This window comes from Phaethon aethereus (genome assembly GCF_964289735.1).
Source record: "Phaethon aethereus genome assembly, chromosome: 15".
Taxonomy (NCBI): domain Eukaryota; kingdom Metazoa; phylum Chordata; class Aves; order Phaethontiformes; family Phaethontidae; genus Phaethon; species Phaethon aethereus.
In genome coordinates this window covers 18,499,642-18,568,706 of record NC_138591.1, presented here as the reverse complement: position 1 = coordinate 18,568,706, position 69,065 = coordinate 18,499,642, and the positions used below count along the sequence as shown (strand labels likewise).

Genomic DNA, 69,065 nt, shown 5'->3' with positions numbered 1-69,065 from the left:
GGCGGGCTGGTACGGGCTCCCCAAGGGCCTTGCTGCCTGGGTGCCCGGAAAGCCAAGGATGGGGTCTCCCTGCCTGTCCCCCTGCCTGTCCCCCTGCCTGCGGGGAGCCAGCCCTGCCGGTGCCCATCCCAGTGCTCCCAGCCTCTGGCTCCGCACGGCCAGGGGGAAGGGTCTGCCCCGCTGCATCACCCACTGTGGCGGAGAACAGCCCTGTGCGGGGATGTCAGAGCACCCGAAAACTGGGAGACGCGGAAGGAATAAGGAGATGCCCGGCCATGCCAGGGCAGCCCCAGTTTTGGCGGAAGGCTTCTTGGCCGGGGTCTGCTGGACCCCTGACCTGCTCCCACGCTGGGATGGCCCCAGCGATGCTGGTCTTCAGATCCTGTATGAGCAGCTTGTTGGGATCTCGGGCAGCAGCAGCCCCAGCGGGCTCCCAAAGCCGCCGTGCCCACCGGGGCCACTCTGTCCCACGGGCAGGACGGAGGGTGAAGGCAGAGCTGGAGCAGCAGCAGGGAGCGGGGGCAGCCCCAGGGCACCGGTGGCAGCGCGGCTCAGCCGCCGGGGACGTGCCAGCACCCGGGTGTTTCACCGGCCACGTGCCCCGATCCCAGTGCTGCACACCCCTGGGCAAGCCCCAACACGGCCGTGCCGTGCATGGGACGGCTCCGCGGGCCGCGGCACCCTGTGCCCCGCTCGCTGTGCTGCTCGGGGGTCAGCAGCAGGGTGCGTGGAAAGGCAGAGCCCGCAGGGCTCACCCTGCGCCCGGGGGTCTGCCCGGTGGGGCGAGCAGCACCCGCATCCCTGGGGACCTGCGGAGTGTCCCCGGGCAGCGCCGGCGTTGTCCCTGTGCTACAAGAAAGCACGGCTGCCTCTTCCCCACCTCTCCGATGCTCTGCCTGGGGGCCAGGCAAGGAAAAAGGGAGTTTCCACCCAAGGACTGGCAAGAAGGATGCTGCAAGTGGGGTGTCCCCAGACCATCTCCCCCTGGGGACCGGCCGGCAGGGGAGGCGAGGGCCGTGCTGGCCGGTGGGACAAGGGGACATCACCAGCTGCAGGAGGCTGGAGCCTCCGTCCAAACCCCTGGGGGTCGCGGTGCCTGGGAACTCGGGGGACGGCTCCCTCAGCCCACGAGAGGGTGGGGGGGGTCTCGCCAGGGTGACACTGTGGGAAGCGGGCGCTGGTGTGAAGAGCCGCCGTCCACCGCCCGCCGCCGTCTCCCAGCCGGGGACCGCTGCCCGGCTGTCCCGCTGCCCGCTGGCGGGCACGGCCGGCCGGCAGCGCGCGGGAGGACGGGCCTGGCAGGCTCCAGCAGCGGGAGGGCTCCCGCGTTACAATCCAGTACAATCTGTCCCCCTTCCCGCTGCCCAGCAGTAGGGGAGACGGTTCCTGTTTAATCCCATTTGACAGCTCTTTCATCATCTGCCTGCCTCCCTGCAGCTTCCCTGTGGTTCCTCCAAGGCTCCTTTGTGGCCGTAATCAAAGCCTGGTGAGTGATGGCTGTTCGGGGGAGGGAGGGAAGGGGCAGCCCAGCGAGGGTGGCTCGCCCGCCGGGGGGGCGAGGGAGCGCGGCCGTGCCGCGGCCCCGGGGAGCAGCTCGGGTGGGGATGGTGGGATCGCGGGGTGTGGGTGGCTTTGCTGTGCAGCTCCTGCAGGTGCGGCTGTGGGTGGTGGCACTGCGGGCTGGACTGGATGGAGCATCCCCAGCAACGGAAGCCATATTGCGCTGCGCACCCCCGGCGCTGGGAGCTGGACTGGACTGAGCATCCCCGGCACTGGGAGCTGGACTGGATGGAGCATCCCTGGCGCTGGGAGCTGGACTGGACTGAGCATCCCCGGCACTGGGAGCTGGACTGGATGGAGCATCCCTGGCGCTGGGAGCTGGACTGTACTGAGCATCCCCGGTGCTGGGAGCTGGACTGGACTGAGCATCCCCGGCGCTGGGAGCTGGACTGGACTGAGCATCCCTGTCACTGGGAGTTGGTCTGACCAGAGCATCCCCAGCACTGGGAGATTGACTGGATAGTCCATCCACAGCGCTGGGAGCCAGACAGGACAGAGCATCCCCAGTACCGGGAGCCACACTGGGCAGGCTGGGAGGTGCTGGTGGGGACAGCAGGGCTGATGCCTGAGCAGCCAGGCGGGAGGTCGAGGCCTCAGCAAAGGCGGTTTCCTGTGGGGCAGAGAAGCCGATCAGCTCCTGCAGCCCCCTCCCGCGCGCCCTCCGAGCACGGGCGCGGGGGCCGGGGCCGCGCTGGCTCAGGCCGCCCCGGCGCCCTGGCCCTGCCTTTCAGTCCCGGCGTGCGAGCGCGGCCCCGGAGGAGCGCGGCTGCTCTCCCCCGTGCCAGGGGAGGCTGGGGACCCTGAGCGGGAGGGGTGTCGGTGCCGATCCCTCGGGCGGCGCGCGCTCCTGCCGGCACGGCGCAGCTTGCGCGTCGGGGTGAGCCCCACCCGCGTGCGGTGGGAGCCTCTGACATCCCCGTCAGCAGGGAGTCGAGGACGTGACCGCTCCCAAACGGGCTGGCTGCAGTCAGGGCAGGCTGGGGCAGGGGAAACGGCCCCCAAGGGGTCCCCTGGATTTGACATTCCTGAGAAATTCGGGAAGCCTGGCCCCAGCCTTGGTGTGGAGGCTGTGCGTGGGCGACAGGCCCTCTCTGGAGATTTTTGGCTAGAGGAGAGGAGCCCATCAGTGACCCACCTGTGGGGTCACCCACAGCTCTGCCCTCCCCCCCCAGCTCTGTCAGGACTGAGCCGCTGGTGCCTCAGCTTCCCCCAGTGCAAACCAGTGCTCAACCATTGCCACACCGGTGATGGAGCCATACGGATCTGCAGGGACCGGAGGGAAATACCCTCCTGCCTGCATTCGTGCTTCGGGCACCCACCGGTGCGGCCAGGGAACCCTCCCTCGTCACCACCAGCCTGGCCTGACCCCTCCTAAGCTCACTGCCATTTCTCTTGTGGGTTTCAACAGGCGTTAAACTTTCTGCTGAGCTGCAAAGCATCCAACGGGCCGGGTCTCTCCCTCTGGGAGGACCTGGCAGTGCTCCGCGCCGCGACATTGCCTCGCGCAGCAGCAACGGAGAAGGGAAGCGGGGGAACATCCCCCCCTCAAAAACACGCCTCTGTGGCCCAAGGCTGCTGCCCCCGAGGTCCCGCGGCCAAGGGACACCCCGTTTCCCCGGGGAGGGAGCCCGCACGTCCTCGGGTTATCACACGCATCGCTGCTGGGTGACGGCGTTTCCCGAGAACACATGTTCCCTCGTAAACCCAGGCTCTGCTTATCTCAAAGGGCACATCCGACAATTAGCTTATCTGCTGTGAAAGTGAGGAACGGCTCTGGTTATCTGGCTGGCTTCCGCAGGCTTGCGGGGAAAAAAAGGGGAAAGAGCCCCTGGAAGACCGAGGCACATCCTCGCTGTCCTATAAATAAAGTGCCTGCACTCTGAGCGTGCTGCAGACGGGCTCCGTGTGCCCGGGGTGGGGAGCCGGAGGTGCCCCCCTACTTTTAAGGATGCTCTGTGCTTCCTTCTGCAAAACCCTGCCTGCAGCTGCTGCCAGCCTTGCCAAACCATCCCAGGCTGGGTGGCAATTTTTTGCAGGGTGTGTTGCGGCATCCGGTTAAATTTTGGGGGAAAATTTCAGCTGGAGAGCGTGGCTCTTTCCAAGAATGGGGGTAAGGAAAAATAAAGCATTTGTCCTTATTTTGTTTTAAAATTCTGCCTTTGAAGCAATTTGGCAAGTAGGGAGGGAAGAGAGGCTGAGATTCGTCTTGTGTCCCTGGAATATGCTCAAATTTGACCAAGCTAGAACACTTTATTTGGGAAAAAATGCGGTTTGCACAAGCTCGGTGCAAACCTCTTCCATGGGAGCAGCTCCCGTCCCGGGGTGCAGGTTTGCCACCTCCCAGCTCCAGGGCAAACGGCCGCCAAAGCGAAGGGCCACCCGTATGCCGGGGTGCCGGACCCCACCAGCGGCGTGGGTGTCAGGGGAGTGACGTGCGGGAGCCTGCAGCCAGGTGAGCTCCATCCTCTGCTCGCCGTGCCAGGGACATGCTATGCTTGACCTTGTTTTGGGTGATTTACACCGTTTTCCCCCAGTCCCACGGCTGACCTTTGTGGAGCACGTGCACGGCAAAGCGTGCACGTTTAGCCAGCCCTGTGCAGCATGGTTAAGTTGTCCTCTGTGCAATGTCCTTCAACTCCAAGGATGTTTCCCCTCCCTGCCTGGCCCAGGACATGGCATCCCTCACTTGGAGAGAAAATTAAGAATTGGTTGAGTTAATTTGCTGCAGATTTTTGTTTGAGGAGCCAATAACCTAAAAAGCTGGTGGAGAGCCCAACTTTCCTCCCTCCTGGAGACTCCTGGAGACTTTCTGGAGGACTTTCTGGAGGACGTTCCTTCCTCCTCAAGACTTCTCTGGAGGGTGGCTGGTGCCCCATGCTCCGCTCCCAGGAAGGCTTGGGCTGCCTTTGGAGGGGAGCTTCAGTTGGCTCCCCCCTCTCCTCCTCCTGCCTCCTGCTCTCCCCCAAATCTGTACGAAGAAATAAGTATCTTGTTTGCAAGCTAAAAACTAGAAGTGATTTATATGTTTATAAGCCGGGCTCTGGCTCCATTTATTTTGGCAAAGGAATTGTTTGCATCTTTGCAGAATTCCTTCACCCAAACCACTCATTAGATATGAATTTCAAAACAGCCAGAGGGAGCGGGTGACTCAGGGGAATTAGCAAATGGCTTCCCAAAGCCTTTTACGTCAAGGCCAGCAGCTCCATTCCAGATCTTGATGCCAGTGGCCCAGAAGACATTGTCATCTAATGTTGGGTCAGTGACCGCGAGTCAATGAGTGCATTTGAGGACCTCGGTCTTTGATTCCTAGCTGGCAGGTGTCTTCACCATAGGGTACCTCAGCCAAGGGAGAAGTCAGAAAAGACAGGAAGAGAGCTATTCAATCAACGAGCTTTCACCAGACACAATGATATTGCCTACAGGAGCTGACCAAGAAGTGGAGATGTTCCACCACAGCCCTTTCACCCCAGCATGGAGAGCTGGGGACTTCTGGAAAGGACATTTGAGGAGAGTCAACCTTGAAGTCTGGAGATGGGGAGAGTCTGTGACAGCTGGTGCCTCTGCTGTGGGTTTAAAGATCACCTTTATTTTCTCTGGAAGCTGTTAAGAAAGTTGTGCATGGAGGTGATACTGGCTTTTGCTTTTCTTGGGCAAACAAGAGCCAAGAAAGTGGCCGTTGGGTGTGATGATGCCCTCATCACCTTGCCCTGGTGGAGCTTCTTGACTTGGACTGGCACTGGGAGTTGGAGCAATGTCTCAGGCTGCTTTGTCCAAGGAGATGTGTGTGGAGGACATTGATCTTCTGATGGCACCGCGGGGGCTCTGGACACTTTCAGTGCTCTCAGAAATGTGTGCTCGGGAGCAACGGGACAGGCACATCTTTTGTGGGAGAAGATCTGTGAGGAGCAGGATCAGCCGAGATCCCCCCCCGGCAGGAGGAGAGCCCTCCCACCCCGGACCAGGCAGCCTGGACTACCAGCGGTGTCCCATCCTCTGAACCTCCATGGGCACCCGGCGACAGCATCCCCAAACTCCACACCGCCCGTTTCGCCTGGAGGCACAGCCAAAGGTCCATCAGGCAGCACGCCCGGCGGCGCTGGCGTGAGGGGTCTGCGTCCGCGCCGCCGGGCCCTACCCACGTGTGTCTGGGAGATCGTGGTGCCACCAGGCTCCTGGTCTCCATCCCCACCCTACCCCAAGCTGCCCTGCACGCCCACCTCGGCGGGCCGGCTCGCTCCAAGCCAACCTTGGCTCCTCGTCTCATAAGTAGAGATGAAAATAAACTCCAGTGAAGGGTCCTTTAACTTTCTCTACTCGAGTGAAAATAAATGTGATTTCCCCACCACCCAGCCCTGTAAATTCCCTGTACTGTGAAATATCTTCCAGATATAGTAAAGAGACGGCTTTCGGCTATTTTTTTTAAACATCTTTAACTGCTGTATATATTTCCAGGGAGACGTAATAAGCGCTACAGCTAATTTATCTGCGTGTACTGTAAATATTTTCAGGAGATAGCAGAAAGGATTTCAAACACATGGCTGGGAGGATTGGCACACGGCGTATGCTGGTGGGAAGGACACCTTTAACTCTTCGCGTGCCGTGTCCCTTCTCCTTGCTTCCTCTCCATGTGTCCCTCTCCCAGCACCTCCAGCCCACGGCTGTTCCTCCAGCCTGATGTCCAGCCAGAAGACGCTTGGTTTGAACAGGGTGGTGAGGCTTGCTCTTCCACTCGACCGCAAGGTCCTTGCTCCGGGGGCACTGGGAGCGCAGATCTGCCAGGACCCCCCTCCTGACCCACTGCCCGCAGCCATGCCTGGACCCCTCCGTCCCTGCCTACGCAGTTACCCGCCGCTACAAGCACGAGACAAGCTTTGGGAAGAAAAAAATCCTGCTCGGGCATCTAAGCGAGGATCTTGCAGCCCCAGCAGCCTCTGGGTTTCAGCAGAGCTTGCAGCCCCCCAGGGTGCCCAGGTGCTGGGGCTGGGCGAAGAGGCCGAGCAGGGCCGGGGCAGAGGCGCTCACCACGGGCTCCGGTCTGCCGTGTCCCCCGGGGACGGGAGTCCCGCAGAAGAAGGAGCCTTGGCGCCCAGAGAGCCCGTCCCCAAGGCTCTCGGCTGGGGTGGGAGAGGCCCCGGGTGGCGGAGAGCTGGGGAGCAGAGGGTGGCAGGACGCAGGCGCGGACGGCTCTTCAGGCAGCGGCCACCCGCAGACGCAGAGGTGCCCGGCCGTCCCCCGCCCAGCCCAGCCCTGCTCCGGGGGACGCAGGAGCGGGGAGCTGCTGGCACACAGCCCACCCCGCGCCCGCGGCCCCACTCCTGCCATGGTGACCCCCGGCTACGCATCCCGCTCGTGACCCCATCCGTAGTGCCATGGTCCTCCGGGGACCGTGGCCGCACTTTGGGGAGAACTCTTGCAGGGATGGGTGAGATGGGGGCCCAAAGGCCACCTTCACTCTTCCTGTGCCCCGATACCCCCCAGGAGCTTCTGGGGGGGGACGGGAACCTTTCCAGGGGATGGTCTGGGGAGGAAGTCGTGGGGTGCTGGGCTGGGGGGAGCAGAGGTCTTTCATCACACAAGCCAATGTCTGGTGTCAGCAGGGAACCGCACAAAAAGCACATTCAATTCAATGCCTGTTATTAAGCAAACCGAGCTCTGTGGCACGAACAGCCTGTCCTGAAGCTGCGGGTCACCGCGGCCGGGCCAGTCACCCCGCCGAGGGGTCTGCCTGCCGGGCTGGGGAGGTTGCGCACCCTCCCCATCGCCGCCCTCGCCCCTGCCTCGAGCTCGCTGAGAGCTCCAGCCTCCCACCTGCCTCGCGGCGGGATTTGGCCACGGTGGCGTCTCCCCTGGGATTCTCCCACAATAAGCCCACCCCTCCGCTCTGGCAGCATCCCCTGTCCTGAACCCACCCGGGGGTCAGGGGTCCCGGGGTGGCTGGGGCTCCCGCGGTCCCACCAGCTGGCTGCTTGTGGCTGGCGGCCGCCAGGCGCTGCCGCAGTGAGGGCGGCTCTGGGGTCTCCGCTGGCACGTGGGAGCGGGGAGGATGCGCTAAGGGTCCGTTAGGAAAGGAGTTGGGATTTCCCTGATCGGTCGCACAGGCGCCTTGAGGTTTTGGGATTCCTCTCCACTGTCCGAGCGCTGGGATCCAAGCTCTTAGCGTGGGCATGATCCAGATCAAAACCCAGAGGGGTTGTGGTCCCTTCAGCTTGTTGCAAAGCATCACCTAAGCCCCAGCTACGGCTGGGCAACGGGCTGGGGTCTTCGAGGCAGGGAAGCTGCCCCACAGTCACTGGGTGGGCAGCCGGGGCAAAGGCGAGTCCTCCCCGGCAGCGGGTACGGATGCATTGGCTGCGTCCTCCTCGCGATCTGCTCCCCAGCCTCCTTTCCTCGGCATGTAATTTAATGCAGAGTAAGGACACGAGGTACCTATTGGCTTGGAGCCCACCTGAAAAGCCATAAAAAGGAGATAAAAGCCTTTAAATGCTAAGCCTGTCTGAAGAGACAATAAAAGGCAAATGTCTTCCCAGCTTTATGTCTATGCCTTTTTACTTGATTTATGGAGTTTTTGCTATATTCCTTCATGGTTTGTGACTCTTCAAGCTGTTCGGCTGTCGTAAAAGGCCCGTGGAAGCAAACTGCATCAGCCGGGGGCTCGTCCGGTCTCCAAATCCATCCTTCAGCCCAGGCTGGTCCTGCTGCAGGGTCCGGCTTGGTGCCTGCAACGGCCTGTGCCCGACGTCCCGCCGGGAAGAGCCACGTGGGGTGAGCCCCGGTGCCCCTGGGCAGCGGCTGCGCTGCTGCAGAAGGCGCAGGGAGGGTCTCACGGCCGCGAAGAGGAAGAGGCGAGCGAAGAGAAAGGGCCCAAATGTTTTCATTCAGCCCCCGGGTGAGCGGCAAAACGTTTGGGAGCTGGATCTGCAAAGAGGATCCAGATGGGGGGAACCACAGCGGCTCCCCGCGAGCGGAGCCTGCCTGTCTTTGGGGACGCGGGGTGGGAGGTCAGCGGGGGGCAGCCCCGGGGCCGGCGGGCTGCGGGAGTGGGGAGCGGGAGGCAGCCGTCCCCACACAGCCAGCGTGCGCAGATCTGGAGCTAATCAGCCCCGAGACAGGATGCATGCGTGTCTGTTGGGGCAGGGCTATGAAAGCAATTGGTCTCAATAAAACAATGCTTCCCTCCGCCGTTCCGTTCGGAAGTGAAGCTGTGAGCCCGAACGTCCTCAGCTGACTCTCCCGGTCCTCCTGCCTCCCCCGAGAGGGAGGAGTTGATGGAGACGTGGGGATCGCTGCAGCTGAGCAGGAGCCCGTGTGCCTTCGCATCACCCAGCGCCAGTGCCCCCAGGCCAGGCGCCGGGGCTCTGCCCGCAGGGCTGTGGCACTGGGGAGCTGAGCAGGTCTAAAGCGAGGGACCCTCAGGTGGAATCACCCCTCCGAGGTTGGGAAGTGAAGACGTCCCTGCCTTCCCACGTCCCTTTGGTCTTCCCAGACCAGCTCTCGTGCAGGAGGAGCAGCAATGGGGCTTGCATGGCGGCGAGGGGGAGCGGGATGCTCCCAGCTGGCGGGGATGCGGGGATGGGATGGTACCGGGGCGGAACGGGCAGCGCCTCCGGGCCGGGGCACGGCAGCGGTGGGGCACAGCCCCTCCGAGCACCCGCTCGGCCGCAGAGGTGGGAATTGCCCCAGCCAGACTGGGAAGGCTCTGGCGGCCAGGCAAGGGGGGAGCAGCTGACCGCGGCTGTCCTGGGGGCACCCGGCGGCACCCCCGCGCCCTCCGTGCAGCCGGTGGCCCTGCCGTCCCCTGCCCTCGCTCCTGATGGGCGGCCGCCGCCCCGAGAGCCACGTGCCACCCCTGTGCGGGCGCAGCCCGGCCTCGCCTGCAGCACCCCGCGACGGGCACGCGTGGCCGGCAGGTCCCCAGCCTGGACCGCCACCAGCGATGCCCACGGCGGCACCCCCTCCCCGGTGTCACCCTGTGCTGTCACACCCCCCAGCCACATTTCATTTTCTTTTCTGTAGCGAGAGGCACGCGCAGCAGCGCTTTTTTTTGCGCCCATTCCCAAAAACTTCAGGCTCCAGGTCCAACTTCTGCAGCTTCGGCCGGCGACTTCGGGTCCCTCCTCCCGGCTCCGGCTCCGCTGCCAGGCTCCCCCGGGACCCCCGGCTCGCAGAGCCCTCCGTCCCCTCTCACGCTTAGTGCCAGTTTGCAACAAAGCCAACGAGGGGGGAAGATTTGGGGGTGCTGGAGGTGGGGGGGAGTTGATGTGGGGGAGCAGAATTTGGCCTGTCCTTAAAGGTCTCTAAAAATATATATATTCTTGCCTGTAAAAAAATTAGTAATTTTAAACCGCAGGCAAATGCTTTGCATTCCTGAGCAGTGCTGCCCTCTGTTTACTGCCCTTATTGTTCTCAATGAGCTGGAACCGGGGAAATGAATATTCGCTCCGACCCCATCCTTTGCCCTGAGAAAGAAAGGAAGAAACGAGAGAAAAGAGGAAAGAGCACCAAAAACTGCCGAAGGAAAACAGAGTCATTCTGCCCATGACTGAGTGAAAGAATAACATGGGACCGTGGAAACGGAGCCGCCAGGGCAGCGATTGATTTAGAGCGGGATCCGAATGCCGTCACCGCCGTGGTGCGCCGGGCTCGCCCCGCTGGGGGCTGCTGCTGGGGTCCCCCAGCCTTCTCTCCGGTACAGAGAGGAGACGTTGGCCGTGGGATGGGGGGCCCGACACTTGGGGGTCGCTGGCAAAGGGCAGGAAGATTTAAAGCTCGGCCTGGGACTTCCTCTGCTTAGGTTATCTCAGGCTGGGGCATTGCTGCAGACCACACAGGCACATGCCGAAATAATTTTACTGGTTCCGCAATATAACGGGCAGCACATGGGGCCGGGAGCCGTGCTGTGCTGACAGGCTGCCTCGGCACGCCGGCACGCCGTGGGGCCGGCCGCTGCGCCGGGCTGCGGCGGGGCCGTGCATCGGGGGGACGTGCCCCAAGCTGCGGGAGGACGCGCACGGGGCTCTGCAACCTTGTCCTGCAGCCGACCGAGCGCCGCCAGGCCGGCGGAGAACGGGGAGCAGAGACCCGGCCCGGAGGAGGACTCCGAGCCCCATTGCCTGGTTTTCGCTCCCATGGCCCGTTGCCTGAGGGCTGGGAGGAGCAGGGGCACCAACCCAGCTTTGGGCTTTGCAGCAAACAGCCCTTTGCCCGCAGCACCGGGCTCCTGAGGCGGGTACAGGGGTGCAGGGGAGGGGACATTTATGAGATCAGGTCGTCCCCCCCAGACAGCCACCTCCGGCCCCGGCTTCGGGGATGGCTCCGGAGGCAGCGCTGGGTGCTGGGCTGCCCCGGGCCGGGGAGACCCAGCCGCCCGGCACTGGGGGCGAAGGCAGCGGCTGCCGGCAGGGCGAAGTCCCCATCCCTCCTGCGCTCCCTCGGTTAATCATCACGTTTGGTAATTGCACCAGTGGCCGAGCGGGCAGCCCAGGAGGACTTGGCTGCAGGTGTGGGGCGAGCCGGAGGCCCGGCGGGCCACGGACGGGTGCAGAAAGCTTTTAACTGGAATAGGGTTACAGCCAGGCAGCCCAGCAATGCCAGGGATGCGAGGAATCCCCTACCTGTTTCAAAAGGATGCTTTCTTTATCGGCTAATTAAAAAAAGGGCAGCAGTGGGGGGGGGCCGGCATGCACCTGCGCCGGCAAAACCCGGCCAAGAAAGGGGGGGGCAAGGGACCGAGCCGGGAGCGGGCGCGAGGGGGGGTTGAAGGGACTGCAGTGGAGGGCAGTGGCAGCAGAGCGAGGACTGGGGCTGGCCAGCACCTCCGGGACCCCATCGCATCGCTGCCACGAGTTGTGCCAGGCAGCTCCTGCCTGATGCCCACCGTGGCGGTGCAGGGGAGGGGCTGTGGTCAGGTCCTCTTCACCCCCATGCAACAGCATCTCTCGGCCCGCCAGGTCCCAAGGGAGAGACCCGGGCTAGAAAGCACCTTCATGGTTGATTTATTGGCAGGGTTTAATATTAATCCATAGGGATGTGTCCTAGCTGGGTAGCGTGGTGTGAGCTGTATGCACCGTCACAGCTCCCCGGCAGTGCCCTGGCCAATTTTCACACTGCTCGGCTCTTGCCCTTCCTTTCCTCTTCCTCAGGTGTAATTATTAAATAGAAAGAGTGCTTTAAAATTGGGGTTTTGGTCAAAATGGCTCCTGCAGCGGATCAACCTCAGCAGCATCGATACAGGCAAAATTTCCAATAGGGAAGAGCAAATTACTCTGGGAGCTGGTGGGGGTGAGCCCCAACTTGGGGATTTGTGTCTCAGGGCTGTTTTCCCATCTTGCTGTTCCAGTGTCCAGTGAGAGCAGGTCTGGGGATGCAGCATCTCCCACCCCTCCCACAGGACGCATGGGGACAGAGCATCTCTGAATTCTCCATCCCTCCGTTGACTCCGGTTGAAATTGGCTAGTGGCTTTGAAAGTTATAGGGCTGGACAGAGAGACATACCCGCACATACCACAACCGCAGAAATCTCGTTTGCTTTGGAAACCAAACCAAAAAAAGAAAGGGGGGGGAAAAAAAAGAAAACAAGAAAGGATGAAACATAGTGGAAATGAGCCATTCATAAGCTGTGGGAGCTGTTTGGACACAGAGCCCGGCACTGATTTAATGAGATCATTTCACACCTTTAATTAAATAGGTGCAACTCTGTGCAGGGAGGGGGCTGTGGGCACCGGGACACCCCGGGGGGTTGCAGGACAGAGGATCGCAGGGATGGAGGAGCAGGGCTGGTCGCTGCGGCCACGCTGGCCGGCTCCAGATCTGGGGACAGGGATGGAGCCATCACCGAGCGCATGGAAGAAACCCCAGAGGGGTTGTTGGTGCATAGGGCACCGTCGCATCCCACCTCCGCACTGACATGCCGCAGGGATGGACACCCCAGTGAGGGCAGGGGGTCCCCGGATCCCGGGAGGGTGCTGGTGGCACCTCGCTGAGGCCAGGCTGGGACACGTTCCCTCCCACTGAGCCTCAGTGTCCCCAGCTGAGGAGCGTGGGCTGGGGCCGTGAGGAGTGCCGGCAGGCGGCAGAGGGAAGAGCCCCAGCCTGGTGCCTGACCTGGGGATTCAGGTGGACAAACACGAGAGACAGGCAAAATCTAGCTGGATGGGGGGGTCTGGCTCGTCTTATAAACCTCCCCCCCTCAAATGGGGCTTGGGTTTCCTGGGAGGTCTCTCAAGGTTCTGCTGCCCTCCACCCCACGGGAGTGTCGGCGTGGGGCTGGGTGCCGTCCCGCCGACACCAGCAGGGGTGACGGATGTGTCCTGCCAGTCACAGCACCCAGCATGGTGCCCAGGAGGGGTACCGGGGCGGTCACCCCCGTGGGTCACATCCTGCACCATGGCCCAGACCCAGCCTGCGCCCACCCCTTGCAGGGCCAGGGCTGGGTGACGGGGACACGGGGTGGATGCTGAGGCAGCAGCCTGCATCAGGGAGTGCCTGGGTTTGGGAAGCCTCCTGGAGCCCCCAGCAGCTCCCCCTTTCTCCCTGGAGCAGAGGGGCTTCGGCACAGCCCCCCAAGCCCGAGGCTGCTGCAGCCGCTGCCCCGCTCCGGCTCTGCTCCCGGGCCAGCCTGGCCCCACCAGCATATGGGGAAGGCGCAGTCCTGTGGGGACGGGGGGTGGGAGGAGGACAGGGACGGGGACAGCTATACCTTGAGCTTCGCACGCCTTGCTCTGCCGCGCTTGGCTTAGCCTCCCTTGCCCTCCCTGCCCGGCAGCCGGGCTCCGGGTGGGACTGTGCCAGCAGAAAAAAAATGCCCTTCCAGCCACTCGCGGGGGGTCAGTGGGGCGGAGGAGAAGGGGTTGGAGGGCTGTGAGGGAGAGGAGGACCCTTTGAACTCCCGCCCTGGGGCAGGGGAGGACTCCACCGTCCCTGCTGCAGCAGGTCCCGGGGCGGGGGGAAGCGCAACCCCGGCCACGGCAGGGCGAACCCCCCCCCCGCCCCGCCGCACCCTCAGGATGTGCACATGGGTCCCCCTCTCCCTCCATCCCCCCTCTGCAGGAGCGGGAGCGGCGGGGAGCGATGCTCAGCCTTGGCAGCAGCGTCGCGGCGGCATCGCAGGGACATATGGTCCCGGCCGCGCCGCAGCCTCGCGGGTGGCTCTGGCGTGGCCGGGGCCAGAGCCGCACGGCTAGCGGGGAGCCAGCGCGGAGCCCCGGCCTTGGCGGGCCAGGACCGTGGCGGGGACGGGCCTTCGCAGGATTGAACCCCGCAGCCCGGTCCGGTTCGCAGAGCTGTGCCCCGCTGGCTGCTCCCAGCCCAGGTCCCCAGGGCCAGCGAGCGCCTGAGCAGCCCCGTAGCCCCCGAGGGGGGATGCCCAGGCTGTGTAACGCAGCTTGGGTCAGTGCTGCCTCCAGACGCGTTCCCCGTGCTCCTCGGGTGTCCGGGCAAGGACTGTCCCCGTGGTGCGATGGACCCGTGCCGGTGGGAGCGGCAGGTAGCTGAGCGTCTGCCCGCACTGCTTCCCGCCGGGCAAGGTCCGGGATGCTTTTCCAACCTGGAAGATGGAAGTTGTTTTAATACCCGAGTTTCTTGCTGAGGCACTGCCGCTCCTGGCTTTCCAGCACACCTCCCCTGGCCAGGAGCCTCAGCCCGTCCCTGTCCCCTGACCCTCGTCCCCGCGGCGGGAGGAGAGCCAGTTCCCTGTCCCCTGCCAGCTCTCCTGTGGGACAACATACTGCCGCTGCCCCGTGCCAGGAACGACATGGTCCCACCGTGAGCCCCCACCTCGCATGGGCAAACACAGGCAAATCTGTCCCGAAAGTCGGCGTGCCAGGTCCGTCCTAAAAACACCTGCTTGGGTCCTGCAAACACGGCACATGTGCGAGCTGGCCCCTTGGGACCGCCTGGGACCTGGCTGGTGGCTCCTGCCAAGCAGAGCTGGTGGCACGGCCAGCACTGCCCTTCCTAAGGCTGCCCCTTTCTGTCCCTCTGCCTCAGGTGATAAATTTTAAAGGAGAATTTCAGAGAGAAGGTGTGGAGCCTGGCGGTTGCTTGAGCAGTTTGAAGCCGAGTATAGGATTTGGCCGGATTTTCTAGCGTGCGCGATGGTTTGCTCAGCTGCTCCCATCTCCCTGCTCTGCAGTGAGGGCCTGCGGCTCAGCATGACGGAGCTGGGGGTGAAAATACTAGGTTTGGTTAAAACATCTGTCCTCTGAAACCTCGGCGTCGGGAGCAGCTTGGCTGCTCCACACAGCTCCTGCTCAGGTCCCGTGTGATGAGTTGTGTCCTTACTCAGCACCGTGGGACTTTCCCCCAGGTCATCACCCTGGGATGCTGTACCCATCCCTGCTCCGCCACCTTCACTGCTGGCCACTGCGGGCTCCCCCAGCACCATCCTGCTCCTGCTGCTGCCTGTAACCTGCCTCAGCTGCCTGCCTGCAACCTGGCACGCTGCCTTCATCTCAGGCACCTCCGATACAGCAGTGCCGGCGCGGCCCTGCTGCCTGTCACAGCACAGGGAGGTGCTCCCCAGCCTGAGATGCAGCTCCATGACGTCTTCAGCTTTTCCAGAAGAGCTGTGAGAAGCTGAGCTGCCCCAGAGGAGAACCCGGGGGCGGGGGGGAGCGGTAGAAGGGAGGAGGGGGAGTTTCCCCTCCTAATTTCAATAAACCAAATGAAAGGGGTGGAAAATTGGTATTTCATGCAAAACTTGGCGAAGGTTAAACCGCTTCCAGATGCTGTCTCAGAAGGTTTTGCTCCAACCTGATCTGTTGCAGATAAAGTCATAGACGCCCCTGCCAGATATTGTATTACATGCCAGCAGAGTTTCCAAACAACGCCGTGATCCAGGCGGCATTTCGTGCTGTGCTGTCCCATAAAGGGAACAGAAAGGACCCAGAAATGTCCCCATGGCTGCAAGCCCATCCTGGGACTGCACCGAGCATCCCTTGGTGCGCATGAGTAGGGTGGGTGGTCAGGGTGTCCGTGTGGCGGCAGCTCTGCGGGGGACCAGGCAGCGGGCGGCTGCCAACATGAGAGATGCGCTGGCCACCGCTGTGGCCGTACCCCCTCGCACTGGCCTTTTCCATCGGGACCATCCCTGGCTTCTCCCTCTGCTCCTGGTCTGACCCACTCTCATCCCTGTGGGCTCTGCTCTGCGCACCATCGCCCTGTGGCACCCGGCGTGCAGCTGGAGAAGACCCGGCAGGGTGACCGGCGGTGACGCGGGGGTTGCCTTCTCCGTAGCCGTGGGCACGGGAGAGCAGAAGCTCCCTTGGCCATGGCTCCGAGTGAGGTCCAGGGCCGTGCACAGCAAAGCCCTGCAGCTCTCAGCCCTGCTGGCAGCTCCTGCCTGCCCTGGGGATGGGGCTCACCCACCACGTGTGCCTGATGCGTGGGGTGGTTGGAGGTTGGGGAAACTGAGGCAGGGCCAGGCCAAGACTAGGAGAGGAGCTGCCCTCACCTCTCAGGCTGCTGCTCTGTTCCACGCCTGCCCACGCGGGAGGAACGGGGCTCCCACGGCCACGCTGCAGCTTTGGCGGGGCCGGCACACCTGCCCGGAGCGGGGACATAGCCGGCATTCCTGCCCCCGGAGCCCCCTTCCTGCCCCCCCGCCGGGCGCTGCGCCCCGCTGCCTTTCGGCCTCTGCTTGTTTTCTTAGCAGGCGGGTCCCGCGCTCGCCGAGCCCAACAATTTCCTGCCCGGGCAAACACATTCCTCTCCCCCATCGCAGGTCCCTCCAGCCGCCTTCCCACCTTGCTGCTGGATGCTGACGCCCGTGTCCCCCCTCTCCCCTCCCGCCCCCCCCCCCCGCCGCCATCACTTTCCCCAGCCGGGAAATGGAGCGAAGCCTGCGGATGTGGGATGCTGAGGCTTGAGTGGCCCTCTCGCATTTTTGGGGTGCTAAAGGAGGTGATGTGTGTCCCCCTTCGCAGTGCGGCGGGGCCGGCTGCGCGCCCGCGGGGGGGTCGTGAGCCAGGGCAGCCGGTCCGGTCCCAGCATGGACATCGGCTCGGAAACCCAGCTGGCAGTGCCGATGGCACGGGGGGTGTCCCCAGGCTCGTCGGTGAGAGGGGGGCCTGGGGTCGCCCTGCGCCCCGGGAGGGAGCCTGCGAGCAGGGCGGGCACGGCGAGGCGAGCCCCGGAGCTCAGGGGCACCGCTCGGGTGGGCTCCCCCCTCCGCCAGCTGGGGGAACCGAGAAGGCAGCAGGGCAGCGGTGGGACGGTGAGCTGGGATGGCCGGGGACAGCCAGGGTGGCAGCGGGGGGACGGTGCCGTCACCTCGGGGCGCCAAGTCCAGCACCGACGGAGCTGCGGGGGGGGGCAGGAAGGGAAGCAGTGGGCAGAGCCCGTCAGGTCCACCTCAGAGACCACCCCCCGCCGGCCGGGGGGGCCGCAGCGCAGCAGCCGGCTGCGGAGGACCGTAGCCAGCGTGACGTAACGGGGCATGGGGCCCGAGCCAGAGGGACCCCGGCTTCTGGGGCTGGTGCTGTTGGCAGAGGGTGCCTGGAGGAGGGTGGGCGGGGGCGGTGAGCCCGGCGCGGGCAAGCCTGCCGGACGCGCCCTTCCCGCCCGCCCCCCACGCGCTGCCAGCGCTCCTACCCACCCGTGGCCCGAAAAGAAAGAAAAAAAACCCCGGCCCGCCCGTCAGGAAACCTCAAATCAAGGCCAATGTTTTTGAAAGGTTTTTTTCTCCTCTCTCCTTTAACACATCTGCCAATATAATCTGACCTTTTCCAAATAAATAAAGCCCGCGCGCTCCGGCTTTGATCCCGCGCTCCAAATTTTCTATTTACTTAATTGGCCCATCCAAGGTCTGAGTGAGCCGCGGGCCGGCAGCTGCCGCCGCCGCATTCCTGGGGGCTTATCGCCGCCCGCTCACCTGGTTGTCATTACCACCCCCCGCCCCACGCCCCCGCCGCAGCCACCTGAGCCCCACCACGCCTGCCCCGCGATGCCCGTGCTCTGGCCCCCCGCTCCCCCTGGGTACCGCTGGGGTGGGGGCACAGAAGTGGCGATGCCCTGTGGGGGTCTCACGGGGGATCTGGCTCGTCCGGTGCCCATGCTTGGCACCTCCACCCCGCTCCACGTCCATCCCTGGAGGGCGGCTTGCTCCAAGGGACGTCCATACGACGTGGGGTTGGGCCCCACTAATCCTGTCCTTCTGCTGGGCTGGGACCAGCAGAGACGGGACGCTGTGTGTCCTTCTGCAGCACAGCCTGTCCTGGGGGAGAGGGGACTCTTGGACTATGGGGAGATGGAATGGTTGTGTTGCTGCTGTGCTCTCGGTGGGTGCCTTTCAGCTATTATTTTTTGGTCCAGGAGAAGGAAAGAAGCTCAGGGAAGGCTGCAGGCAGACCCAGAGACCGTGCCTTCCCTCCACACGCCAGCTAAGGTGGTCTCTGTCTCTGCCCTGAAGAGGCAGAAGATGCTCCTTCTGGCTGTGGTTCCTCAGCTTCTTCAGGCAATAATCAAAGAGCATGGTGGGCGTCGGGACCCCGCAGCTCGTGGGCAAGCGAGGAGAGCAGCACCCGGCGGCACACCTCTCTGAGCAGGAGGGCTCTCCTGGGCATGGGCACCGCTGGTGTGACTTGGAGCCTCTCGTGGGCAGGTGCCGGCCATCACAGTCCTGTGACACCACGCAACGCCCGCTGAGGTACCACACGCAGGCAGGGTTTGGCGATGGGAGGGAGGGCTCTTGCGGGGGAGGGAGGGAGGTCTCTGCTTAACCTGGTCCAGCTCAGTGATGTGGGAAGACATTGGTGGTGCTTTGTGTACCCAGATAAACCTCTGATGTGTGGGAGGCCCTGGATGAGCCCTGGGGAGCTTGTCCTGGTGCTTGGACCCTGCTGAGGACACAGAGAGGATAGGTTCCAGCTCCCAAAAAACCCATACGGTTGGCCATAAACCTTGGATTCCTGGCACCTACCATATTGAGATGTGGGAGATGAAAGCCACCTACAAGGCCCTAGACAAGGGCAGAAGTACTGGTCCTTTTCCTTCTTGACCCTCAGGACGGCGTGAATGAAGGGAGGTGGATGGTCCCGGCCATGGCTACTGCCCTGGACCAGCCAAGCCCACGCCCTGGGTTGTAGGAAGCTGCAGGGCAGCAGGTTAGAGGCGGCCATGGTTGGCCCTGGAGTAACGGCGCTGGGAGTTGAGGCCAGCAGCGTAGACGAGGTGGTCGGGCTCGAGTGGGTGCACCTCAGCCTCTGCAGGCATCCAGCACGGGGAAGCAGCTGGCCCAGCGTGGTGGGAGCCACCCAGCACTGCCCTTGTCCTGGGGTGCCAGCCCCGCTCCCCGGCAGCCTGTTGGGATTTTCCTTTGGTTAACTCCCACTTCTGCTTTCTCAGCTCGCTGCTCATACTTCATAAACTGCTGGTGGGAAGAGGCAATATTTCACTCCCGAGCACCCCCGGGAGGGGCTGCTGGGTGCGCTGGCTCAGTGACGGATGGGCACCGTGGGGCGGGGGCGATGGACCGCATCCGGGGCGCCCGGAGGGGCACCCCCCAAGAGCAGAGGGGTCCGTGCTGCCGGCCCGGGCAGCTGTGCCGCGTCCAGCCCCTGAGGGATGACACCTCCAGCCGCTGCCGCTGGCTGCCGCAGCGGGGTGTCGCGGCACGCAGAGTGTGTCTGGCTCGGGACGGACGTCTCCCCCTCGGCTACACCGGCTTTCGCTGACGTGCTCTCTCTGCTTGCCTGGACAGCACTGGAGCTGGTATGAACCCTCACAGTCCATTCACGCTGGCGACGATGATTCAGTACGACTGCGCAAGAGGTCCTTTGTCTGGGGAAGCGGCCCCCAAGACCGCCGGCGTGCCCGTGCCCCTCCTGCCTCGCTGGCGGCTCTCTGCTGAGCTCACCCAGGGGCCAAGGGAGGTCTTGTCTTTGCCGTGCTGGGTAAGCCTCGCTGCCAGAGATCTCAGATGGCTTCACCACCCAGCCTGTCCTGCTGCAGCCCTGTCCCCGGCTCTGCCACGCTGCTTGCGGATGCCTCCTCAGTCGGCCAGCTCTGCTCATCCATCGCAGGCAGCACGGCCGTGAGCTCAGCCAGCCCCTCCGTATCCCCCTGCCCGGTGAACCGGTGGTGTCCAAGTGACCAGCCCAGCCTGTTGATGCCTCCCAGCGACACCCGGCAAGGCCCCAGGCAAGCTGCCCCTTCCTCTTGGTGCCATCCCAGGGGGATGCCGCAGGCAGCACAACCGAAGCGGGGCGCGGAGGCAGCAAAGAGGGGAAGGGAAGATGGTGTCGGGTGGGATTTCGATGTCTGACATGTTGACGTTTCCCAAGTAGAAGCCAGTCACTCAACATCTGGCCGAGAATATTGCGTCTTGCTTAAGAGCAACTCCAGATGTTCCCGAGACCTTTTTTTCATTATTTTATTTCTTTCTTTCATTCTTTTCTTCTCCCCCCTCCCTCCCAGCCACTCCTGACTCACTAAATCAAGGGAGACAGGCTTTTAACTCTCTGGAAAGAAATAAACGGCTCAATGGTGAGATGAAACGAATTCTCTGGAACTGTGTGAGCAGATGTGTGTTGGGGGAGGGAAAGCAGGGAGCAAGGTAAGGGAGATCAAGAGAAAGAGAGGGGCATGAGCACATGGCCATCTCTTCAGCGTGAGGTGCCCCAGCTGGATGCTCAGTGCATGGCCGGAGGGATGCGCAGTCTCCACCGAACACGCAGGACTGGCGAGGGCAGGACTTGGGACTGGAGAAAAAAGTGGGGAACAGACCAGTTCCTTTTTCACCGTCCCAACTGGTGATCTCCTCTCCAGCGTAATTGGGTCCAGTTCTTACCTCCTGGAAGTGGCTCAGAGCCGAGGAGGTCAAAAGAAGGATGAGTCTGGTATGTTGATGACGCGCATCCGAAGAGGTGATTTATCATCCCTGACGGGAACGGGAGAACGAGCAGCCAAGCAGCAAGAAACTTGGGAAAAGCGAAAGTTTGGCGGGAGGAGGGGAGAGGTCAAAGGCGAGAGAGATGAATAAGGCAAAGATAGAGGAGAGTGGTGAGAACGTGAAAGGAAGGTCCAGAGACACAGAAACGTTTCTTGACTCCTGCTGACGATCTGTTCTGCGCAGGTCGGCCCTGCAGGGCCGGTGCCCGCCGTGTGCCGTATAGCCGAAGGCCTCCCGTACCTCTGATGTCCAGGAGCTGCTCCATCTGCAGCCTCTGCGGGCGGGGAACCACTAGTGCGGTGCCTGTCTCCCATTATCTGCACTATCCCCTCCTGAGCCTTCACCTCCAGCTCCATCCATTTGTCAGAGCTGCTTTGCTCCCAGCCGCTGGCAATCTCACCCTTTCCCTGTGGGGTTTTGTAGACTCCTTAGATAAAGCCACGGGGCTTAAACCATCTGCTTTCTTCTCTTCTTGCATCTGTAAAGGTACCCTGACAAGCAGTGCCACGGGGGTAGTGCAACAACCGTTGAAGGAAGTGCAAAAAACTCCTTTTGTTCGAATTAACGAGCCAAAATATTGGATGACCGCTGCAGTCAGCCTAGAGAAGCAACCTGATGGCATCCTGTGGATGACTACCAGCAAGCCTGGGAGAGCTCGTCTCAGAGAAACATGCCACTAAGAGGCAGTCAGGACGACAGAACGCAGCTCTACATCATTTAACCCACGCCAGAAATCTGCCCCCAGCCCCAGAGCAACCGAGGAGCCAAGCACCTCCACCAGCACTGCAAGCAGGGTGCTCAGCACCTGGTGCCGACCTGCTCATGCCAACACCTCTGCAGGACACGTCCCATGAGAGGTAGCCGGATGCCAAAAATTCAGCAGTGAGGCCAATCCTTTGGCCTGGTGAAGGCCAAACTCAAGCATAGGAAGCGGTTCCAGGTGCCTGCCTATTTAGCCTCCCCGTGGCAATGACACAAAGGCTCCTGGCTTCCAAAGAGCTGATGCTCAACATCTTCTGATAGCCAGGTCTCCAAGAGGTCTGAGGGCTGGAAGTGCACACACACACAACCTTGTTGAGGGGTTTTCACTCTGCTGTACACACTTGAACCTCCTGAGGAACCCTCAGAGACCTTCTGTCTGGCAGTACAAGAGCGCTTCAGAAAATGATAGAGGAGGTCTCTTGAGGTCTAGAGAAACCACAAGTACTGTCCAGCTAACAGATGGCTGCTAACACAATTCTGCAGAGCAGTTCAGCTCATTCATGACCAGGAATTAAGTCTGGAGCTGTGGAGCTGGAAATCATCCTGCGGGACGGCACCTCGGGGTCTGCCACTGGCGTGGTGCGTGCAGGGGCTGCCAAAGAGAAATAACCTGGTTTCCTCACCAGCAGCTAGCACGCACCAGCCCTGGTGTCTCAGCCAACGGCGGCCAGCGCCCTGCTTGATGGTCAGGAGCTAGGGCTAGTTCGAAAATTCCTAATCAAACTGGTTTTACCATCTGAAAAAGCCAGTTTGCTTGAACTGAGCCAGCTGACTGGCCCCCTCCCTTGGCACCCAGCCTGCCCCCAGCAAGTTGGACCCCTGTGCCCGGAGAGCCCCAGGGAGGCTCAGCTCTGGCTCCAGGTGGGCTCCCAGTGGGGTCCAGTGGGGGTCCCAGTCCTGGCTCAGCTGCAGGTGGCCTGCAGCTCCGTTGGGTTCCAGCTTGAGCCATGGCTACGAGAGTTTCTAGGCTTCCTGCCCTGGAGCCAGGGTCTTGGCTCTGGGTTCCTGGCTCCGGAGAGCAAGGCCGAGAGGCCATCCTGGCTCTCGGAGGGACCTGCGCTTCAAAATTTTCCAAACAAATCACTTGGATTATTTCTAACTGACATTTTTTGGAGGGCTTTTCCTTCTGCCGGAAGGGAGCGATTTGATTTATTAATTTTTTCAAAAAATCCTTATCCGAACCCCCTGGATGCTCGGAGGAGCATGGAGAGACGGTCCGTGAATTTGGCCAGACCCAGGCCCACGGGACCTGCCTGAGGTTGGCAGGCATGGGAGGCTCCAGCTCCTGGCACCTCCTTGCTGCCCCAGGCTTGCAGGTGGGCTCCCCAGCACCCCACTGAGGGCCCACAGCCACCCCAGAGCCCCCAGAGCCCCCAGAGCCCCTGGCACTTGCAGGTGAGGGACTGGGGTGCCACCAGCCCACAGCCCACCCTTGGGACCAGCTTGGCTGGAGCCATCAGTTCATCTGCGAACAGCATGTCCATTTTTATGCTTTGGTATCTTTTGCTTTTCCCTTTTTTGCCTTTCCCTTCGGCCGGGGGAGCGCCGGTGGGTTTCCAGGCCATGGGGGGGACAGCCGTCCCTCGGTCGGGGCACGTAACCATCTCCCTGCCCTGACCGCGGGGCCGCACCGTCTTCCCACGCCGGGGTACGGACCCCAATCTGTGCTGGCGGGTCCTCCTGGGCCGGGCGGGCGCGTGGGAAGGGCAGGGGTGAGGCAGGGAAAGGTGCCGCAGGCAGGGACGGGCTCGGCTGCAGCCCCCCGGCCCCCCCCCCCGAGACCCCCTACAGCGGCAAGCGCCTCGGGGGCTCTGAGCACTGGGCAGGGGATGAGGAACCAGGACCTTGCTGGGAGGAACTGGGCTGCCGGAGCCGAAAAATCCCCAGCTTCACCGTGCCCATCTGCCCGCCCTGTCCTGGGGCAGGGTGGCAGAGGGGTGCTTGCGCCGGCGATGGGGACGGCTTGGGGACGGCCCTTGGTGGCCTCTGAGCATCCCCAGCTGTCCCATCACCCCCCCATCGCCCCTGCTCCCCGCAGCGCTTCAAGGGCCGTCAGGGAGGTTGGGGGCACATCTGACAGGCTTTGCCAGAGCATCTTTTTTGGGGACCTGGTGGGCGACACCTCTTCAGGGGCCACTTTGTGCCCGGAGCTCTTCCCGGCCGCAGGGAGCAGCACCCGGAGCTCAGCACCCGCTCCCGCCCCGGGGAGCAGTGGTCGTGGGCAGCAGGTCCACACACCCACCCCACGCCGCGCAGCCTCCGGTGGGCTCCGGGCCGTGGCGCAGGGCTCGCTGGCACCGCGCTGCCCAGGGACAGAGCCGGCCGGGCATGGGGACGCGGGGAGCGAGGCTCTGAGCCCCCTGCCCCCCGGGAAGGAGCACGGCTTGCAGGGGCACAGGGCGGATTTCTCCTCTCCAGAGGGGCCGCAAAACTCAGATGGAAAAAAAATATATTTTCCAACCCTTAATATTTCACGAAAGGAGCTGTTCATCCACTTAAAATATAGGTGACAAGTACAAAAGGCATTTGGCATTATAAAGCAGGCAAAATCTTCAGGAGATCGAAGATATATGGTACGCAACCAAGTCCCAGCTTCAATCTGCTCCTATACTGTAAATTCCAATTACATCATGCTGCCTTGTTTAAATACCGTGAAACCTGGCTCATGCCCTAAGTATGTTTTATATATTGCCACATCCATTTGAAATAGATGGGCAATGTGTTTTACGGCACATGTGCAAATATCTCCGTATTTTTCCATCTGGGGGTTTATGGGATCTTTCAGAAAATTAATAATGGGGCTCGGAGGAAATGTTCGACTCGGAGGCAGTAGCAGAGATTTATGGCCATCCCTCTGGATGCCAGGGAAAAGTCTGAAAGCGCCCGGAGCAGACGAAGGCTCCGCGATTTCACCGGGCGCTCCCTGAGAGCTAATTTTGCATAACGGACGAGACCGGGAATTTCCCCGTGCGAGCTGGCAGGTTGCTGGGAAGGGATCGCTCCTGCAGGCGAGGGGCTGAGCGCCGGAGTGCGGGGTGGGGATGGGGGGGGACCAGCACCCACGGGGCTGCTGCCGCGTGGCTCAGAGCCCGGCAGGGCGGGAGGAAGCTGAGCCTTGCTGGTGGTGGGGACGAGGCTGTCCGGCTACGCTGCCGGCACCCTGCCCCGCTCCCAGCTCCAGGCACTGTCCCGCTTTGCTGGAGAAGGGATCATGTGAAGCTCCGTACGGGTGGGCTGGCCAAAGCCACCCTAATCTCTGGCTCAAGGCACGAGCCGGAGCCTGCCTGGGTCTGCCTGAAGCAAGCCCTTGCTGTCACGGTGTGGAAAGCACCGAGGGCTCCCGCGGCACCGACCCGAGCGGCACCGACCCCATCCCGGCCAGGCCCCGGGGCCGCGGGGATCACAGCACGGGCGGCCCGCGGCGCTGGGAAGGGACGCTTAAGAGTCACCAAAGGATGCCAAAAGCCTCAAACGGCCATGAGGTCGGGTCAGTGACCCCCCGCACAGCCCTGGAGCTGCAAGCACCGGGGCAGCTCTGCTCCTGCTGTCGTCTGTCCGGCAGGGCACAGGCAGGGGACGGGCAGGGACAGGCAGGACAGGCAGGACGCAGCACCTGGCTTTACGCTGCTGCTTCAGACGTCTCTCTGGGGACGCTGGTGCCAGGGAGAGACCTGACCCAGGCGCCTCCGGACCCCTTGGGCCTGCTCGGCCCCATCCCCTCTCTCCCCACGCCGTGAGCAGGGCTGTGGTCCCCGCCGCGACAAACCCGGGGGGCAGCCGGTGGCTGCGCGCGCCCGGGCTGGCCGCTGCCCCCCGGCACCAGCCGTCCCCCGGGAGTGCCACCTCTCCCTGCTCCTCCCAATAAACAAAACCCGGCAATTTCCCGTCGCTTGGGCGCGCCGAGGGCCGAGCGGTGGCCGGTGTTTATTTTGACAGCGCAGAGGCTCGTTCTCCGAGCTTTTGGGGTAGCGCGTCTTGTCCAAGATGAAAACATCGGACGTTTATTCGGGTCTCACGGCGACGGTGTAAATAGAGGACTCGCGTCAACGGGCGCTGGCTGGCGGCTCGGCGGCGAGGGCCTGATCCGGCCCCGTGCGGCGGCTCCCAGCCTGTCGTTGACCTAACGCAGACGTAGCATCCTGCGGAAAAGAGCCCCACCGGGTCCCGTGCCTCGCGGGGGTGAATGGAAGAGGCTGAAACGGGGTGGATGGGGCTGTTGCGGCGGCTGAGCAGTGGGAGCCCGGAAGAGGCACAGCGACGCTGAGCCCGGGTCACGGACCCAGCTCGGATCCGCCGGGGCAGCAGATCGTCTTGTGCCACGGCCCCCGTGCCGCCGGCAAACCTCCCGGCGCAGCACCGAGCCGTGCCTCAGGGCCAACGCGGCGCGGATGCAGGTCATGGGGTGCAGCGGGGTCCCTCCGTCCCTGGGGGGCTGGCGGGGACTGCTCTTCTCTCCTGCCTCATCCCCTCCATCACCCCCGAGGTGGGAAAACCCCAGCAGGAGGCGGCCGACGGGTTTCTCCAGATGGTGCCCCGCTGACCCCAGCCGTTCCCCGTCTTTGGCTCTTCCTTAGGAAAACACGGCGCGGGCCAGCCCATCGATTAATGGTTTCCTGATGTTCCCCCCGCGCGGCCGACGTGGGAAGCTGCCTCCCCGCTCGCCGGGCTCTGCTGAACCCAGCCCCTGCCTCCCCGTGCCCCTGTGCCCTGCGCGGCTGCCGGCTGTCCTGCGGACACGGCGCGCATGCGTTTAACCAGTGAATCGTGCCCTAATAAAGATGAACAGGGAGATAGACAGGTCGGATGAAGGAATAAATGGACAAACAAATGAATGACGTGATGATTAGCCCTGATGTAATAAATGCCCCCAAGGCTTGTAAAAATACACTTGACGTTTTGAAGAATAGCACATTTCTCACCATTTTGCAAGGACGAGAGCGGCTGCAGCAGCTAAACCCCCTGCACACTTGGCTGACACGGTCATGAGTGGGAAAAGCTCGTCCCGCCCTGGTCCTACAGCCCCTCTGGCAGGATTCCGGGTGGGTGGATGAGCCCGGGGTGGGGTTGGGAGGGCAGGAGGAGGGCTGGGAAACGTAGGGGCCGAGATTTGCTTAGGAAGCGAAATCTGGGAGGTTAATGACGCTTGTGAGGGTTGTAAAGCGCCGAGTAAAGCGCCGTGCTTGGGTGAGGGGTGGCAGCCGGGGTGCTGCGGCACCGAGGGCACGGCAGAGCCCCCGTGGGCTTTGCCCCCAGGGGCTTTGCCCCCGCAGATCCGCTCTGCTGGGAGCTGCTGCTGCTCTCCGGTCCCACCGCGGAAGGGCTGAGGGAAAATCTCTTGACATCTTTTTCATCACGATGGGGAAGGCAGAGGAGGGAGGGATTTTCTGGGCCCTGGGGGAGCGCAGAGGCGTTGTCCTCAGCCGCAGGCCCTGGCTGTAGGGCTCTGGAAGCCGTTGTGGCCAGTGCCGCCCTGCCCGCCTGGCCCTGAGGGCTGCCAGGACGGAGGATGCGGCACTGAGCGGCGTGGTTGGACAGGTCACCACACCTGAGGGATGGCAGCAGACCGCCATTCCCTCATACACCATGTCCTCAGGAGAGAAAGCACCACTTTTCCGTGTTATTAACCGCAGAAGTATGGAAAGGATGGGCTGGCAGGGCCACGATCGCTCCTCTCCGACAGCTGGAGCCACTACTAAGACCCGTGTGGACTTGCATCACAGGATGGAAAGAAGCTGCTCTGTGTACCAGAGAGCATCAAGGGAGCAAGGAGACCGCGTCAGGCCATGACAAGGGGCCAAGCAGGTAGGTCTTGCCTCTCTAAGTGGGTCTTGCCCCTACTTAGAGCCACAGCTCCTCACCAGTCAGTGTCTACCCAGAGCCCAGCACCGAGCTGTGCTCCGCTGGCCAAGCAAAATGCTCTTTGCTCAACTGTGCTGCACCTAAAGCAGGCGTTTGCCTGTGGGATTCAAGTCTATTTTTATTTAAATGGACTTCGGTTACCAAGAGCGAAGTGATGGGAAATAATCTGTGTCTGCATCCATCTGTCTGCCCGTCCACCTGCCTGTCCGTCCACTAAGGTTGGGGTTCAGCTGTTCAAGCTCCTGACATCTCTCGTGAGTGGAGCTGGCTGGATGGCATGGAAAAAGAGCATCGAGTTTTCTGTAGTATTCTCACATTTTGCTTCTTTCCTTGGCCAAATTCTGGGTTTCCATTAAAAATGACGATCGGCGTTTTGCAATGAGAAAAATTTCAACCAGCTGCAAAATTCAGTCCCAAACCAGAGGGGAACTTGCAAACTTGGCGTCTCTTTCAGCTGCCTTTGAATCTCAAACATTTTGCTCCAGCTGAATATCGGGAAAAGGTCGGTTAAAAAAAAAACGCTGATGCAAAACGTGCCTGGTCATTTTGGCCCTTCCTGCGTGGGGACGAGGCATCCATGGCCTGGAGCAGCCGGTGCCGGCACAGCGTTTCTTGGCGCACACCTGAGCTCAGCCCGTTGCCGCACGGGGCGGGCGAGATCTGTGCTCTAGGAAACGGCAGCACGCCGGCGCGTGCCGAACTCTTTTCAGATCCTTTGCTGAATTTCTTTTCCCTTGAAGACCTGCTTTGGAAAGCGTACCCCTTCGTTGTGGCAAGGCGAGTTTGCGCTGCAGCATCTCGTGCCCTCGCAAAGCCTACGGCCGCTGGCCGTGGCCACCAGGACTGCGCGACGTTCCCTGCTCCCACCCAAGTCCCTCCGCCCCACGTCACCCACGGACTCTGGCAGCACCCCGTGGTGACAAGCGCTCCCCAGCGCCAAGGGGGTGGCCGGGGCTGAGCGGGCGCGGGTGGACGTGGAAGTGCCCCAGCACAGCTTCAGCCTGCCAGAGCTTGCGCCAACCAGCCTCCCGTTGCGTCAACGCAGGCGGGAAGGCAACTCCTTGCTTGACTGCTAATTATCCCTTTTTTTCCCCTTAAATTAGCTTTGAAAGCAGTTAAGCCTACTGGAAATCTGGCTTGATTGCTCTTTCTCTTAACTGTGGCTTTGTTTAAACGTTAGTGTTATGAACAGCAATGAAATAATTACATAAGCCATTAATGAGTATATAAAAACAATACCCAAGTGAAAAAAACTGCAAGTAATATCATGAATGTTTCTGGCTTTTGCAGTTACAGCTCTTGGAGAGTCGTGATGGGAAGGTGGAAGAGTTTTTCCAGCTATTTAACCTCCACGGCTGTGAAGCCCTGCGGGTTTTGGGTAACTCCAGGTGCTCGAGCTGCCAGAGAAGTGGAGGTGGGTGGGGGCTTGGGGAGAGCCCCTCGCTTGCCCGGTGAGTCCGATGAGTACATGGAAGCTGGCTGGAGGCTGGTGACCCAGTCTCGGTGAGGTGGAAGAGCTCTCTGGGGTCTGCCGTCCCCATTGTGCCCAGACGGGCGGACAACTGCAGAGCCGAGCCCAGGGACCACTATGGGCCACAAGCCATCGGTCCCTCGTGCACCAGGGGATGCTCAGAGCCGGCCCCAAGGCACATCCCGAGCCCACTCGCGTCCAAAGCTGTGGGGAATTTCCTGCAGCGCTTGTGAAACCCTGTGGATCAGCACAGCCCTGACCCACAGAGCTGGGGGTGATGGGACAGAGAAACCCCTCGGCAAAGCCCCCCGGCTTCCCAGCCCACATGCAAACTGCAGAAAGAAGATGCAGAATTAGGCGGTCGGTACTTACTAGAGTCGTGTTCTTTAAAATAATAATAAAATAATAATAAAACCCCCAGACTTACAGATCTCATATATGTTACACTATGGTCCGTAACGTTCGCTGGCTTTTCTTTCTAGATATTTCACGGACGCCACCACGTCGCAGGGCCAGGTCGCTCCGCCGGGCACCCTCGGGATGGCATTTACATGACACGTGTCCCAGCAGCCGGGCCCGGCGCTCCCCAAGAAGCACAGCAGAGCCCACCCCCGGATCTGTATGGGGTGACTCGCAAAGGCTCCCACCAGCAGCCGGGATCGGCCCCATCCAGGCATACATTTAAACGAGAAAGCAAAGAGAAAAAGAAGATAAAAAGGCAGGTGGAGGTGTGGGGGGATTTAAATACGTATCTGGGAGCAGCTCCGTGTCTAAATCCCCCCGGCAGCTTTGCTTCTCCCAAAAAACCCGTTGCAGCAAGAGTCAGGCAGGGCTGGGGTTGTCCCCGCCACACCTGGGGATGCCTCCGGCTGCCTTTGGTACCCGGTTTCGGTTAAATGCAGACAGAAGAGTTGCGGCGGTGCCGAGTTGCGGCGGTGCCGGGTTGCGCAAAGCTTGCGCGCAGGCTGGAGCCGAAGTCACCAGCCCTCCCTGCAAAGGGCCTCCTTTCCCCGGCGAGCCGCTCGGGCGGCAAGCGGGGCTTGGAGAGGCACAGCCAGGAGAGCCAACTTGGCAGCATCCCTGCGGGGGTGGCACCGCAGCCCCCGGGTTTCAGCCCTCCCTCCCCCCAAACGGTGCCGGTGGCGGTGTCTGTGCCAAGCCCTGCCCTGGGATGCAGAGCGGGACGAGCAGCATCTCTGCGCAACCCCCTGCTGCCGCCACCGCCGCGCTCAGCACCCCAGCACCAGCTGAAAGACGGATTCTGGCTTGGATTTTGGGGTGACACAAGCAGGGGAAGTCAGGAAAACGTCCTGCAGGCAGCAGCCTTAGTGGAGGTTGCAGAGTGGCCTGATCCAGTCCTTCAGCCAGGATTTTAGGACATCCCCCAGCTCCTCTCCTCAGTGGCAGCCCACAGGGTATGAGGTGGTCCTGCCCCGGTGCCTCTGGTCTGCCCCAGCAGGACACCCATGTGCACTGGGACACAGACTGGGAGCCATCCCTCCTCATCAGCAATCCTGGATGGCAGAGCTGAAACAAGAGGGAAGAGCCGTCTGGGAGGATAAATCGAGAACTTGAACCACCAACACTAAAGCTCTCAAAGAGTTTTAGGTGCCCCGCTTCAAGTGTGGAGAAATCAGGTGCCAAAGGAAACCCTGGAGCCTCCTGCTCCGGCAGGCTCTGCAGAGCGCTTTTTGGGGAGCACAGACACATCACATGTCTCTCCTGAAGGCTGTACTAGCTTGGAGAAAGCACGTGCCTTCTGTAGCCCTGCCCTGATGAGCATCCATGCCCACAGAGCAGCGGTGCCGCCCGGCTCTTTTGTGGGCCGTGGCTGCTGAGGAGAGGGGCCAGCGAGCCCCCGCACCCCATGGGGTGATGCCGAGCAGCCCCTGGGGCCGTGGGGATGACCCTGATGGGAGTCCTGGCCATGCACAACCAAAGGATGTTCCACCACTGACTCTTGCCTGAGGGCTGTTGGGTGCATGGAGTCGGAGTGAGCCTGGGGCGAGAGCAGCAGCTCTGCTTCCTGGCATCCTGCGTGCAGGCGGACATGGGAGGAAGAGGAGGGCTGGATGGCCCACGTACTTCAAGGGCCATCTCATGGCAGAGGCTGATAGCCTATGACAACCAGAACAAGAGGAATCAGGGATGGGAGGGTCCCCTCAGCCCAGCTGGAGGAGGGAAGGGGGGGGTCTATGTCAGGAGTGTGGCATAGGACCAGCTCACCCAAGCCCAGGTGGTTCCACATACTCTTTGCCCCTCAGCTTCAGGCTTCCCCCCAGCTCTGCCTGTGTAGGCACCCCAGCATCCATGGGACCTGAAAGATGGAACTGCAGGCCCTCCGCATCTCTGAAAAGCCACTTCCAGCATCTCCAGCAGCTTCACCAATGCACCGAGCTCCCCATCCAGGACACGCCCCAGTGCTAGATCCTCACTCCCCGAACGGCCCTGTCCTGAACTCCGACAGTGCTCCACCAGTCTCTTCAGCTGCAGGCTCCAGCACCACCCTGGGATGCTGGGGCCCAGAAGCACCAGAACACCCATGGGATGGAGAGTCCATGCAAGCTGCCGTAGACTCAAAAGGGCAAAGCATCAACCTAAAGAGCCGGAATATTGCAATGTAGGCTACAATACCTGACGGATCCAGTCAATAAGCAAGGCAAGGTTTGTAGGGAAAGGAGTATCTATTATTTCTACTCATATTTATTATGCCAAGACCGCTACAACCTCAACATGGGGAGATACTGATGTCTGTTTGAACTGGAGACTAATACACAGTGAAGAAGAAATAAAAGACTAGAGGTGGGTCAATGAAAGCTCTTCTCTCTTCCTGCCACCTCTGCCTTCTGCATCTCCTCAGGCAACCTTGGCCACAGTGTTCACTTCCCGGGAGAGCACACAGTCAGGCCAGCTCTGAAGGACGCACAGCGAGGCAGTCACTTGGTGTCCGCTCCACAGAAACGGGTGGAATTACGTCAGTTGGTATCAGCTGAGACTATAGGGACATAGTCCAGATGGATGGATGGATGGATGCATGCATGGATGGATGGATGGATGATGATACACCATGGCCCAGGTCAGCTTGTCCACTCCACCCCAGGTCCTGCTGGCAGGGCAGGTGGACATAGGAGAAGAAAATAGGTGTCTCCAGGTCTTTCCCGCTGGATTGCCTGCACCGGGATAGGGAGTTGCAAAGTCTGTCCCTTTATCCCTGGTGGACACAGCTCTGCCTGGTAGTGACCACCAGCGCACTGCCAGGGCCTGACTCCTCGCCGTGGCACTGCAGCATCACATGGGTCCTGCCCCAGGAGGCAGCGCTGGCCATGTAAACCTGAGGTCACCAGAGAATCAGACCTTGAAAAAGTTCATTTGTTCTTCCCAGTGGAGCTCCTGGGGTTGGTCCCTCTGCAGCATTGCATGGTTTCCACTCAGCCTGCCCGTACGCACATCGGGATGAAGGACAGAAGACTATGACCTCCTGTCCCTACTGGGCAAGGAGAAGGGCAGAGAGAGGTCTGGCAGCAGCACATTTTCAGAGAGCAGGAAGAGGCAGGCCCTGGACGCCGGAGAAAGGAGAGCTGTCAACACCGGGCAGATGTCAACACCGGGCAGAAGGAGACTTTTTTAAGGGGAAAAGAAAAGCCTAGAAAATGAGCGCTACGAACAGCGTGCCCGGAGCAGGACACCAATCCCCTTCAAGCTCCTTCAGGCGACAGGCACCCACAGGATCTCGCTCTGCTTTGCTCCTCATTAAAGGTTTGTCATTACTGTGTTATTTTTAATACACACTTAGGGAAAAAGACCCACACGCACACCCACACGTGCACACGCACTCACAAAGGGAAACCGTTGCCAAAATATACACTATAGACAGAAGAGTCCGTTCACACTATATATATGTACAGAGTCTCTGGGCGCAGCCTGGCAGCACTCAGCCAGGCTGGAGCTGAGCATGGGGTGGGACGGGATGGGTGGAAACCCCTCAGGGCTTCACGCACTTGCCCTTCTTCTCCCGCCGCTGCAGTTTCCGAAGGCGGCGCGTCCAGGCGTCCCGCCACTGGATGACCAGGCTGTTCTTGTCGGCCATCAGTCCTGGCCGGTCGGTGGAGTTTTCACTGATCCCCATGACCAAGTACTTCTTGCTGATCTGGATCTTGGGGCACTTGCAGGACAGGTCTTTCAGGTGGATCCACAAGAAATTGTCGCCGCGCTTGACCCGCTCGTCGCGGCACTTGTAGACAGAGAGGATGTTGATGGTGAACTTGGCCCAGTTGGCCACCGTCTCCATTTCCAGGATGTTCACCTGGACCACTGAGAGAAGAGAGGGGGAGGCACGGTGACGGGGGATGTTTTACCTTGCTCCCCAAAGGAAGCTTTGGCAACGGGAACTGCCCGTCCCCAGCGGCTCCACCTGCCTCATCCATTGCACCTTTGGGAGGGCTGATTTGGGGACCCATCTCTGTGCTGGGTGCTCCCCAACCCCTGGTGCTTCTGCATCTCCCCCACCCACAGCCAGCCTGCGGCCAGCCCTCGGCAAAGCCCAGTGTGGCCCAGGGAAGGAGGAGGTCCTTACCATAGTCCTTCTTGCAGTACTTCTTCATGTTAATCTTATAGTTGCCCTTGGCTGGCTTGCAGTAGGAGTCACAGTCTGCAGAGGAAGAACAGAGGGTTGAGCACCGAGGGGCTTGAAGCACACGAGGTCCCATCCCACCGCAAGGGAAGAGGGAACAGGATGGAGGGGACAGCAGCAAGACCCAGCCTGGCAGAGAGTGGTGGGTACTCCACATCCCAGGCCCCTCCAGAAGGCTCCTCCGCCGAGGCCTGGGCTGCTGCTGGGGATGGAGGACCAGCCAGCCCAGCTGCCCCCCCGGCAGCTCACAGGGATTTGTCCCAGCACGAACACTGACACCACATCAGCTGGGAAAGTGGCTTTGAACCCATCGAGCAGACTGTGTCACCTCCAGTGCTGAGGGTGATGGTGTCCTGCAGGATAAATCGGCACAGGGGTGGCAGATGGAGCCTGGGGACTCTCCTCTTGGGATGCAGAAGGGAATGGATGGGAGAAATGCAGGTGAAGTGATGGTGGCCACCATGGAGAGGGCAGGGGCCACGGCCAAGGAGAGTTGACCAGAACATCTGTGGCCCTGCAAACATGGACCACGTAGGGAAGAGAGAACTCAGCACCAACCGCACCATCGGCCCCACAGGGAGGGGACCCAAAGGAAGGTCTGACCCCAGGCCATGAGGGTTGTGATCCTCAGGGGTAACAGAGCCCTGAGAGCCCATGAGAGCCCATCCTCATGGGGCAGCCCCTCCAGAGACCTGCACCTCGCCGGTGTCCCAAAAGAGGGGAAAGGGACTCAGGCTGGGGGTGGGAGAGGGAAGAGGCTCTGCTCTGCCAGGTCACCGCTGCTGCCCGAGCATCCCCTGCTCAGGCTGCTCCAGCAAGGCTGGGGAGGCCACCAAAGGTGTCTTCCACCCCACACAGCATCCCTCCCTGCTGTCCCCCAACTCTCGGGAGAGACTCATGTCCTCAAGGAGGCTTTTTTCTGTGCATTTCTAAAGCCCCCGAATTTGCATCTGAAGCAGAGGGAGGGCAGGGAATGCCTCTTTCCTTCTCCCCAAAGGCTTTGATCCCAACAATCACCCGAAGCAGCCGGGTTCTCCTCTTTTCTTTCCCCCTGCCATCTTCCTTTGAACATCTCAATTTGTCTCTTTCCAAACGGCATGTTTTTCTAAGCCCATCTTTCTTTCTTTTCTCTCCCTCTCGCAGGTTCTCTCTCCAGCTTGGCCCTGCGTCCCGGGACAGAGCCAGCAGTCCCTGAAGTTGTCTTTGTTTGAGGGTTGCCACAGCGATTGCTGGGGATGGAGGCAAGGGTCTGGGGAAGACGGGGGGAATAACAGCGCCCTGTGCCAAGGGGAGGAGGAGGAAAGAGGAAAGAAAGGAGCTCGGGAGCATGAACTTGCCCTGGGCTCTGCTGCTCTCCTTTCCGCCCAGATCCTTTTTATTGGGGACTTTGTGCCGCCTGTTCCGAATTTGTCACTGATAGAAGCGGCGCAGCATGAAGTTAATTGCCGGCGGAAGGGGGTGAGCCCTGATTCTCAGCTCAGCCCCCCCCGTGCTGCCCCTCTGCCTGGGCTGGCAGGGCTGCCCCGGCCCCGCTGCATCCCCCCGGGACAGGGTCCCTGCATGTGGGGTGGCTGCTGAGCGCACTGGAGCACTCGGCCGTGGTGATGAAGGTGTCGCCATCCACTGCATCCCTGGGATGTGCTACAGCCCCATCCTGGACACCGCTGCATCCCTGGGATGCGCTACACCCCCACCCCTGAGACACTGCTCCGTCTTCCCTTGCTCTGCCACGGGCCTGCCCGTGGGCACAGGGTGCGGTGGCGGAGGAGGAAGGTGTCTGCCAGGGGGAAGGCCAGGGTGGCTGCCGCACGGCGCTGAGGCCACGCCGGTGCTGAGCCCACGGGCGGCGGGGTGATGGGTGGTGGGGCCTCAGCCAACCTGCCACCCACCTCGCTCGGTGATGGGGAAGAAAGAAAAGTAAGAAAAGCAGAAAGAAACCCAGTAACTGCCCTGGGCTCCTGCTTGTCACTAACATCATAAAACTGTGATTTCAGAGAGTCAGAAAATAATGTTGGGAATTAACAATTTGGGATTACTCTGGGGATTTTTTTAACCTCGGCTTTGTGCTGAGGAACATTCCTCAAACATAAAATCAATTCCTGCTGAATTGATGTAGGAAACTTGGGAAGGAAAAAAAAAAAAGAGACCAAGTAATTCCAACCGTTTCCCTTCCTTGCCCGCGAGCACGTGGCCTCCATCGCCACGCGTGGGGCGGGCATGGGTGCTGTGGCTGGGGAAGTGGCCAGGCCGGGGTGCCAGTCGCCAGCCCGCGGCTCTGCCCCCGCCTTCCCGGCTCCCTTTTAAACCTCCCCCGCGAGGCGCTACACGCCCCGCGACGGGGCAGCCGAGCCCTGCGGAGCGGCTGCGGGGTGGCAGAGACCCGCCGCGGTCCGGGGCCGTGGAAGCGCACCCACAAACCCTGGGGTGGTGCTGAATCCCCTCGGAGACGCGACGGCCCCATCCCAGACCCTGCTGCACCCCCGGGATATGCTGCAGCCCCGCCCTGGGCACTGCTCGGTCCCGTTTGGGTCCCAGGGGAGCTCCCGGCCCGGCTCCGCCCTGGCCCCCGCTCCCGGCTTCCCCCCTCGGCCGTCGCTCGCCATAGAGCTTCCCGGGACCCGCGGGGAGGCCTGCGCCGGCCGCAGGCTCGGCAGATGCTGGCGTGGGGACGGACCCTCCACGGGCGCACGGAGGGGACGTGCCCGCCGAACGGCCGCCTGCGGGTGCCGGTCGGGCGTCGGCCTGTGGCGCGGGCAGTAGCACCGCATGCGCGGGGCCGTGTCTCCGCCGTCGGCGGGGAGCCGGCACGTGGGACGGACGGACGGACGGAGCGGGGCAAGCACCGGGTGACGCCGCACGCACGCGGGACGCGGTGGTCGGCGAGCCGCCGGCCCGGCACGGGCGACCCCCCGTCCCTGTGGGGAGAGCATGTGTGAGAGGCGGCAAGTTTGCACATCTGGTTTACTTCTCCTCGCCTTGAAAAAAAGAAGGAATATTTTGTTTTAAGAGAGATGTAACTTAATTAGGTGTTATGGCTGCAAATCTTTTACTGCTGACTTTGAATTCCTTTAAAGCCCTGTTTTGCGCTCCACAAGTTTCGTTAATTCTGCTAACAGGGAACAAGGATTTTTTTTTTTCCCCCACTAAGTGGAAAATATTTTAAGATAATAATCATAAAAATTACGAGAAGTAGACCCAGGACGAGCCAGTTGGCCACTCGGGCAGAGAGATCAAAGCCGGACCTCAAAGGCTCCAGAGGGTTGGAAAGGCAGGAGAAAGCTGGGAAGAGCGATGCAGAAGATGGCAAGGTCAGCGAAAAGCCCGGATGCACCCAGGGACAGGACCCCAGCAGGGAGGAGGATGGGGACGGGGGGGAAGCCCAGCACCTGAGCACGGCGGCCCCGAACAATGTCCCCCTGTTCCCGCAGCCCAGCACCTGTTGCCAGAGGCAGGGAGGGAGGTGGGGGAAAGGGGGGAGAAGGGGCGCGGAAGCTGCCTTGGGGTGGGAGGACCATGGGACGCTGGGGGGCTGAGAGCCCCCTCGGGGAGTGCCCTGCTTGTGGAGGAGCCCAGAGGTTCCTAGGGGAGAGGGGTGCAGGCAGCAGGCAGGGTGCAGGCAGCAGGTGGGGTGAAGGCAGCAGGTGGGGTGCAGGCAGGGTGCACTGCCATGGCCAGCCCTGCCCACAGCACAAGCCTGCTGGAGGCATGGCACCCAGGCAGAGTCGGGCAGGGCAGGATCACCTGCCCCATCTCTGATCCCCCCCCAGCAAAGTGGGCAGCAGGACCCCAGCCAGGTCCCCTGCTCCCCTGGCGCAGGCGCTGGGCAAAGGCGAGCTACTTTGCATTAAAGAGATTCGAGCTAGGAGCCAGAAATCTTAAAACAACAAACCCACAGATAAACCTAGAGGCAGTTTGAGGCAGCCCTGCTCCGCTAAAACAAACCTGGGTCTCCAGCAAGTGCCATTTATTTTTACACAGCTGAAAATATCAGACATCTCTGTGAGACTGTTCCTATTTATAAAGCACTGGAGGGGAGTCACCTTGATTAACTTTGCCCCATGTGTCACCCTCTGTTTGCAATAAAACTGTCCAAATCCCCCTTTCCCCCTCCTTTTTTCTCCTTCTCACAAAGCCTGGTGTTCCCAGCTCCCTCCCTCGTGGCAGGCAGGGCAGGCAGGGCAGGCAGGAGGTGCTCTGCCCTGTCCCGTGCAGCCTCCCCAGCAGCGTTACCGTCATCGGCAGCTCAGCTCTTACGGTCGTCCCGTTAAGCAAGACGCGCACTCCACCGAGGACTGGCTCTCCTCCGCTGCCACAGCGTGGAGCGACACCTCTGCCCGATCCACGCAGGGCTGCTCGACTCCTGTCCCGATAACACCTCCTGTTTCCCGGAGCCTCCGCGGAGCAGGGCTGGGAGGGCTGAAAAGTGCCCATGGGCACGAGGTGGGCGCCGGGGCATGCAGCGCTCCCAGCCCCTGCATCAACACGTGTGATCTGCGTGCGTACGGGGGCCAGCAACCGCTCTGCGAGGAGCCGAGCTACCAGCCTCCTCCCGCACGCCTCGCCCCGCCATCCCCATCCGTACACTTTACTCCTTCCACAGCTCCGTAACTTCGACACCCCTTGCTCCAGTCCCCCTCCTACGGCCACCGAGTGCACGCATGTGGCTGCAGGGGCCGTGCTGGAAGGTGTTCCCAAAAGGCTGAGGAGCACTTCACAGGCGTGCACCAGCCTGGGAAGGGGCTGTTGGCGTTTCCGACCCCCAAGGCGGGGTGGCTGTGGGAAGGAGAGCTGGGGAGAAGGATGCACGCGGGGCACCAGGTCTCCGAGGAGTGTGCAGGCTCCCCTGGGATGGATGTACCCCGAACAGGCACAGGGAAGCTCCTTGTGACCTATGGACATGGGGGAGCTGGAGGTGCCCCTGCCCTCCAGGACCACGTGCCATGGGATGGAGTGGAGGATGGTGCAGGACATCTATTCCCCAGCACTGGCATGAGGGAGAAGACCAAGGTCTTGGGGACTGCAGAGTGAAGGGAGGAGGAAAAGAGCTGCTTCTTTCCCTAGCTTCTCCCCCTCGGCCTGGCTTGGGATCCCTACGGCGGGATAGACAGCAGAATGGCTAGGAACAGCCACGCTGTGGTGCTGATGGGGCTGCTGAAGGAGAGGGGGAGAGAAAAGCCCTGCTACAGCCCCCTCCAATGCACGGCCACACGTGCCTCTCAAGAGCTGGCCTCGCATCAGCGCAGCCCATCGCTCCCACTGCTGGCGAGCACCACGCAGGGCACAGGGGTGCCGGGAAGATAGGTGAGATGGCAGGGGGTGGCTGAGGGAAGAGGGGTGCTTGGGGAGGAGATGCAAAGCGGCTGCTATACCTGTCTGCCACGGCACCTGCCAGGCCACCTCCTGCAGCGCCGGGTTGGGCTGAGCGTGGTGGCGGCGGCAGAGGGGCCGGGGGCCAGCGCATCGCTGCGCGGTGCTATTGGCACGTGCTCTGTCAGGGTGAGAGCTGAGCGTGTCTCGGTGGGGCCCTGGTAGCCATGGCCGGGCTGGAAGAGGGATCCTAACCCACGGGTGCAGGCAGCATCCACGCACCCACCAGTGCCCAGCCCCAGCTGAGTCTCTGCAAGAACGCGAGCCAACCTGCAGCACGCGTGGGGATGGGAGCCTTGCTGCTCCAGCCGGGGGAAGCCAAGGCGGCTCGTGAGGAGCTCTAGGCACAGCAGCAGAAATGCCTCCCTCGCCCGCGCAACGCTTGCAGCCAGAGCTGCCCCCCTCTCCTGCTGGGTGACGGCAGCAGTGACGTTGACCCTCCCATGGTCCCATCGCCCCGTGGTCCCATCAGCCTGCAGCACGGGGACAAGCAGCTCGGATCCAGACACTTCACTCCTCCCAACCTGGATGGGGCGAACCCCGTGTCAGCCATGTCCCGGGGGAGACCTGGCAGCCCACACCCCAGCACAGGGGCTCCAGAGCCTGCCTGCAGCCAGCAGCCTGCTGGACCCCCATCACCCTGGTGCTGCTCAGAGTGCCAAGGCCCTGCGGAGGTAAAAGGCACCGAGGAGACACCTCTTGCACTGGCACCAATAAAAGGAGGTGAAAAAAAGCCAGCCCACAAGCACCCACTGAGCCATAGGTGCTGTACAGCACAACCCCTGCCACAACCTGCCGAGGGGTGGCGAGGCTGCGTCCCTGCTTTCCTCCTCGGAGGGGACGGAGAAACCCTTTCCCCGAGAAAGCCCCGCCAAGCTTTGTCGGTCCCTTTCCAGAAATACATAGGATTTCAGATGGCAGTCATTTTTTTTCACCAACATTTTTCACCATTAAGCTTTGTGCCGAAGGGTTTGGCAGGTCTCAGCCCTTCTCCCTGGTGTGCTGGGGAGAGGGGAGGTGCGACGGGACGTCTCTGGGCAGGGCTGGGGCCGTGGGCTCGGCCCGGCACGCGGAGCACTTACCTGCAGGCGCCTCCGTGCTGGTGACCAGGGAGGTGGGGTTGATGGCAGGGATCTCTGGAAGAGAAAGGGAGAGATGTCTTAAATAAAGTAGTCCCCAGCGTTGGGGGTGACACCCGGACAGAAGCCCTCCGCAAGCGGCGTGCAGCGGGGATGTCAGCTTGCTAAGAGAGATGGATGGGATGAGTCTGACATGATAACACAGGCCCAGAGATACCCAAACTGAGCTCAGTAAATTGAGGCAGGCTGAGACGCTGCATGCCCCAGGAGCCATAAGTCACTGCTGCAGAGGACAACATGCTCCAGGGATGGACAGACAAATGGATGCTCAGTCGATCTGAGCGTGTTTCATGCTGCGCAGCACAGGGATAAGCGTGGGCAAAAACAACACTCTTGGGACTCCTGGCAACAAAACCTGGGGGAAGTTCTATCCTAACCCCAAATCACCAGAGAGGAACAGCAGAGGGATAGGAGCCAGCCCCACCAGCTCACCCTCACGGCCACCGCTCCAGCAGCGCCAGTGGATCCTGCAGGGCAGCAAGTTGTTCCTCTGCTGCTTGGGTCAAATTCAGACCCACTGCAACAATAAAATCGGTTTTACATTGACCACAGGATCTGGCCTTGCCCCAGACCTGACCACACTCGGGGCTCAGCTGGGTGAGGAAGGCACCTTGCTGCAGCTGAAGAGATGTCCCAGCAGAGCTGTTTCAGCTGGCCGGACGCACTAACCCAAGGGGCCTTTCAGAGCCTCACAGGCTGGGGGAGGCAAAGCATGGGTACCCCCAGAAGGTGACCCAACCATCCTGCCCTGACCACCCCCTGGAGCGCAACCAGGTGGACGGGCAGCCCCTCGGCTCCGTCTCCCACCCACCGCACGCCAGCCCAAGGAGAGCATCCCCTGGCACCGCCGGGGGTCCCTGGTCTCAGGGCAGCACGTGGCGGCACTCACTGATGCAGGGGGCCACCGGCGAGCGGCTCTGCTGGTAGCCCTTGGCACAGCGGTTGCAGGTGAGGCCAGTCACGCCGTCCTTGCACGGGCACTGCCCCGTCGTCTGGTTGCAGGTCTTGCCGGCTGCACCGACGGGGTGGCAATCGCAGGCTGGGTGGGGGAGAGAGAGAAAAGGTCACATGAGAGGTGATGCACAACGCAAATCCCTTTACATGCCTTCCCCCACCTCAACCCCGGGGCGATGCTCCTGTCGCAGCAGTAAGAGGCATTTTCTCCACTTTGGCCTTGTTTTGGTTTTAGCACAGTCTGAAGTGGATCTTCTTGATGCTTCCTAAGCTCATGAGCCTCAATGCCCATCCTGCCTCCTGAAGACCCCAGCCAAAGGATGTCCCCATGGCTTTCCACCACAGCCTCCCCAGGAGAAAAGCCACACCTGAAAGTTGGACCACCATCCTCAGGACAGACCCGAAGTGACACAACATCACACAGCACTGGATGATGGACCCACCAGGGGCTGCCTATGAGAATGGGTGCCAGCAGGAGGTGCTCACTCGGGAGAGGACCTTCCCATCTGCCTGCCTGGGGATGGCCTGGCTACGAGCTGGAGGAGGTTATCTCGGCCTCCATCAGTGTAAGAGTTGAACGTGATTCCAAAGCAAAACAAAAACATCCCCCCCTGCCTGCCCCCACAGCCCCCTGATGTTATCGTTTCCCTAATTTTCACCAGATGGGACTGGTGGGAGCACCACGGCGCTGCTCCTCGGGCCCCCTCCCGCACAGCCAGAAACCAGAGGGAGCAGCCTCTAATGGGGACCAGATGCTTCATCCTTATCAGATCTTGGCTGGGACTGGAAGCGGACGTCTTTCTGACAAGGATATTTTGGGGGCTCAGCTGTGATAACAAATGGCAGTGAGCGAGGGAGTCTTGGCATGACGTAGGGCTGTCGGAAACATGGGGTCTTTCTTCAGCCACAACAAGCTTGCCTCCTGCTAGGGCGGCCAGCTCTCCCCTGTGAGCCAGGCTTTCCTGGCTCTCCCGCAAACACCTGCCATCAGGTCATCGAGGACCCCCAAGGGCCCTGAGATCATGGGATGGTCCAGCCCTGGACTGCGAGAAGCAAAGCCAGCAGCGATGGTCCAGTGCTTGCCCAGCCTTGCATGGTCCATGGGAACGGCACTGCTGCTTCGCCCGGAGGAGAACATTGGGTTTACTGCCCTCTCTTGAAACACTGTGCTCTGGGACACTTCAGCTGCTTCAGGTACATCTTGATGGTCTCCCTGTGCCTACTCCCCGGGCTCTTCTGCACGGGCTTGGCTGGATCCCGCGGCACTTGGAGGAAGCAGGTGCCTTTGATGAGCTGGCAGGTATACCCCTTGGAAACTACCCATCGCTTTGTCTCTTTTCCGCTAGCAAAGGCTTGGGACTCTGTTAGCGGGGCTGGGCAGGAAGCATCACCCATCCTCATCACCATCCTTGTTGGAAAGAACAGCCTGGGGCCACCGGCATCACCCCAGCGCTGCCCTGAACGAGGGCTCCCACCCCACCGCCGGTGCTCAGACCGCTCCCAGGCCACAGCGCCCATCTCCAGCCGGCGAAGTCCAACCCACCCCAGAGCAGCTGGGCACAAGCCCTGCCAAACACCCGCTTGCCTGAGAGGCATAGCCGTGCAGGGAGAGCTCGGAGGTCCCTGCAGCCAACGCTCCCGCTCTGCGTGCACAGCGACAGACAGTCCGTGCCCTAAAAAATTTATGGCCAAAGGCACGCTTCCAGCCAAGATTTATACAAGCGCTTAGCTTCACACGTTGTGGATAATCTCTTGGGCCCCAGCGGTGTATTCCTGGTGTAAAGTCTAAGGATGGACATAAATTTCAGCACAGCCAGGATCCAATTCATCTAAACAGATCCCTCTTCATATGGTGGAAGAAGGCTTTCAATGGCTCTTGACGTTTTACCTGCATCAGCGATTAAGGCAGTTTTGCTCATCTGACGTCCGCAATAGATACGTCTTTGGGAACGAGCTTGGTCTCTGCCAGACCACCCTTTGGCCCCTCATCCTGCCGTGGTGGGATTTCCTGCAGTCCCGTGAAAATCCATTGCTCCTTCCCGCTCCAATGGGAAGAGCATCCCAGGCAGCACTCAGTGCTTCCCCCGACCAGTCCCACATCCCAAGCCTGGCCACATCCCACCTCTCCAGCTGTAGCACCTCCATCCCTCCTCGTCCTGCCATGACCCACAGAGCAGGGCTGGCTGGGGGACCCCATCCCAGCACCAGGGAACGCAGGCGCTGGGGGCACGGCACGGCTCCGTGCCCGCTGCCCACACACCAAGCCCCACCACTCGCAGCCCTGCCAGTTGCCAGGATCTGGCCCACGGTGCTTGAATGGTGGATTAAGTCACTAGCTTGGAGCTTAACTCATCGAGCTGTGCTTGCCAGAAAGCATGTCTTGCACCTAATATCGAGGGTATTTTTGTGTCTTAAGGCTTAGCTGCTACTGCTTCACCAGTTTTCGTTGGAGAAAGCTCGCGGTTTACAGCTTTGTTTAAGTTACAGGGATTAATGCACGGCCATTCTTTATTTGACTTTTCAATTACCACCACTGAATTAATCCTGTAGGTTGCTCTGCCTTTTCCATCCTCCCAGCTTTTCCGTCTGGCAGCGTCCAGCAGTGACGCCGGCTGCTGGTGGGCCGGCGGCTGGAGGGAAGAGCTCGCCTCCCTGCTCGCCGGCCGAGGGCTCCGCTTAGCTGCTGGCGGGAGGCGCGGGCTTGTGCAATCTGCGGTCGCCCTTTTTGTGCCTTTTTCAAAGACGTTGCGTACCAGCAGAGATGAACCATGGTTAGATAATTATGTAGTAACACGCTTTGGGGTTTGTTTAAATAAAATGTAATAGTTCCTGGCCTCTGGGCTAATATTTCACCTCCAAGCTTCATTCCTAGTGCCTGCAAAATCTGCCTTTGCTGGGATGCTCAGCTTCTGCCCTGGACCAACGCTGTGGTGGGCGCAAAGACCTTCGTTCAAAGCTGTCAGTTCACAGCAGCTTGCCCCACGCCTGCTTTTATGATCTGCTCTCATGAGCCTTGCTTTTCCTTTCCTTTTTTTTTTTTTTTTCTTGCAGGAGTGTAGGTATCTGAGCTGTAGGTACAGTACACATCTTTGGAATAACTAAGCCCAAACAGTCTTGTCACGTCTCCCTGTTTTTATATATCTCTCCAGCAGCACCGGGTCCCATTCATGGCACCGGGCAGGCAGGTGCTGGTCCGGCTCCAAGGAGCTCCCAATCCCAACGAATCCACCCCGGGAGTACAAGAAAGGGGTGGAAACGCTCTCTGCTTTACTGAAGGAGGGGCGGCCAGAGGAGCAGAAGCATCAGGGATTTTATTATTAACTCGGTTCCCTGAGGCAGAGCCAGGAACTGACTCCCAGGACCCAGGGTACCACCTTTACTGCCAGATCCTCCTCAACATATGCACCGTAGCGGGGGACGGCTCTTGTGCACATGTTCATCTGGCTGGGCTGAACCTTTGCGGCGTTTCCAAACCATGGGCAAATCCTGCCAGCCCTCCGGAAGCGGCACCCCCCAGCCCGGGCTGGCAGAGACCCGCCTGCGGCTTGGCATGGGCACAGGCAGGGGAGGGAGGTTTGTCTGCGAGGGGAGACCTGCTGCGGCACCCCGCTCCTCTGCTCCACCGCAGCCCCGGCATCGCTGGCTGGCGCTTGTCCTGCACGGTGTCACAGATGCACAGAATCATTAAGGTTGGAAAAGACCTTTAAGATCATCAAGTCCAACCGTCAACAGAACACCCCCATGCCCACTAACCCATGTCCCAAAGTGCCACATCTACACGTTTTTTGAACACCTCCAGTGATGGTGACTCCACCACCTCCCTGGGCAGCCTGTTCCAATGCCTGACCACTCTCTCAGTAAAGAAATTTTTCCTAATCTCCAATCTAAGCCTCCCCTGGCGCAACTTGAGGACGTTTCCTCTCGTCCTATCGCTGGTTACTTGGGAGAAGAGGCCAACCCCCACCTCACCACAACCCCCTTTCAGGTAGCTGTAGACAGCGATGAGGGCTCCCCTCAGCCTCCTCTTCTCCAGACTGAACACCCCCAGTTCCCTCAGCCGCTTCTCATCAGACTTGTGCTCCAGACCCCTCCCCAGCTCCGTTGCCCTTCTCTGGACACGCTCCAGCACCTCAACATCCTTCTTGTAGTGAGGGGCCCAAAACTGAACACAGGATTCGAGCTGCGGCCTCACCAGCGCCGAGTCCAGGGGCACGATCCCTGCCCTGCTCCTGCTGGCCACACTATTGCTGATACAGGCCAGAACGCTGGTGGCCTTCTTGGCCACCTGGGCACACTGCCGGCTCATGTTCAGCCGGCTGTGGACCAGCACCCCCAGGTCCTTTTCCACCGGGCAGCTCTCCAGCCACTCTTGCCCAAGCCTGGAGCGTTGCATGGGGTTGTTGTGACCCAAGTGCAGGACCCGGCACTTGGCCTTGTTAAACCTCATACAGTTGACTTCAGCCCATTGATCCAGCCTGTCCAGATCCCTCTGCAGAGCCCTCCTACCCTCCAGCAGATCAACACTCCCACCCAACTTGGTGTCATCTGCAAACTTACTGAGGGAGGTCACCAGCCCTCGCTGTGTCCCACCAGCTCCTGGGCACCCCGGGATGCTCTGCCACCCCGTTCCCCTCTCCACCTTGAATCCGAGATGCCTTCCATCACCTTAACGCTCCCAGTTACTGCCCTGTGAGGATGGGGGAGTAGGACTTGCCCTGACAGGCCACAGGCTGCTGCCCGCAGTAGGCAGGCACAGGCAGACGGAGGCAGCCAGGGCCCCTTGGCTTCCTCCATCCGCAACCCTGAGAACGGAGGGACCCAAGCGCAGGAGACACAGGAAGGGCAAGGTGAAGGTGGCATAGCCACCCCAGCACCCTGCGAGCCCCGGTGCCGGTCGGGGTGAGTTGGGGCTGCCCGTGAGCCCTCCGCACTTGAGGAAAATCCTCACAGAAAAGGGAATTTTGCTGCAGCTGCCCTGGTCTGTCGGTGCCGCAGCAGGAGCCGGGGACTGCTGCCATCCCTGCCCAGCCTCGGTCAGCACCAGGACCCCTCCCAGGAACGGGACACGGCCTGGGACGCTGTGCTATAGACCTTCGGGATGCCCGCCTTGCTCTGCATCCTCCTCTTCCTCTCTCCCAGTGCCTCCCAGTGTCACACCAAGGGTGCCGGCACCTGGCACGGCGTTGGGACCTGGCTGCCGCCTGGCATAAGCCCTGGTTTTCCCAGCGGGAAACCCTTGCTGCTGCCGGGGGTTGCTGAGCCCATAGCCACGATATGGCCTGGCCACGGCCCTGGGGCTGGGACGCAGCGCGTAGTCCCCGGGGGACACGGGCTGCCGAGTTGAGACCTGCCAAGTCAGCTGCCCAGATTATTAAAAACGATTAGCTTGCCGTTTGCTAACGAGCTGGCTGCGGGCAGGGCTGCGCCTGCCAGCACCCGCTCAGCCGCGTGCCCGCTCCCATCAAACACGGGAAGCTTCTCCCCTTGCTCCGACCTCTCAGCCGCTCCCGTGGGAGCACGGACGGGGAGAGGCAGGGGCGGCTGCTGCAGCACAGGCACCAGAGGAGTGTTACCCGTGACCTCTGGGACCCAAACGAGCCGTTCCCACAAATGACACCAATGCACCCAAGAGGGCAACCCCGAAAGGCAAATCCTTCATTTCAGGTCTGTGGCCATAGCGTTAACGGTCTGAAAGCAGCTTCAGCAGTTCCTGTAGGCCCTTCACAAACACGCCAGCAGCATGTCATTGCAGCAGCGGAGGTGCCCGATGCCCACGCGGCCGCGCTACGCACCGGAGGGGGACGCCGCGCTCCCTTCCGGGGGGCACTTGCAATCTAAGTTGGAAAAAAGGGTATCAGGGATGATTTCCCAGCCTCAGAGCGGCCGTGGCCAACCTCCCGCCCGCTGCAGTGTTTCAGCCTGTGTCCTGCCAGCCCTTGGGGATGGGAAAGGCGTTTTCTTATCTCAACTTCTTTGGTAAAACTACTGTTTTGAGGCCTCATAGAGGAAAAAGGCTCTGCAGAGGGGGCTGAGCAGGGAGAGAGATAAGAGAAACCAGACAGGCTGGGCCAGGAGCTAGAGGAAGGAGAGGAGGGGTGCAGGTCCCATGATGTTTGGCATAGGCTGGGGACCTTGCGAGGTCAAGCTGTGGCTCGCTGGCTCAGAGCCAGTGTGGCTCCTGGCCGGCTCGGGGACAAGCCACCCTGCCCGCAGGCACCAAGAGCCGTGGTGCTCAGCATCCCCCCAAACACACGTCCCAAGAGCCACCCCATAACTGAAATGTGTGGTCCTGCGCTGCAGTCCAGCGGGGAGATGGAAACCTCCTCCAGCATCCCCAGCCCTCCAAGACAGGGAAGTCACCGCAGGCCATTTTGTGAAGGGGCTTGAACACTTCCAAGCGTGTCTACGGCCCAGACAACGTCAGCGTCGGAGATGGGTTTCCAGCACATTTAGTCCTGCCGCCTTCTCCAGCTGCTGCCCAGCATCTCTCCAAACACCGACAGCGGAGACCGTAACTGCGGCCACACCAGGACCCTCCCGGGATGGACGGGGCTCCTGGGAGCCTGCTCGCTCCCTGCCTGTCATCCCCCCCGCCCCGGTGAGATGCTAGGTTCGAAGTGGTGTCCCTGCCTGGTGCCCTTGGGGTGGCAGAGGTGACCGGGGTGGCAGAGGCTGGAGGTGGCCTGCAGCTGCCAGTGGGAGAAGCCGGGCTCCAAGCAGAGCAGAGGGATGTCCCAAGGACGGGAGGGAAGAGCAAGGAGACCAAGAGAGATTACACCACCCGTGCTGCTCACATGGAGACCCCCCAGGTACCTTTGCAGGCCTTGCGGTCCGTGATGGACTTGCTGAGGTCCCGGTAGAAGCCCTCCTTGCAGTAGTGGCAGTGCCGCCCCGCGGTGTTGTGCCGGCAGTTGAGGCAGACGCCGCCGCTCTTCCTGCCCGAGAGCTTGTAGAGCTCCATGTTGAAGCGGCAGCGCCGGGCGTGCAGGTTGCAGTTGCAGGCTGCAAGGGAAGGGGAGAGGGTGAGGGCTGGAGGTGAAACCCGGGAGCCCCCCGGGTGGGCTGGAGCTGCCCCGCTGCCCCCCGCTGCTGCTGGGGGCCAGGGCTGCCTGCGCCGGGGCAGCGGGACGGGCAGGGCAGGGCACGGCACAGCCGGCCCCAATGTGCCGTCCAGATGTGCAGCATCTGCCGCCCCACGGGGCCGGTGCCGGGAGGTCAGGGTGGAGGAAAAGGGGCAGCTGAAGGCAGACGAGCGCGGCACGGAGGGGTGCAGCCAGGGGGTCCAGCGGCGTCAGCCGGGCCTCGGCAGCCCCGCCGTCCCCCCTACCCCTTCCCCTGCAGCCAGCTCCAGCGACGGAGCCCGGCGGCCTTTCGGCAGGACCGGCCGCCTCGTGCCAAGGGGTCGTGCCCCTGCTGCCTCACCGGGCGCCAGCCTCAGCATCAGCAACGGAGCCCCCAAATTCCTTATATTTAAGGCTCTACCCCGTGTGCATGTGCACACACACGAAGAAGCCCACACAGCCGCCCGTGCATGCGCGTGCACGCGCGTCCGCGCACACACGAGCTCGGGCGCACGCAAACACGTACACGTGAACATCCACGCACACAAATGTGCACCTAAATATCCACATACCGTTACACGTGCACACATCCACGCGCAGATGCATGTGCACCCACACAGACGCGCACGGAAATATCCACACACGGTTACACGCGCCCACACGCAAATCTGCGCGCACGCGTGCACGCAAACGTGCACGCTCCCACGTGCGAGCACGCACGTTTCTACACACGCTCATGCAAACACACACGCACGGTATTTTTTCATGAGCCACAGGAACCCCGCAGCCCCCCCCGCGCCCGATTCCACGTGTGCGAGATAAAAAGGCAAAGCAATGCCCGTTCCTGCTTAACGCTCTCGCAAAAAGATAATGGGAACAAGATTTCCTTCGGCAAAACGTGGCACCCTCCTCCCCCAGCCCCAGCCCCCTCCCCGTGCCGGTAAATTGAGGTTGGGTGAGAGTTTTTCCAGGCGTACTGTGAAATTCATTAACGTGTCAGCCCAGATTTAACTGCTTAGGCCTGGCTTGGCGGTCGTGTGAAGTTGCCCCCGCCCCGGCCGGCAGCGCCGGTGGGAGCTTCAGCCCGCGCAGATCAAACGCTGCCTCGCCCGCCTTGTCGCTCCGGCCTCGGAGACGCTGGGGGAAGAAAGCTGGAGCAAACCCCAGCCCTAAAAAAGAGCCTTTTCGGAGCTTAAGGGAGTTGAGCCGAAGGTCGGTGCCGGCCGTGGTGCTGCTGGCACCACGCGCTCAAACCTCAGCTCCCCCGGAGCTCCCCCGAGTTATGAGATTAGTGTAAAAATCACATGCCAGGCATCAAAATAACACTCCGGCGTGGCGGTAGGTGCCTTTGGGGGCTTGTGCCTTTTAAGCTCTTTTTTTTTCCCCAGTGAAAAACAGGGACTTCTGAGGCACATTCTAGCACGGGGTTAGGTGCAAGGATGCGGCGCCTGGAGAGAGAGCAGCAAATACAGCCCGAGGTCCCAGGCAGCCTGGGATGCTGCTGTGCCGGGGATGCTGACGCTCGGCCAGGCTTTGCCGGGGCCAGGAGGGATGCGGTGAAGTAGCCCGACATCCAGGCTGCTCTTGCAGTCACCAGATAACGGGACAGCGACAAGCCGGGCTGGTTCGTGCCACTGAACCGAGGCAGCCGCACGTGACTGCAGCAAAGGAGCAATTTTTTGGGGGTAGAGGGGCCTCGTTCTTCCCTTGCATCACGGAAAGGCCAGTCGGGTCACCCCAAAAGGCTGCTTTGCCGCCCTGCTGGGACTGCTGAGGGTTGCGTCTGCGAGCCCCCGGCATCCTCTGGGGAAGGAGAGGAGATGGCAGCCCAGAGGGGAGGTGATGGGCAGCGGAGGAGAAAGGTCAGGTAAATGATTCGCTGCCCTCGGCGCGGGTCCCTCTCTGCCTCCAGTTTAATTGGTGAGAGAGTAACTGGCCGGGGCCTTTCCTCAGCCCCACCAACCCTGCCCCGGGGCCACCCTTCCCTGGGAACCTGCTGCAAATCCTCCCAGGAGCCGGCTTTTGGGGAGAAACCTCCTCTTGCTCTGGGCCAGCCCGGGCTGGGTCTCAGCAAACTGCCGCCCGCTTAGCGGGAGCCCAGGCGGGATTTTGGCACCATCCCGGCCAACACAGGAGACCTGGCTGGGCTCGGCCACACCAGGATGGGTGGTTGTCCCCTGCCCGGGGACGGGGTCACACCAGCACGCGTGACTGTCCCCTCAGCCCCCGGCGCAGCCATCCGGCGCTAATCGGGGCAGACGGATCCCCCCTCTTGCCCGGCTAAATACTCGCACTGTTCCTCAGCACTGACTCGGTTGCAAGCTCTGTCTGTCTCCCGTTAATCACTAATTAAAGGCTTGAATGTTCCCTGCTGTTTGGGGTATTAATAAGAATTTAATTGCACAGTTTGGGGTTAATTACGTGGTAGCTCGCTTCCGCCCTTGTACAATATGCCCAATTAAACAATCATATGATCAATTAAACAATCACAAGATCTAATAATTTGCAATAATAGACTAATTAAACGTCGACACCTTGCAACGGAGCAACCTTCTGTCCCCCTTTTGATGGTGTTTGAACCCTTGCCCAGGCCCTGGCCGCCCCACGACCTCTTCTCCTCCAGGCTGCTGCGGACGGAGGAGCCTGGGGTGACAGCACGAGGGGGTTCGGGGCAGGGATCCCGGCACGGGACGGGCAGCGGCGTGCGCCGGGGCACACGCGTGGCAGGCGATGGGGCCGACGGGGCAGGAGCGGGGCTCGCCGCCCCTACAAGTTCCCTGGGAGTAATTAGCAAAGGCAGCCGGCTCAGCGAAACCCTAGACCGGCCGCTGCCGCCAACCCGCAGCGGATCCGAGCTACGCCCCTGCTTTGGCTGGAGGAGAGCCCGGCCGGGACGGCGGGGCGGGAGGGAGCTGCACCTCCGCCCCGGGGACGGCAACCGAGAGCAGAAAATCCCCTTCCCTCCCATCCGCGCTGCCCCTCCGTCACGGAGAAGGCGCTCGGAGAGAGGGGCCGTGGCTCGCGCCGCTACCGCCAAGAAGCAGGAGAAGTAGAAGCAGAGCCCTCCCCAAGGGGCGCGAGCTGCGAACAGGGGCGCGAGGGGCGAGGCTGAGCCACTCCAGCCCCATCCGGGAGGAGCAGGACTCAGGACGGTCAGACAAGCGTTAATCCCCGCCACCGCGGTGGCTGCCTCCCCCCTGCACCCCAGACGGGCGCGGATGCTGCACCCGTGGGGAGCCGGTGCCCAGGCGGGGCTGGCAGGGGGGTGCTGCCCGTTTGCCCACCTCCAAAAGCCGTCACCTGCCACGAACCGCTCCCCCCTGCTCTCCCTGGGGAAGCACCGTGGCCGGCGCTGCCGGGAACCCGCCGGCTTCCAGCACATCTGCTGGGGAGAGGGCGAGGAGCACCCCGCTGCGGGGGCTGCGGCAAGGGAAGGGGCTGCCGGTGTGACCGCCAGCAGGATCCTGCTCCACGGGGCAAAACAGCCCAGGCCAGCTCGCTGAGGGATTTCTGAGGTAATTTTTGCACGGGAAGCACTGAGATAAAGAAAGCAAACATGTCCAGGAAGGGGCAGAGGACACCGGGGAAGCACATGGGATCCTTTAAATCCCATCACCGCTCCGGGGATCGGTGTTTTCGGGCGCTGACGTCCCAGATCAATCGCCGCAGTCCCCCAGCCCGAAGCGGAGGGAGCAGCAGCCAGCGAGGTCTTCCCAGGAGAGTGCAGCCCCTTCCCTGCCGAGCCCCCCAGATCAAAGCGAGCCCCATGCATTATCCCGGTGCTCCAGGGAGCGCTCCCGCCGTGGCGGCCACAAAGGGAACAAGAGTTCCCGCATTACCAGCGAGTGCATCAATTACTTCCAGTGGCTGCCTTGTGCTAATCCGCTTCCCCCCCTCCCCAGGCCGGGTGTTTCGGGGACAGACTGCCGAGGGGGTGACCGGGTTACCCCGAGCCTCTGCCTGCGCAGGCAGGGACCGGCAGCAGTGGTGGGAAGGAGGAGGCGCGAGAATGAAGTTGATGCATCACGTGGCGGGGGGTCGGGATTTCGGCGATCATGCTCCCACTGACCACTCTGCTGGGATTATCTTTCACTGAGCCTGACCAGGGCTAAAAGCCGGGGACACACACGGATGGGGACACATCTCTCTCTCCTGCCCTTCTCCTTCCCCTGTTTCGGGCAGGGCTCACCAGAGGGTAGACAGAGCATCCCAATATTGGCAGGGCAAGCTCCCCGCAGGACAGGCAGCCCTTTTGGGGTATCGGGAGAGCCCCCCGTGCCCATGGACCGACGGCACCGCCCTCTAACCACCAGGCACGGGGCCATGCACCCTGCGGCACGGAGCTGGCACCGTGCCCTCTTGCCAAGCTGGCGGCGTGGCAAATCTACTGTCGCCGTGCCGGCCGCAACATCCCCAGACGTGCCCGCTTGCCGAAGTCATGCTGACCCCCCTAACACCGCAGCACGGCGCTGTCCCTGCGAACACCACGGCCACCCTACGGCCACGGTGGTAGGGTCACACCCCACGCCGACGCTCAGACCGCAGGCGTCGCTGGGCTGTTTCCCCTCTGCGTTTCCCTGCCCCAGCCAGAGGCAGAAATTCTTGTGAAATAAGAAAGGTTTGTCCTCACCTCCAGCTGCGCGGATGGACGTCCCAGCACCATGACATGGTGCAGGAGGTCAGTTTGTCCCCGTGCCGGAGCAGGCAGAGACTCCCGTGCGCTGGAGGGGGACAAACCTCCGTGCAGGGTGGTGGGGAGCACAGAGCCAAGAGGTGACGTCCCAACACGACCTGAGGCTGTGGCAGCTCTATCCAGATCCACTTTTGGGGTGCTGCAGCCCCCTGCCCCGCAGCTGGCGCTGGGTTGCCACGCTCCTGCGTCCATCCGCCCTCCTCCTCCTCACCCCTCCCCGGCCACGCGTGACCGTCCGCCACCACGAACCAGCATCACTGGTGCCTGGCCCGCAGGACCGGAGCCCGAAACCCCGCAGCCCCCGCGCTGAGCAAAGGGAACTTCCCGGGCGGCCTCTCCTTTTAATTGGTGCTAATTGCTGCGTCTGTTCGTGCTGGCTGGGGAGATGTCATTGTTGAAAGGCACAGAGGGGAAGGCTCAGGGAGCTAATCCAGCTTTCAGCTGCTAAGCCCTTCGGAGGCGGGTGATGGAGAAGCTCTTTCAGGTCCCTTCAGAGAGGGCACAAAGCCCGAGAGGGGAAAGGGAGAAAGAAGGAGAGCGAATCAGCAGGAGAAACTACTTTCACACGCAGCTCGGGGAAGGGTCTTTGTGCGCGGAGCTCGTCGGGGGGAGCTTGAAGGGACCGTGCCCCCGCCTCCTCCGCTCTCCCTCGTTTATCTTTTCAGCCCCATCTGCCAAGAGGGTGACGCAGCTGGGGGCAGGGGTGCTCCGGAGCACGGCCCTGCGGAGCGGGACCCTCACCCTGCGATGGACAAGACGGACAGACTGACAGGAGCCCTGCGGATGCTCCCCCAAAACCAGCTTCCTCCGGTTTAACCCCTTTGTGCCAGCAGAGCCACCTCCGCTGCCATCGCGCCGCTTTACCGGCGGATTCGGCAGCGAGGAGGATGCGGTGTGGGGAGTCCCGAGGGAGGCAGCCAGGGGGTCGGCGTCCTCCTTCCACCCCAGGGGGTTTCCATGGGCTCACCCGCCAGCCAGAGCCCTCTCCTGCCTGACCTGCCGGCAGCTGCAGGCAGCAGCCGTGGGCAGGGTGCGCGTGGAGTTGAGGGGGATTTTTTCCAAGCTTTGCTCCAAAACTCATCTTTCTGAGGCAGGTGGGAGAACGCAAGGGCTGACACATTCCCACAGGGCGCGAGGTGGTTTAAAGCATCGGCTCCAGCACTGGCTTTGAATCCGCTGCCTTTTTAGCCATTCTTAGAAAAAAATCTGCTGCAACATACATATATACTTAAGCCAACAGCTGGGATCTCAACAAGACATTGATCGCAAATACTAAAAAGTCCCCCTGACCTCTGGCACGTCCATGGAGCCTTTCAGGGGCTGATTAATGGTCCGGCTTTCCCTCATCTCCATCCTCCAGCCACCCCCTGGGACCCGGGCTCCGGCCCAGGAGGAGCAAGAGGCTGTTCCTCCGTCTCCCAGACCTCCACAGGGCTCTGGTGTCCCCCAACCACATCCCAAATCAGGACAAAAGGCAAAAACCTCCACCAAAATCCCACAGAGATTCACGAGCGGGATTGCCAAGCAATGCCAGTTTGATATTTTGGAAGCGTTAATCATTTCGATGACAATATTTTTAACTCATGGAAACCTTCGCAAGGACAGACAAGCTACAACCGCCACGCAAAGCACCGTGCCAGGCTGAACGTGAACGATAGAATGTCAGACTGGGGTATCTCAAGTATTTCCTTAATCTCTGCCAGGTTTTGCTGCCTGCTGCCTGCTCCCTGCCCCAAAGCACATCTCGCAGGGGATCGCCATGATTCCCCCTCCCGGCCCGGGGACAGCTGGTTTGTTGCCCAAGGGAAACGTTTTGGGGTTTCATCCCCAGAAAAGAAAAAAAAAAAAAGGAAAAAAAAAAATTAAAATTCACTTACCCAGACACTCATTGGCCTCACGGGCGCTGGCCCGCTGCCAGGGCCGGTCATAGTGGAAGGGCTTGCAGCGGTCACACTCGGGACCCTCCGTGTTGTGCTTGCAGTCACACACCAGCTTCTGCTCCTTGTCCTTCACGCAGCGCGCCGCGTGCCCGTTGCACTTGCAGCGCCCGCCGACCTGCAGCTCCCCCACCGCGTAGTAGTAGGGTGCAGAACCGGTGCCCCCCTCCTCCTCGCCGGCATCCCGGCCGCCCAGGTCGCGGAAGAGGTGCGGGCGGCTGAAGACCACGCGGATGTCGGTGGCCGTCACCCAGTCCTGGAGCACGGGGCTGCTGTCAAAGTCCTGGGCAGAAGGTCGCCCGTCAAGGGTGCTGAAGGCAATGAGCCCGCCGGTGAGGGGATAGAGGTCGGTGAGGCCATCGGTGCAGAGGGCCTCCTGCTCGTTCTGCTTGGTGACAGTGGCTTTGCTGGGCTTGCCGTAGATCTTGCGGCACTGGGAGGAGTAGTACTGGTACGGCACCCAGGTCTTGCCGTAGTCCATGGACTTGAGGATGGCGGTGGACTCGGGCCGGGGCGAGCAGAACTGGAGGCTGACGTAGACCACCTCAAACTTCTTGCCGAGGGAGAGGGTGAGGGTGACGTTCTGGGGCGAGTGGTGGAGGGTCTCCGAGCGCCAACACGTCATGTTGGAGGCGGTGTTGAGGTCGGTCAGGTAGGCGGGCGGGTGGGCTCGGCGGGGGTCCGAGGCGTTGCAGTGCCGCGTCGGAGGCTTCCCGCACGTGCTGGAGGCTTGAACCTCCTTCCCGAAGGCAGCGTTGACGAATTCAGGGATGCAGCGGCGAGGAGCACCGCTCTCGTCGTAGCAAGGGTCTGGGGGCGTCTGCTGGGCCACGAAGGGGTTCACTGTCTGGGAGAGGCCCAGCATGGCGGTGGTGACGAGCAGGCGCAGGAGCTGCAGGACCTCCATCCTCGCAGGGCGAGGGAAGCGGCTCCTCCCTGGGGCGAGAGCAAAGAGAGTGAATGGCGGAGCGGCACGGCCGCGGCACGGCCCGTGCGGGGAGGCTGCCAAGGGATGCGGAACACCCCCACGTCTGGCCCTCGGCCTGTGCACGCCTTCCCACCCCACGGCTACGGATGCAGCAGCCTGGGAGCAGGGCAGGGAGGCGATTACTCTGTGGTGCCTTACCCACGGCAATCCCTCGCCTCTCGTCCGCAGGAGCGAAATACTGTGGGAAATGGCAGAAGGAGCTGAGCTTTGGAAGGAGAGGCTTGAAATCACCCCCTCTTACGAACTGCCTTGGGGGTGACAGGAGCTTTGACGCCTGCCAGCAGCCACGCACAGCTCAGAGACCCCGTCACCGCACAGCTGCCAGGGAGGGGTGGTGGGGAAGAGCTGGGGAGACCTTGCAGCTGCGACAGGAGCTGCAAACCCCGCGTGACCCAACAGCAGCCTGAAACGGCTCCTGCCAGTGCAGGAGAAAGGAGCAGCAGCGAAAACACCTTGCGGGGTGTTTTGCAACAGGCAGGAGCTCGCCTGTATGAAGCCGGAGGGCTCAGCCAGGGCTGGCACCACTTTCCCTGCCGTGCCATAGCCCCGGCAGCACCCCACTGGCCACGGGCGTGGTGGCTTCTCTGAGCCGGGGGCCAGAGCCCCTCCGAATCCCACCGCCATGCTACTCGAGTATTCCCACTGGCAAAAGGTTATTCTGGCCTCATCCCCAAGAAACCCAGGTCTGAGTCTAGCCTGTCTGTTAACGGAGGGAAAAGCAAGGACCAAAGCAGGGCTTGGCTGGGCTCCTCTCCTGGCAGCCGCAGCACAGGGCCGGGGGATGCTGGAACAGGGGACATGGCCCATCTCCCACGCTGCCGGCTTGTAGGGTGGAAGAGGGACCGGAGGTCACCTCCCCTCTCGCTGGCTCTGGCTGCAGCAGGAGCATCCTGCGAGACGCAGATCAGCCATGCCCAGTCCGGAGCACCGTGTGAGCGGCCACGGCTCACGCGTTCACCAGGGAACGGCCCCGGGTGCTGCAGCTGGCCGTAGCCCCCTGAGCTGCCCGGCCGGGCGGAGGGCATCAGCCCTGCCAACCCATGCGCGCGGCCGGAGGGGCCGTGCTGAGCGCTGCCCACCCCAGCCACCAAGCCATGTTCTCTGGCCTCTACCACGGCCAGGGCAGGCAGAGGGGATCCCCCCATCATCCTTTCTCCCACTAGTAAATCCTTAACGGCATGACTTGGGTTTTGCACTTCCCCATCAGGAACGAAGCCTGGTGCCGGCAGCACGACGCAGCATGGCAGATGCTCTGCTCCCCACCCACAGACCCACAGCCCCCTGCCCCTGCCTGTCCGGCTGCCCACTCTGGCCAAAGGGGGCTGGCAGGGGACAGCCCATTTCAAATGATCTGGGATTTTTTTTTTTTTTTTTTTTTTTTCCCCCCTTTTGCAAAAGAAGGAAAAAAGGAGCTGTGGCTCTGGAAGAAAGCTGCCTCTTTCCGGGCTGCCAAACCGCTAATGGGGGGAAGCTCCTCCCTTCCCCGCCACGCTCAGCCGGGCAGCCAGCTCCACAGCCTGTGCCCACCGAGGGGGAAGCGGGGACAGGGGTCTCAGCCCATCCCTGGACATCTACCCAAGGACAAATCCTGGCCCTGCCACCTCCATGCTGTTTCCTCACTGCTTCATCATCCGCTGATGGGAAAAGTGATGCTCACTGCTGAAAAATCAGCGGCTCCCTTGGTGGTCCCTGCATCGCCCCAGGCAGCTCATCCCCTGCTCTCCGGCAGTGCCGCAGAGCCTTTCGGGAACACGCCAGCCCATGGCTCGGTGGCTGGGCAGCCGCCAGGCAGCAAAACAAGGGATGCCGTCCCTGGAGCGCCCGGAGCATCAGGTTCCTGAAGGAGCGCAGCGTGCAGGCGACGGCTGCAGTAGAGAGGGGAGCAGCGGGGATGTAGCCATCCCCGCAGCGGAGGAAGCCCCGTGCGGCACCGGGCTGCGACGAGCATCCCCCATGGCAGGCAGCTGCCTCCTGGGCAGGACGCGAAGCCGTGGCTGCTGCAAGCTCCAGCATCTGCCCGTCCAGGAACTGCTGAGTGAAGACGGCGCCTGGTTAACCCCGCAACACAATCCTGACCAAACCAGCACCAGTACCTGACTGGTGCCGAGCGCGAGCCAGAGCCCCTGCCAGTCCACGGGCAGAGCCCTGCTCCCGTACTCGCACGCAGCGCAGCAGGCTGCGACATGCTGCCGGACCGCCCTGCGGTGCCTCGCAAAACCTGGCCACGCACATACCTGCGGACACCCAGCACAGCCCCTTCTCTCCTGACAGCCCCCCGTCACCCCCATCCCACCACACACCCCACAGAGGGGACCCAGCCCGCCGCAGCCACCACCACCTCCCGTACCACCAGCCACAGTAGCGTGGGGACAACGCTGTGGGAAGACCTCTGAGCTGGGAGAGGAGAGGAGGAACCCCCCGGGATGCCTCAGCAGCTGCATCCATCCGCTCCAGGGCGACTCAGGGGGCATCGAACGAGGCTCCTGCCATGGAGGAGTCTCCTCCACCCACCTCTCTGCCACGCGGCAGCAAGGGGACAGGAGCAGGGCCACGCTCAGCCGTGCCACCTGCAAAGGCCTTTAACTCCCTGCTTGGTAAGACCCAAAGGCATGGGGAAGCCCCTTCCCGGGGGGAAGGACAGCACCAGGAGAGCGCCCAGAGGCAAAGCTGCTACGGGCAGGGCGGGGGCAGCAGCTCTGGGACCTGGTCCAGGGTTACGGCTGCTTTTGGGGCACACGGGGGGCATGAGCATCTCCTGCCCGTCCTGCCTGCCCCGAGGGGAAACTCTGTCCCTCCCGCCAGCCATACCGAAGCACAAGCCCCAGAGATTCGGTGCCCAACTTTTGGGGGCTTTGCTCCTGCCGGGGAGCCAACGCTCGCCCAGCGGCGCATCGGCGCTGCGGAGGCAAGGGCATGAATGGAAATCATTATCATCCACGAGACCACACACAGGCACGCACGCTCCGCGCTCGGCTCACCCCATTATCCCGCTGAAAGAGAGCCGGGGCCGGTGGTCTCCGCGGGCCTCACCTCCGTATCGGAGAGGAGGGCAAGCTGCAATCTGCTCCCTTTTATGCATATTCAGCGTGACCCCAGGACTGCCGGCAAGCTGCCAGAGAGGCCCAGGAGTGAGTATTTCTCTCCCTGTCCCCCATCTGCCCCCCCTTTCCACTTCCCATCTTCACTGCCCCCCGTTCAGATCAAATGGAGACACTGCTGACTAAGCAGGGAGCGATGGGACGAGCCCTTCGGCACCGAATCCAGCCCAGCACCCGCCTGGATCCAGCATGAGGAGGGACGTAAGCGATGGGCTGCATCTCCCAGGGGCAGCATCCCGAAGGTGTCCCCAGCGAGGCTCTCTGGTGGCCGCCAGCTCCCAGCCACCACCACCCGCACCCGTGGGGCTGGCGGGACGCGGCGGCGGGGCTCACCCTTCCCGAGGAAGCGGCCGCCCTCCCAGCTCCTCCGCAGAAGCGGCTGCATTTTTGAGGTGGGCGATTTCCTCACTCCTCCGCTCGGGGAATGCTAACAGCCGTGCGGTTTGGAAGGAAGTCACGCCGCTGTAGCGCTTCAGAAGTGCTTTAAAAAAATTAGCTACCGCATCCAACGCCTCCACACCCCTTCTCCCTCCAGCAACACGCTTCCCAAGGCGACCGGTGGCATTTCCCCGCCTCGCGGGAGGTTTATCGGGGCGATGCTCCAGCCCGCCGTGGGTTCCCCTTCCCGTCGCCTTCCCGGGAGGCAGCGCTGCCGAGAGCGACGCTGGGCACAAATGCACGCCCACAGCGCCGAGTCTCCTGGTGCCGAGCTGTTGGGTGGGTGCTTGGTCCCCAAAATTGAATGCACGAGGCAGGTGCAGCAGCTGAGCCAGGGCAGAGAGAGAAAACTTCCCCAAAGACGGATGCTGGTGCCTACAGCAGGCCCAGGGTCACCACCCAGCAGACCGGGGCAGCGGCAGCTTTGCAGAGGTAATTACAGGATTAAGTGGAACAACATGGGGCGGGGAGGGAAGGGGGTTATTAGCCAGATTTGATCCCAGGACCTTTGCGGCGTGGGAGCAGCCCTCTCTAATTAAAGCGGAGGGGGAAGGCGTGAGCGGTGCTCCGCCATCCGCCGCAGCCCAGCTGCTGAGAAACGCGGCTTTAGAGGGCAGGTGACGGCTGAAGCCGAGCAGCCAGCGCTGCCTGCGAGGGGAAGGAGAAAGGCTCAAGGGAGGGTGGGGAAATGGTGCTTCCCGCCTGCCAGGGACCTGCGCCGCTTCACCGGGTCCTCTCCCGTGCTGCGGGCGCTCCGCAGGCGGGCTGGACTTCCCCTCTGGGCCGGGGCAGCACGGTGCACGGGGTGCTCGCGTCCCCCGAGGAAAGCACATGGAACTGGTTAGGATGGGGATGCCCGGTCCCCCGCGGTGCTGCATCGCCCTGTGCACCGGGATGAGGTCTGGGGTGCCAGCACGGGGCAGGGACAGAGCCACTCACCTGCGTGGGGCACCAAAAGGCTCCTCACGGCACGGCAGAGCCGCAGAGGAGGGGGCGGAAATCCCTGGGCAAGGACCAAAGGATCCCGGCACTCGAGGCGACCCAGTAACTAGATCCAAAGCGCTCGGATAGGGCCGGTCTGCGAGGACGGCTCATCCCCGAGCTGTGCTGTCCCCAGTAAAGCGCCAGTAAAGCCGGCCACCAGCTCAGGTGCCCTCTGAGCAGGAGGGTACTGGGAAGATGGGAGGGGACCCAAAGCAGAAGAGGAATGATGCGCTCAGAGAAGCTGTAACCAGGCACAACCAACCAGCCTGTGTCCCTTAACCAAGATGTATCTGCTGCCAGACCTTGCCCATCCCCACCTCCTTACGGGTCCTCTCTAATGCGGGCATCCCCTCTCCCTTTCCACACATACTGCTGGAGTGACCCACTGCAGATCTGCCCCAGCCCCATGAGCAGGACCCATCTCAGGGAGCTGCCGGGGTCCCTGGGTCCCCCACACTTCCCTCACCACCGCACTGATGCCAGCTGGGGGATGCTTCGTCCCCCCACCCAACAGGCAGAACGCATCAGGACCAAACTGTGCTCCGGCCACGGATAAATCATTCCATGTGTTGCTGGGACAAAAAAAAAAAAAAAAACAAACCACACAACCAAGAAGTATTTAAAATGAAAGGAAAAACCCCACGCAGCCAAGGCGCTGGAACTGGGCTCGGCTTTCCGGCAGGAGGGAGCACGCGCGGCGGGGAGAGGCCGGAGGGACGCGGCACGGCGGGCAGCGCTAATCGCCCTCCCCGCCGCTAATGGAGAGGCCGGTGCCCACTTGGGACGCGGCTAATGGCACCGAGGAGATGCCTCGCTTTTCTTTACGAGCTCCCTCCTCTATTCTGATATTTAAATACCAGAAGCCTCCAAGCGCGTACGGACCCATAACGGCGGAGCCGACCGCTCTGCGCAGCCCCTCGGGCTTTCACTGCCTGCTCCCCAAAGTGTGCGCGGCTCACGTGGGCAATTACAAGGCAGCGTCCTCCTGCAGCAGGCGCTCCCGGAGATAGATATTGCAATGCACTCTGGCAGGCTGGAGCCAGCATTACACAAGCCATACGATACCCCAGCGGTGCCAGGAGACGCATACAAATCACACTGCACGCAGGAAAGGATGGGCCAGATTCTGACCTCAGCCCTTTTGGCATCAGCCAGAAGTAACTCCATTCAGATCGGGCCAAACCAAGACGTAAGCGACTCCATTCAAATTTACACTGGCATACCTGTGGTCAGAGTCTGGCCTGGCTTGAATTAGTTGCAGCCTGATGTTACAAAAGGCAGAGATGGAGCCCAGATTTCCTAGGTTATCGAAAACAACCAAAAAAAAAAGAAAAAAAATCCACCACGAAGCAAACAGTCCCCGGGCTACTCAACCATGTGCACAGAGCTGTCAAAAGCTGGATGCTCGGATGCATCCCTGCTCACCCGTTTCGGTAACTCAGAAGCCACGCTGACCATGGGAAGGAGGGACTAACATCCAGCACGGCATCCTGCTGGGTCCCCCGCGCCCGCTCCGCTCGCCGGCAGCCCTGGGTAGAGGTGGTCTGAATCTGTTTTGCTGCAACACTCTGTTGCATCCCCCAGCCAGCGCAAAGCTGGAGATCTCCTTGTGCTCCCAACGCAACAGCAGCTCGAGGAGGCACCTGGAGGCCCTGGCCTTGCAGGAGCAGAAAGCACGGCTGCCTCGATGCTATTTATTCACCTCTACTGCTGCTCGACTGGTTGCTTTACCCAACTCTAATCCCACCGCAGCCCCCCGAGCCCCTTGGCACATTCCTGCCGCACCGCTCGGCTCCGCCGTGTGCTCCCAGGAGCGTCCCTTGGGGTGCAGAGGGTTTTCCTCCCGTCGCTCCCAGCGGATGCACGGGACTCGCGCGGTCCTGGCCCAGAAGTCTTCATCGCTTCAACCCCTTTCCACTCCATATGGGAATAAAGTGATCTGGTTTCCATAACGTCCCTTGTTGCCTTTTCACAACATGCCGGGCACAGATGTTGAAAATAGTCTGGATGAATATTTAAAATGCTATTCAGAGATGACAACATTTGGCCGGCTTTGAAAGATCCCTCACATCGGGTAGAGGATGGCTCACGACGACGGGGCCGGAAACACGCCGCACTTTGACATCTCATTTTCCTCCCCCCCCTCCGGCTATTGGTACGATATTTCATGCCCCTGGTGTCACACAGCCTGTTATTGCTTGAGTGCCAGCCAAGTCTGCAGCATTTGGAAGAGGCCGTCACGTACGTTTTTAAACATCACGGGGCAAAGCGGAATATGGAAAATCTGTCGTGTTTCCATACCGAGCGCAAGTGTCCTGCGCAGGCTCAGGGAGGGGCTCGTGGGGGCACAAAATAATTGCTTCCTTATGGAGCAGGGCCTGACTAACAGGGTGGGGGAACAGGAGGCAGAGGTGCCGTGGACACCCTCGGCACAGCGGGCTGCTTCCCAGCTGAAGGGAGACGAAGCCATGGCAGCATGTGCCCCAAGGTCAGTGCTGACGCTCACCTCCTTCGGGGCTGGGAAACCCTGCCGAGACCCGCACCTCTGCCAGCTGCCACCCAAGGTAGGACCTCTCATCCAGCCGGCCCAGGCTGAAGACCTCATGTTCTGCTGCCCAGCGAGCAGCAGCAGCAACGTCCCTCAGCCTCAACCCCCAGCAGCGCCCATTCCTGCTGGGCTCCTCGCTTCAAGCCACAGCGCGCTCGGCTGCGTCCCTACGCCTGGCTGCTTTCTTTCCCAGGCTGCAGGCTCGCCCCGGCTCCTGCCCAGCCCGGCATTACACCTGCGTTTCTTCTCTGCAGGGACCTGACCCATCTTCCTCCTTCCATGCGCAGGTGGAGGAGGAAGTGATGTTGGGACCCTCGCAGCCCACCCTGCACTTGGACCTCCTGTCCCCTCGCTGGCTCGCTCCAACCAGGTGGTCAGAAAAGCACAGCAGCTCCCTCTGTTTTATAAATGGGATATTGCAGAAAGAAAAAAAAAAAGAAAAAAAAAGAAAAAAAAAGGTGCCCTCCATCCATCCAAACGCCTTGGAGGGTGTTTTCAGAGCACGGCTCAAGCCACAGCCCTGCTGCACTGGTTACGGGGAGCTCCAGCCGCTCCTGGCTTTGAGAGCAGGCAACAGCGAACTTGGCCAGGGAAGAAGGACCTGGGTCATTTCCAGCCATCCGGGGTTTGCACGTCCAGGTCTACACTCAGTATCATCTCAGCCCGACTACAGGTCCGACACAAACGGCACGGACGGAGGTCAGGATGCTCAGCCCGTCTTACGTCCCGCATGTTCACAGGGTAAGCTCACCCAAGAGAGGAGGATCCATATGCAGAAGCGCTGCCCGGCTGAGCGGCGAGCCCGCAGGACCACTGCGCTGCCGGAGGAGCTCCTGCTCCTGCCCACGGGGCCTTCCTCACCCACCATGCTCGGCAAGAGCCAAGCGAGGCAGCAGGCTGCCGAGCACCACGTCCCCCATCACGCCAGTTATTCCTTACCCCAAGAAAGGTATTTCCATCCACTCACTCTCCAGCGGGCTGGGGAAGGGGAGGGAGGGACAGCGTTTTGAAGAAATGAGGGTTCAGCAGCTCCGAGACAGAGAAGCAAAGGCAACCCCCCCCGGGCAGCCCAGCTTCCCTCCTCCGTGGGCCACCACCCAGGGCTGGCACATGCCCTGGCCAGAACCGCCGGCCCTGGCCCGGGCTGTGCTTTGGGGCTGGGTGCTGGGTGGTGCCGGGGGGTCCTGCGCCGGGACTGCGGCACAGCCGGGGAGGCCCCGCAGGAGCCCACCGCAGAGCGGCCTCTCCGAGGCGATGCCCCGGCCCCCGGGCGGTTGGCAGGGGACACCCCGCCGGGGCTGCGGGCAGGGGGGAACACGTGCGTGCCCCGTGCCCGGCCCGCCAGAGCTGGCAGCGCGCGCAGCAGGCTGGCAGGGCTCCCGCGTTGCCTGCACCCGCACCCGCGGAGGGGCCGGGGGCTGCGGCTGCTCTGCCGGGGCGGCGGCAGCGGGCCGGGCCGGGACAAAGCTCGGAGCGGCGGCGGCGGCGGGAGCTGCCCGGGCAGGGAGCGGGGCTCGGCCGCGCGCGGCGGCACCCTCGGCCCCGCCGCGGGGAGGTCCCGCTTTCGGCGGCGAAAGGATGGAAAAGGCAGTAAGGGCGGGGGGGGGGTGGTGGAATAAAAGGCAATGAGGGAGGGAGCGCGGCGGGGAGAGCAGGGAGCGGCCGGGGCCGCCGGCGCCGGGAAGTTGGAGGCGCAGCTTACCGCGGCCGGGCAGGTAGCGGGGCCGGTCCGGGCGGCAGGTCCGGGGTCGGGGCGGCGAGAGGAGCGGGGGCCGCCGCCGCCGCCGCCGCCACCGCAGCAGCAGCAGCAGCAGCAGCAGGGCGGGCGGCGGGGCGCGGGGGCAGCTCCCCCTTCCCTTGGCTGATCGCAACACAAAAAAAAAAAAAAAAAAAGAAAGAAGAAGGAAAAAAAAAGCAATAATAAAAAACTGCCGGGGGTGGGGGTGCTGGGGGGAGAAAGCAAAATAAGGCAAAATAGTGCAAAGCGGGAGTGCTGCTCCCGGCGGTGCGGGCGGCTCCCCAGCACCGTGCCCGCAGCCGGCCGTGCTCCCGCCCGCTCCGCCGCACCGCCCGCGGCTGCTCCGGCTGTGGGAAGGAGGGAGGGAGGCGGCGGGGAAGGAGGGAAGGGAGAAAAGGAGAGGAAAGGGAAAAAGAAAAAAAAAAAAAAGAAAAAAAAAAAAAGCAGAGCAAGAAGTGGAGAAACTGAGCCCCGGCCGCTGCCTGGAAGCGGAGTAAAAAGGCTCCAATAAATCCCGGCTTGAAAAGAAGGGAAAAGTCACCTCCCCGAGGAAATCAGAAGCAGATTTCGAGCCATTTAATCACATGCAAGGAGGTGTGTGTGCGTGTGTGCGCCGCCCGCCGCCGCGCTGCCAGCCCTGCCTCCGCCCTCCCGCCGTCGCCGCCGCCCCGCCGGGAGCGGAGCGGGAAGGGGCCGGCAGCGGAGCGGGCCGGGAGGGGAGGAAGGGGCCGCCCCACCGGCGGGCAGCCCTCCCTGTCGGGGCACCGCGGCGGGGGGCCCGGCGGCCGCGGGTCCCACCTGCCGCCCGGCCAGCCCCACCGCGAGCAGGGAATTTGTTTTGCCCCAAGCCGCCCCATCGCTCGGGGCGAGCCGGTGGCTGCGGAGCGGCAGCCCGGCCCGGGGCTCATCCGGTGCGGCGGGGAAGGCAGGCGGTAATCCTCCCCCTGCTTCCCCAGGCAGAAGAAATGAGGGGTTTACCAGGCGGGGAGCAGTCTCCTCTCACGGAGGAGGATGGAGTCTCTGCTCCGTCTCGGGGTGCGGGGACTTTTCACGTGCTGCTGCACCGGGGCCGGCCTTGGCCTCTCATTTTTGGTCGGGGGAGGGAAGAGGGGAAAAACGGGGGCATTTCCACTGCAGAGGCTGCCCAGCAGTGCTGCCTCCGGCCTGCCCCCTGCCATCCCCAGACCACCTGCCATAGGGGCAGGGAAAAGGTAAAATTAATTTAATCAGCGTTGGTGTGAGGCGGTGGAGGAGAGCAGGAAACCTGGACTTGGATCCCCTCGCTGCCATGTTCACGGCAGCCCCCACAGCCTGAGGGGGAACGTCCTTCCCATAGATGTCCTCGCAATGGATGTGAGGACTGAGGAGGGTACCAGAGGTGGGGAGAAGAGCAAGGTGCCAGTACGGTGCCAGAGTTGCCCACCCATCACATCAGGGGCCCCCACCTGGCATCGCAGGACCCCTGGTTACCCCCATCCTGCTCCAGGGCAGCAGGTTGCAGGAGGGGGCTCTCCGCAGCCGGCTGGCAGATGCTTGCTGAAGGAGGAGACCCCAGCTGGCCACGAGTCCCAGGGGAAATGCTGTTTGCAGCTCTCAGCCTTCTTGCACAAAATGCGTCTTGCGTGTTGCACTCCAGCAGCAGAGACATAGGTAAGACCACCAGGTGACGGGGCAGAGGAGAACCAGGCCATGGACAAGGGAGCCTCAGAGCTCTGCAAGTCCAATGCCATGGGTGTCCTGCAGCCCCACTGTCTCTCTCCGGGACACACGTTCATTTTGAGAGCCAGGAGGCCAAGCCACAAGCCACGAAGTCCCAGCAGCCCAGATGCAGATCCCAGAGGGGAAGCATGTGCAGGGCCAGCATTTGCCTTGCACGGGGGCAGAGGGGAGCATGGGGCAGAGTGAGGCCAGCAATTGCCAGGGAAGTGTGGGACTTTGTGCATGGGGCTAAGAACAGGCTGGGATGACCAAGGCAATGGAGCAATAGAGGGTACGGCTCCAAGATCCTGAGGTGACACAAAACAGGAGATGTCTCAGCAATGGACCTGAAGGCATTTTCCTCACCAGAAAGCACAAGGACTGAGCTTGTGGTGCTGAGCCAGCATGGCCTGGGTGCTCCAGGGTGGTGCTGAGTTGGGGGGCTGTGTCACCACAACCTCAGTGCTGCTGTTCTCACAATCAGATAGTGCCGGACCTGCTTGGGACCCAAACATGACATTAGAGGCACTGGCCGCTATATGGGCAAGCCCTGGGAATGCTGTCTACAGGCCTCCCATCAGTGAAAGCCCAGCTGAGAAGAGCAGAAGTTGCTTCCTGCTTCCCGTTTCCGCTGTTCCCTGCACGTTCCCTCTTTGCAGGATGGAGAGCCCCAGAGAAAAATATGAATTGGGGTTTGGCGAACTGGGGGATGCTGAGGACATCAGCAGGGATGGGACACTCGCTGTAGTAGGAAGCAGATTGCTGAGACTCTGCTGGGTGTCTCTTGGCATGCCAACGCCACCCAATGCCCACCACATTGCACTATTGGAGGGCAGATTGGTGAGGGCTGGGAGGAGGAGAGGGCGGATGCACTGCGTGGTGTCTGTCACCCGGGTGTCAGAAGCTCTGCCCCTGCAAAGCTCCTGTTCTGTGTGCCATCCGTTCCTGCTCCTCACGCCATGTGAAGGCACGATGTCTGGTGCCAGCCAGGTTTCCCATTTAACGGAGGATTGCTGGAAGGATACAGACATCCATGGGCTGTTGGAGCAAAAGCTGTGGCTCCAGCCATGGGTCAGCTGGGGCAGATACAGAATCACAGAATGGTTTGGGTTAAAGGGACCTTTAAAGGTCATCTAGTCCAACCCCACCGCAGGGACACCTCTCCTTAGATCAGGTTGCTCAGGGCCCCGTCTAGCCTGACCTTGAATGCTTCCGATGACAGGGCATCCACAACTTCTCTGGGCAACCTGTTCCAGCGCCTCGCCACCCTCATCGGAAAGAATTTCTCCCGTGTGTCCAGCCCGACTCACCCCCCGCCCCCCCCCGCCGGCTTAAAGCCCCTTGGCCTGTCGCTGCCGGCTTTGGTACGGAGCCCCTCCCCGCCTTTCCTACGAGCCCCTTCACGCACCGGGAGGCCGCAGCGAGGCCTCCCCGAGCCTCCCCTCCCCTGGCTGAACAGCCGCGGCCCCCTCGCCCTCCCCGCCGCCAGGACCTCGCGCCCTCCCCGCAGCACCCAGGCACAGCGGGGCCGGGCCCGCGGAGGCCCTGCCCGGCGGCCGCCGCCGCTGGCCCGCAGGGAGGGCCCCGCTCCGGCTCCGGCGCGGCCCGTACGGCGGCGGCGGGAGCGCGCGGCCTTCGCCTGCCCTCTGCTGGGCCGGGCCCGCCGCCGCGGGCAGCGGGAGCGGCGGGTCCCGGCGGCGGAGCACCGGGCTCGGCAGGCGGCGAGCCGGCCCGCAGCCCAGCCCCTGGTGCCGCCGAGCGGGCGCAGCGGGCCTGTGCCGCCCGGCCGCCCCCCGCGCTCCTGCTCCGCCGTCCCAGCAGGTCGGAAAGGCCCGGAGCGGCGGCGGTTCCCGTTCCCAGGCAGGCTCCTGCCACCTGGCTGGACAGGCGGGGAAGAGCCCCCATGTACCACCTTCCCCCTGTCCTTCTTTAGTCCCCTCACCGGCGGAGGTTTGCTGCCAGTCTTTTGGCTGGTCACAGAATCACAGAATCACTAAGGTTGGAAAGGACCTTCAAGATGATCAAGTCCAACCATTAATCTAGTGCCAGCATGTCCCCAAACCATGTCCTGAAGCGCCACTGGTCCAACTGCCCCAGTGCAGTGAGAGGAGAGGATCCCGCTTTAGCCACTGGGTCGTCTCCAGGGTGATTCCGTAATTCTCACGTTTCCCTTCTTTCTGTGCCATTCACTCCTCAAAGGGCACCTTGCCTGCCTCCTTTGCCAGGCTACCAGCCTCCGGGCAAACACGTCTCCCTTCCCACGCTGTGTTCAGAGTCTGTCCCCATGCCTGGTTTCTTCTGGAGTGCAGGTCCCCCCAACTGTCCCCAGGAACTGAAACGTTGTCTTCCCAGGGCGTGCAGAGCTAGGAACATCCTGCCTCATGGGGTATGCTTTGCACAAGCCATCCTCCCATTGCTCCACCATGCTAGAGGCTCAGGACTTGCCTGTGTCTCACCAGCCCATGGGGTCTGTCCCCTCCAGCCCTGAGCCTCCAGCTCACCACCAGCATTCTGCAGGCCCAGCACACCCATGGTGCGTTTGGGTCCTTCCTCTTGCTCTGCATGGCCAGAGAACAGAGACCTCCCAGGCTGCCTGCCCACCCTGCGGTCCAGGTGCAGGCAGAGCCTGGGGCTCGAGCCCTGTGGGGGTACAGGGGCAGCCCAAAACGGGCCTTTCCTGGGGACCAGTAGCACTGCTCTGTGACATAATGACCCTTCTCTGCCACCCAGGAGGGTTGATGGGGGCAGCTCACAGTGAGGTTTTCAGGTCTGGGTGCCCCTACGAGCCTGTGTAAAATTGGCACGTAAAATTGGCACGATACTGCCACAGGCAAAACCACAGACGGACACAGACCTTTGCCTCTGCCTGCTGTCTGCCAGGGGAAAGCTGAGCATCTGGGGCTCGAGTCTCATTCATACATGAGCCATTTCACCATTGACATAAATACCCATTTCCAAGCATAAGCAGACATGAGAGCCAGATCCTGGTGGGGACAGGGATTACCGGTTGAAAGGCGTGCAATGAACATGGCTTGGGAAAAAGAAACAAGGTGAAACATCACTGCAATGTCCCACATATAACAGCACTGCAGAGTGATGTTATATGGATTTTTCCCTGCCCTGACGCTGCCCACCCCACTCAGAGGATGCTGTATGTTAACATCGCACAGGGCAGGCATGGAGCCGGACCTTTAGCTAACAGCACAGGCCAAGCTGGGGCAGACCAAGGGCCAGCCTGCCCTGCAGCTCCCCCA

The 69,065-nt window shown here is 61.8% G+C and overlaps 1 protein-coding gene across 1 annotated transcript; it reads right to left on the bottom strand.

Annotated features, from left to right (window-relative positions):
- Positions 1 to 32,417: 32,417 nt before the first annotated feature.
- Positions 32,418 to 55,236, bottom strand: NTN3 (netrin 3). Its single transcript, XM_082006993.1, has 6 exons — positions 54,260 to 55,236; positions 47,442 to 47,630; positions 40,564 to 40,713; positions 39,618 to 39,671; positions 33,112 to 33,186; positions 32,418 to 32,849 (listed from the first exon to the last, which is right to left on the bottom strand). The coding sequence occupies exons 1-6, from the start codon at positions 55,224 to 55,226 to the stop codon at positions 32,521 to 32,523; spliced, it is 1,764 nt and encodes a 587-aa protein (XP_081863119.1). The 5' UTR covers positions 55,227 to 55,236; the 3' UTR covers positions 32,418 to 32,520.
- Positions 55,237 to 69,065: the final 13,829 nt, after the last annotated feature.

Bases quoted from the DNA above. Each gene is read 5' to 3' on its own strand.
- NTN3 (XM_082006993.1), bottom strand. From the start codon at position 55,226: ATGGAGGTCCTGCAGCTCCTGCGCCTGCTCGTCACCACCGCCATGCTG. The intron at 47,631-54,259 runs GTAAGTGAATTT...CTTCCCTTGCAG, and splicing joins TGAGGCCAATGAGTGTCTGG to CCTGCAACTGCAACCTGCAC. The intron at 33,187-39,617 runs GTAAGTGCTCCG...CTTCCTCTGCAG, and splicing joins CAGCACGGAGGCGCCTGCAG to ACTGTGACTCCTACTGCAAG.